Consider the following 72089-nt stretch of genomic DNA (forward strand, 5'->3'; position numbering starts at 1 on the left):
CTACTTCCATAACAGTAAATTTTCCTGGTTTAGCACTAAGAATGATGTGTTCAACTACATCATGAATAGTGTATATCCTATAATGTCTCCGTAGTCTACGTTTTATGACCCCAAAATCTCTGTCACAGGGCAGAAAACTGTGCCCCTGACAGAAAAAACTGCTCTATTTTGATGAATTGTCCCGAATCTGTGAGAGATAAAAAGTATCTACAGAGAGTCTGGTTTTTGTTTTGAGCTGAGCAATTATCTGCAAAGAGCCTGAGTTCAGTAATGTTTATTCTCCTTTAGGTAGTCACTCAAAGAACTACAAACTTCGTCAGGACTTATACGTCCATTGCCTTCATGATACACATAAACAGTGCTTGTCTTTTTCTTTATGTTGGTTATACAAAAAACATTAACTGTCATCGTCTGCGATAAAACAGCTTGTACCGGTACTTTTGGAAGAGAAACATTCTGCATAAATTCAAATGCTAATGATAAAACATGTGTTTCATTTTGACCTTCTTTTGAACTTTAATATTGCAGAGCATTGTAAAATTTCTTGCTCTTTTCCTATGAACCATGAACTCGGCCACTGCTGTACGTTTTGCTGCTTCGTTGAGATGAGGAGATTTTATTTTCAAGTTTACCTTCTCACGCGTACAGCATGTTTCCCTACTTGTGGCCTCCCAAATTTATAGTTGAAGTGTTTTCTGAAATTGTCCCAGTATTTCCAGTAAGAACATTTAACATCAGGACGTTTTTGTACAAACCACTTCCACATCAGAGTAATACTGAGATCAGTATTTAAGTAGTAGATTTTTTCCCCGAATAATTGAAATGATCCAATATGTTCTCGAATCATCATTTCAATATCATGTGGTGTGGAATTGGAAACGCCTCTACCTCTTCGGTCTTGAGGTGTTTTTCCTACTATTTTCAAATCACGAACCCTTCGTACTCATTTTACACTAATGGCAAAAACCGATAACATTGCATCAAAACACACCTCGTTACGATGAGTTGCAATTTGTAAATTACACTTGAAAGAGGCTGAGTTTAACCTATTTGACTCCGATCTTGGGCACCTCTGTTTCACTTCTTGCACATGAATAAGCCCCTGAAGATTTAAATCTTGTTGATCCTTTGTGAGCAACTAGTACTATCTTCAGTTTTAAAAAGGAACTCACAGAAAAAATAAAATCCTACTCAGCTGCCATATGGTGACATCTTCTGTGTTGAAACGGCATGAGTCAGTGACTGATGCCTTTTCAAAACCAATTTCAGCCTTTGTGTGCAAGTATTTTACCTTTAAAACCGACTATATGATGCCCTTTCAACACAAATGAATGAGTCTATGTCTGAAGATACCAACATAACAAAAAAGTAAAAATGGGAAAATTAGTGACTGATGCCCTTTCAAAACAAATAGATTCAAGTATTCCTGCGCAAATGGTGGCGATTATGATGGCGACGATAAAGACAACTACTACCGGTACTATCGAAATTCCGGAGCCAGGGCACTTTTTTGTTTAGAAATATACCAATGAATATACGTATTTACCCCTATTTAACAAAAGCCATAAGAACTGGAATACAACTTACAATATTTAATTCGTCATTTCGATGCCGGAACATAGGTATCCCCTGACGTAGGTTTCAATACCTACAAGGAATTTAGTTACACTTATTCGCAGACAGGGGCAGAGGGACAAGTCGTAAGCTCATCGCCTCCCACTATTAAGCAAACTTAGTTATTACCACAGTTTAGTACAGTATATACAGTCACGAAGCTTAATACGTAGGGAATATGCATCCATAGATAGTTGCTAACCACTAGGATCGCTACTATCGCCTCATCACAGACAATGCGAAATAGTACCGGCACAGTCTATTGTTCCTAGTACTCTCATCACCTCAAGCTTCGTGACTGTATATACTAGACTGTGGTACAGTGGACTCTCCTAAGTTTGACTGAATAGAATTGAAAGTTCAGTCCAATAAGAGTAGTGGGTGTGGTAGGTGAAATTAATACAAATTCTTATTGGCTATCCATTAACGAATACAGTACTGTACTTGCATTTCCTGCCCTCCCCGATACTTGTGTATGCGCTTCTAGTACCACAGTGGGTTTCGACAGTTCCGTCTCACAAACGGTACAATTCTCAAATAGAAAAAGAAGAGTTCATTAATTTAAAATCAGTGATCAATATGGATGTCCTAATCAATAAAATATTCTGTTTTCCTTTAACAAAAGTATCACTACAAGATAGAACCAATTCCCATTCAAATAGCACAACCCATTTCTTTGTGCCCATATAGGATATAGGGGCGTGTCTAATTCTCCTGCGTTAGCAGTCGAACTATAGAATGTCGAACTTGTTTTCGGTCGAACTTAAGAGCTTCGACTGTATTACTAAAACGCGAGAGAGGAAAAATTTGCTTCAGAGACTCTAATTTAGGCTTGGAGGTCTTTAACGTGCCGGAAAACTCTGACACGAGATACATGGTTTAAAGTCAACTTACAGATAAAACACTTTTAGTCGGTTATTTAACGACGCTGTATTAACTACTTACTATTAAATGTCTTTGTTTTAAACAATCATTATTAATGTATTTTAAATATGTTGCATGTAAGTTACAGACAAATTTTCCAAGCGATGTTCCCAAAACTTCCACCCGCTTCTTAAATTCCTCACTACGCTACTGAAAACGTACCACCGTTTCCTATCTCTTTTAGATGAGGCCTTGAATGGAATTGAGTAGAATTTTAGGAAGAGGGCACTATGATCTAGCACTGCGACCTTTCACGATCAACTGTGATAACTCTCAAGCTAGGCGTATTCCAAAACCCACACAGGCTGACTACACTAAAGTTCGCTGCGTATCCAGGTTTGAGCTAGCCACCCCTTCGTCCCTAGGCCATCCCCTACTTGTGTAACCAGCCGGTATTCGGGAAATGCTATGGAATGATGACGAAATGGAAAAAAAAATGTTGGCGAAATGCTGTAGATGCCTAATACGAGGAAACCGGAGAACCCCGAGGAAAACCCCAACTGCGACCTCATCCGCCACAAGTGTTACTATGGATTTTTAATGAAAAATCGTGGACCTGATCGGGATTCGAACCCGAACCACCTGCGTGACAGGCTGAAGGTCTGATTACTGAGTCACCGCAGGGAACTAGATGAGGCTGAAAGATTTTAACACACTTTAAATTTTATCGCCCTCAGCCAGGTTAGAACCCACAAAGATCAGATTCAACGTCAAGTATGATTATTCAGTCTATGAGATGTCTAGATTATGTTCATTAAAGATGAATCCCTCCCCACTGAAAAATTGAGCCCTTAGTGCTCGTAAATCTAAATTTGTTCCATGATTATGAATGAAATCAAGCGTTCTCTGCCGGAATTGAACTCCTGACATAGGACTAGACACAAGCACAATAGAATACGAACAAAGTTTTTCCAGAAGCAGAAAATCTCTCGCAGCAGACTAGCACGGAGTATTCCGGCGAATGCTCGTAAAGCGGCAACAGGTTAATGGTCAAGAAGTGAGCACTTAAAATCAGGTGGGACATGGTCCTCGCAGGACAGGAAGCGTTATCGGGTCCCGATCTGGGCTGGGTGTCGTATCGCTATTTGAGCCACAAAACACGGCGCGGTGGTGTTCGGGCCGCGCTTGGGGGCTGCGCTGGGCTGTAGCGAGGTGTCGGAGCGGCAGGTGCAACATCTTGGCGCCGTCACCGCGGGGGGTCTGCCCCGCCTCCCACACCCGGCGAGCCGCGCGCCGAACAGGTTCTGCGGCATCCTGCACTGCGGAAGCGCACGCTGAAGGAAGATAGTTACAGGCAAGTAAGTCGGTAAGAAAGGGAAAAGAACAGAAAAACAAGAGAAGAAAAGCAAGGGGGAAAACAGGAGAATGAGAGAAGAAAATCAAGGAAAGAAAAAATAATGAAAGCAAAAGAGAGAGAATGAGAGAAGAACAAGAGACGGGAAACAAGAGAAGAAAAATTAGACAATAAGAGAAGAAAAACAAGGAAGAGAACAAGGGATGAAAATAAGGAAAGAAAAAACAATGAAAGAAAAGAGAGAGAATGAGAGAAGAACAAGAGACGGGAAACAAGAGAAGAAAAATTAGACAATAAGAGAAGAAAAACAAGGAAGAGAACAAGAGATGAAAATAAGGAAAGAAAAAATAATGAAAGAAAAGAGAGAGAATGAGAGAAGAAAAAAGAGACGGGAAACAAGAGAAGAAAAATTAGACAATAAGAGAAGAAAAACAAGGAAGAGAATGAGAGATGAAAATAAGGAAAGAAAAAACAATGAAAGAAAAGAGAGAGAGAATGAGAGAAGAACAAGAGACGGGAAACAAGAGAAGAAAAATTAGACAATAAGAGAAGAAAAACAAGGAAGAGAACAAGAGATGAAAATAAGGAAAGTAAAAACAATGAAAGAAAAAAGAGAAAATGAGAGAAGAACAAGACGCGGAAACAAGAGAAGAAAAATTAGACAACAAGAGAAGAAAAACAAGGAATAGAACAAGAGATGAAAATAAGGAAAGAAAAACAATGAAAGAAAAGAGAGAGAAGGAGAGAAGAACAAGAGACGGGAAACAAGAGAAGAAAAATTAGATAACAAGGAAGAGAACAAGAGATGAAAAAGGAAAGAAAAACAATGAAAGAAAAGAGAGAGAAGAACAAGAGACGAGAAACAAGATAAGAAAAACAAGGAAGAGAACAAGAGATGAAAATCAATGAAAGAAAAGAGAGAGGAGAAATGAACATGAAGTGGGAAACAAGAGAAGAAAAACAAGGAAGAGAACAAGAGATGAAAATCGAGGAAAGAAAAAACAAGAAACGAAAAAGAAGAAAAGAAACAAGGAAAGAAAAACAAGAAAAGAAGTTTAACTATAATTCGTGCGCGAAAAGAAAATGCTTGACAATATGACAACTACTTAACACGTGCTATCCACCCCATCCTCTTGCTGCACCCTGCTTCAAGGACAACAGCAGGAAATAGAAAAGTCCAGCAGCTTATTCCTAGAATCAATATCCGCATTGCATTCTTTTAAGTTGTGATGTATATGGCGCAGTGAGAGACCCTTTACCATTTAGGTTGGCCATACATCTTGAAAAAAAGGTATTGTTCCTTTTTAGTCTAGTGCAGCAAATTTTAACCGGTGTGCCGCGAGAAAATGAAAATAGTAAAGGTTGTCGTAACAAAAATTGGAAAAATTAAAATAGTAGAATAAGTGAGTCCACAAGAGTCAGCATTCAGTAAACACATTCTCTCATAAAACCTTGGCTGGGAACCATTGGCTTAGATTAAATGACTATGCCGTGTGATTTTAAATTACATCTGTAGTGTATTACGTCTCGAAAAAGGTTGAAAATCGCTGGCCTAATGAAATTCGCAGTTTTTTTTTATCCGCAGTTTTTTTGTCCAATTGAGCCAATTTAAGATGGCTATGGTTGTGCGTAATCTTTGTCACCAGTATAATGGTACTCCTGAAAACTCATTTCAAAGTACTTAAGTCCTTTTCATTTCACAATTTTTTTGTCGTACTGATGAACAGTGATGTGATGAGCACCGAATCACTGCCAATGAAATGAAATTTTTAAGAAGAACTGCATGCTATACTAGATTAGACAAGAAGAAAAATTTGGATATTTTGAAAGAATTATATATTGACCCAATTTTAGAGAAAATTCAACATTATGGACAGAAATGGAAATCTCATATACTCGGGCTGTCTAGAACAAGGATACCACGCCAAGCACTAAATTACAGCCCTTTAGGAACAAGATCTTTGAGTCGTCCGCTGAACCGATGGAGTGAGACCGTAATAGGACACCAAGCTTAATACGTGATAGGAAGAAAAAGAGATTGATGAACAGTACAAAAAAATAATTTATATTTATTTATTTATTTATTTATTTATTTATTTATTTATTTATTTATTTATTTATTTATTTATTTATTTATTTCTCATGCCTGTTCATAACTCTAAGGTTGAGCGTGTATTTAATTATAGGACAGGTTAAGTTCCAGAGCCATAAGAAATATTCTTCTTACCTTCTTCAATTAAGAGTTATATCTGCAATGATTTTCAAATTTATATACAGTATTTAATCAGCAATTCAGATAAGTTATATTGCATGCAGTAGAAATGTCTGGCAACTATAGCTGGTCCTCAAAATTTTACTGATGTATTCAAAAATTTTTACCACTTTTGACGCTAAACTTTTCTTTTGATAGTGGGGAATAGATAATATTAAATCCAGACGTTTGAGATGGGCAAGGATGTAGGACGTATGGTGGACGCATCCAGAAACGCATATAGAATGTTAGTTGGGAGGCCGGAGCGAAAAAGACCTTTAGGGAGACCGAGAAATAGATGGGAGGATAATATTAAAATGGATTTGAGGTAGGTGGGATATGATGATAGAGACTGGATTGATCTTGCACAGGATAGGGACCGATGGCGGGCTTATGTTAGGGCGGCAATGAACCTCCTTAAAAGCCATAAGTAAGTGGGGAATATATTTCTAGAAATATCCCGTTTTGGGCTGAAAGAATTATAGTCACTCTATGTTCTTCCTTGCGTGAGAGTGATTTAGATGAAACGACAACACTCGTCTAGAGCACACATTCAAATTCAGACATCTTCACTTACCGCTGGACTGTACCTACGTCCTTCCTTCCCATATTATTTCACCACTGACGCACTGTTGTCACGAATAATACTCTAGATATCATCTGAATGAGTAAAATGTTGCATTTCCCAAATGTAGGCACGGGTTTATATCTCAATAACGTAATAGACATACGTTATTTGTACTGGACGGAAATAATATTGCGGACGGTTTTCTCATATTGCTTCTTTTGCAACTACCATCTTCGTTTTTCCCATTTTTATCTTACTACCATGGTAAGAGAAAGCGCCAGTCTCTTATACACCAATAAGGTAACTGTGTCGATCTCGGCGTTCCAACAATTAGCCTTTATGACAAGCAGATTTCCATCTTACACGGCCGATAAATTGATTAATATAATATTCCTGGTGTTGATGACACTACAAAGAGATTTCACTTTCAAGAGGAAAGGTAACATAGGAAAAAAATAAATGCAAAAACAAAATACTAAGAAGGTAAACAGAAGTGCAAACACTTGTAAAAGAAAAATAATGGAGCAATTAAAGGAAGAATGGGAAATATAGTAATATATGGAGGGGAAAGAGACAATAAATAGAGAAAACAAGTGAAATTGTTTACTTTGATTTGATCTGCTTCACCGATGTGAATTTTTTTATTTCAAGTTTTACTAAAATTATTGTATAATGCACCGGTTCGTAAAACGGTTTAATGAGGAGATCCGACCGCTCTCTCGCACGGAATAAAAATGAATCGGCGGTGAATGACTGTGATTTAGGCCTATAGTTCTGTACAAATAATGCGCTAGTAAGAGATAATAAGAAAACATTATGCTATTCTTACCTTTTATCAAGGTGTATGTTGAAAATGGTATCCACTTTTCTGTGTGATTTAGTGATTCTCCCTCTCCTACACGCAGTGGCGCGTAAAACCGAAAAGGGGAAGGTTAAACTGACAAAGAAGAAAGAAAGGAAAAAGAAGGAAACAAACAAACAAAGAAGGTTACATTAACTAACGTTAACGCACCTGACCATAGGGATTTTATTTTCCTTAAAAACTATCGTCCTTAGCCGATTCTGAACCGACGGACTTAGGATTCAATGAGAAACCACTAAATTATCCAGGACGACGAACTATAAGAAAAATACTTTTTGTTAAGGTCCCTGAGACAAATAACGCCCTGTATACTTTTAATGCCACCCTATTAATTCTTGTTAACGACACCAGTTTTCGGCAGTGCACTACTGTAGCCTGCATTCGCTTGCCATGTAGTGATGAAATGAATTACTAGCTGTCCGCTGACATTTAAGAGTGACATGATATTCCACCATTTTGTTATTGTGTGTTGATAGTGAAAGGCTGTACTTATATCAAGATAAGAGGCAATATTTTATTTTGTGTGTTGAGCAAATAGTAATTATACTAAACTATATATTTCGTGATCTTTGAACATTCTTCTATGCAGAGAAAGTATTTGCTATCTATAAAATTTGAAAATTTTAGAGAAACAGGCAAGTAATGTTATCAATTACTCAGTAGCGCTTTAACGCCACGTGGCGTTAAAGGTCTACAGATAAAATTTCAAGTTATGTTAGTACGGTACTCATTTGTTTAACGATAGTCCTCAGTTTTTTAATAGTATTTTCATTGCTTTTATATTCATATTGTATGAGGTATTTACATGGTAAGTGTCAAATGTCCAGAATGTACACAGTGATGATATTGGTTCAATTGCTTATCAAACTCTTAATTTTTTTGTTTTAACTAAGGTTAATGCTTTTGTGTTTATAACTTTCTACTGTATCTCGTGTCTCTATTTTTGAAAGTAAGGAGTTACCGGAAAACATATTTTCCTAATCCATCTGGTGTTTCAGCTTCAGATTAAGAATATTTCATTAGTGATTTTGTATCTTTTATTAACAGAAACTCAAATGTAGTTGTTTAGTTCAACTTGTGTTGCCTAGGAAAAATAGTTGATTAATAATTATAAGTGTATATACGTTATTAGAAAATAGGTGGCGTTAATTGAACAAGCTGCTCCTAATAACGCCAGTAGGCCTATACAGAGTTTTCTATTTGAGTTGTGATTCTTCTCCAGTACATAATATCACCATTTTCATTGTGTTATTTTCTAAAGATAAGTTTAAAGTTTCTTTGACATAATTTTTGTGTTTGTACATACCTTATATCCAGAGCAAGAGTGGCTGAAGTGTTAAGATGGCGTTATTTGGTACGTGTACCTTATTCTTATTATCATTATCATCAATTCAATACTGCTGTCATATTCACCTTTAATTAGGTAAAATAAATTCACTTTCTATTCCATACATCAAATAAACAAATTATGCGACACGTATACAAACTATTAAGAAGTAACCATCACTAATAAAATTTGCTTGCGCAGTAAACAAAAACAGTCCACGAGTGCTAGTTCCACGAGTCTTGCAAAAATGTTAAGATATTTACGACGCAAACAACTGACGATAATTGCCCAACACAATAAAATTGCGAGACAGCTTCCTGGACGGCTGACGTGCAGCCATAAGCACGGGCGGCACTTTCTTTCTTATTGCAATTTTCACGATTCATTAATCAAGCGACTGTGGATGAATGACTTCACATGTAATTAAGATTAATACAGGATTGATACAAGCGCAGAGCAACATGCAAAAAATGTATTAAGTTTGTTACGCAACTGCTCAAGCGCGCCGTGGAAGACACGGTGATGTGTTCCATATTTCAAGTTCACCTGTGATGTACCTACTGTATTATTAAGGTTCGTATTACTTGTCTACCTAAGGACGTGTCAGTTCTTGAGAAAGCTAAGATATGAAACTATTTTGAGAACTGTAAACACTGCAGAAAGAGAGAGATAGAAAAAGAAAGCAGAATAAAGAAGGAAATGGGGAAAACAAGGAATAAACAGATTCAAAAGTGTAAAGCCCATCTTCCGACATACATAAACTGACAGACGTCCTCCTTTCGGCAAGACAGTCCTGTTTTGGGTATGTGTGTCCTTTCGTTTTCCGAAAGTCTGGCAAGGCGCCTAAATGTCTTCCTTTGTAGAAAGTGGACTTCAAATATCCCGCTTTTCCGCAAAATGAAGAAGGCTTAGCTATGATAGAAAACGTCATAGAAACTGACGTAACTTTTCATGAATACTGTGTAGAATATTTAGACATGCCGTTTAACAGACACTTCAAGGACACAGAGATCTTCTATTGGGCTTCTCTAAAAGTCTAAATCATGTTCCTCTGTGGTCTGAGGTGGACAAGAGCGCTGAGTTGATAGTTAGGCAAGGAGTTTTTAAAACCTCGATAGTAATACATATTATTGTTTGACCAATTTTCTTCCCTAACGAAGAATATAATTTCAGAAAATGTAGATTTGTGGAATAGGTCAGAAGATTCTGTAGACAAACTTTGGAGAGAAATATTTGTTCGTTTCAGGCATCATCAACATCTTTCATCGATCGTTTATTTCATTTCATAAGAGTGTATATGTGCATGTCGTATGTATGTATGTATGTATGTATGTATGTATGTATGTATGTATGTATGTATGTATGTATGTATGTATGTATGTAACCACCGGCGTGGCTCAGTCGGTTAAGGTGCTTGCCTGCAGGTCTGAAGTTGCGCCCGGGCGCGGATTCGATCCCCGCTTGGGCTGATTACCTGGCTGGGTTTTTTCCGAGGTTTTCCCCAACGTAAGGTAAATTCCAGGTAATTTATGGCGAATCCTCGGCCTCATCTCGTCAAATACCATCTCGCTATCATCATTCTCATCGACGCTAAATAACCTCGTAGTTGATATAGCGTCGTTAAATAACCAACTAAAAAAGTATATATGTATGTATATATGTATAGAGGCTATTCAGAACTGTTTTCTTTTAATTGGTTTATTTCGCGAAGCTTTAACAGGTGCTATGATTATTTGGCTTTTAGCGTTTGAATGAAATGAAGATGATAATACAAGTGAAATGAGTCCAAGGTCCAGCACCGAAAGTTACCCAGCATTTGCTCTTAATGAGGGGAGGGAAAACCCAGAAAGGAAACCTAAATCAGGTAACTTGTTCCAGAACTGTTAAGATGAGAATTGTAAATGTAATTTTATTCTTCATTAACATTTTTTAAACAACGGAGGCTATTCAGTGATGATAAGTTGACAATTTTAAATTTAATTCCTCATTTAACATCCATTTTAAACAATAGAAACTATTCAGAGTGGATGGTGTATCTGAAAGGCGAACTACATAGTACCGCATCATGATGAATGGTTAATGGAACAATAGTGAAATGTTGGTAGGGGAAACGGGAGTGTATGACGAAAATCTATCACCAAGCACAGTCTTTGTCCATCATAAATTCCAGTTGGACTCGCCGGGATTCGAAGCCGAGTTATCAACATAGAAAGCTAACGCTCTAGCCGTTCGAGAAATATAAGATGATAAATGTAATTAGGGGGAAAGGAACTGGCCACTCTTCCCCATTATCTCCTGGCCTAATTGTCTCATAAGTGGTGCCTTGTTGGTATCACTTGTGAGGTTCAGACCTGTCTTCGGACAGTTCACTAAATGACAAATGCAATTATAAATTCTTTCTTCAAACGTCCTTTTTAAATTACAGGGGAGACAAAGTGCTAATTATTGTAACTTTGACTTTAACTTAATGATACTTTTAAGCTACAAAGACTATTATGAGACGATGAGATAATTACAACTGCAATTCTCTATTTAAAATCCATTTGAATCACAGGAGCTCTTCAGATGAGATGATTATAATTGTAATCACTGTAAATCAGTAGTCTAATTATTGCCCGCTTTAAGCTACAGAACGTAATCACTTAGAGACGAAATAATCGCAGTAAATGTTACATGCTCTCTATTTAGCATCTCTTTTACACTGTAACGACTATTCTGAGAGAATATAAGATAACTATATTGGTAATTTAATGTATTTTAATTACGTAGGATATTGAAGGCGGTAAAATATTAATTATAAATTAATTCTTAGGCCTATACTTAATACACCTTTTGAAGTAAAATATGTATCATTAACTCTTTAATAAACGTCCTGCAGTAATGTGACAAAGGCCATATGAAAATTTTAGGGCAGATCTAAGTATTCTAAGACATTCTGCCTCAATGTCATTTGTTATTGTACTTATCTTATGGGTTAGTAAGTCCGTTTTTATAGTTTTGTTTGAAGATATTACACTCATATTAACACGTTTCACAGATTTTTATAAGTAATAGTGCTAATTTTATAGATCCTAAAATGCCTAACTTTACGTTAGAACCCTTCATTTCATTTTAATAATATTAATAATACATTTTTGTCTATTTTCTTTCATTGTAACGATGAAAATCAACTTGCTATTATTTTGATGAATTGGCAGGCATTGTTTCCTCTTTGGAAGATGAGGCGACATGCATTTTCTGCAGTGTTGCCATACTGTGTGGAATTCCACGAAATGTGTGGAATTTTTATTGTTGTGTGGCGTGATTGGCTCTGTGGATTTTGTGTGGAATTCTCACAGCTAATATTTGAGTTAATTAAAAAATAAATGTACCTACATATAAAAATACCGGCACAGTTGACTCTAGAGTAGCCCCAAGTGGATTATCTAAACCGCGCTTAATCTTAGCTTAGGGGTAGCCTGGGTTTTATCATTCTGTTTGAAGGTTTTTGATACTTTATTTATTTATAGACTTTCTTTCGGGATTTCAAAGTTCTGAGTGACAAGAAAATACTGGGCACCACTCATGGATTCAGACAGCTGCCTGAAAATGAACTTGAGGGAGATGGTATCGGGTGTCGGCTTGGAGAACAAATTTTTACCTCTACGGGTCATGTTGAGACGGTAGGTGAAAAAGTAACAATAAACTTAGTCACTTGTCTGGTTTTCCCTCTCTGTCTGATCTGCTTCATGTATGACTAGTGGCAAATTCATTTTCCATTACCTTAAAATAAACTGCCTACACAATATTTAATCAAATGATATTAAATATAAACAAATATATAAATGATATATACACAATAGATACATAAGTTTAAACACTATATAAACAACTTTTATGCAATGGAAGATAGGTCTGTTTCTAAAAGTACTGTAGCGATAATAAAAGTGCGAATACAGGAGGGACACTAAGCCAGCGTTGGATGCAGAAAGTTATGCAAGTACAGTACATTAATTAACATATCTGTATATTCTGCATCCTATAGTGCACAAAAATGTGTGGAATTTGGTTGTTACGTGGATGGATTTTAGTGTTGCTGGTCCGGCAATACCGATCTGTGCTAAGATTATCTTAAGGACGACTCCATTCACATCGAGGTGGTTTTTATGAGGCCACATTTTACATTCTTGGTTGTTGTGATTGCTTCTTTGGAAAGTGCAGGGAAACTAATTTATGAGCAACTTCATCTTTTAAGTCATGAAGAGAGGAACTTACCTCAGTACCTAGTTAAGCTGGAGAAAATTTACGCGACTTATCGATCTCAATGCAGCAACGAATGTTTTGTTGGATACATTTACTTTCCAGTACAAACAATTCCAAAATTGAAATAAGGCTGCTTTTGCTAACAGACAGAAAGTGTAAACTATCTTTAGAAGACTTGGAAAAGTTACTGATTGTATAGGGGAGAGTCGGGTAGTATCGGACATCGGGTAATATCGGACAGTGAGTTTCTTTCATCTACCACACGATGTGATGTCGCATAGAGAAACGTAACCCTGTCATTCAGGTACTACCATATGGTGGTAGATGAAAGAAACGCACTGTCCGATATTACCCGATGTCCGATATTACCCGATGTCCGATACTACCCGACTCTCCCCTACTGTAAGTGCAATTGTGGAAACATGGGGTTAAAACGGATGAATCTTTATGCAAATTTAGGGAATAAAATAATGCTTCATTTCATCATCATCATCATCATCATCACTGCGCAGGCCTATTGTCATGTCACTTTAGTACACTCCTATAAAAACAGTTAGGAAAATGCACTATTATTCATTCATTCATTCATTCATTCATTCATTCACTCATTTTTTTTATTTATTCGTTCAATTTTTTGTTCATTTAACTTTTTATTTATTTAGTTTTTATTCATCCATTTGTTTATTTATTTATTTATTTATTTATTTATTTATTTATTTATTTATTTATTTATTTATTTATTTATTTATTTATTTATTTATTTAATTTTGTGCAGTTAAGTTCATCAAGGCTTCCGTGTCACATCACCAGAATACAATTATACAAGAAAAGAAAAGAAAGAAACAAATGTAGAGAAAATAAGTAAATAAAGAAAAGAAATAAAAGTGTAAATACAAATTCAAAAAAACACTAACACAAGGGCAGTTTCTAAAGAACAAAGCTTTTATAAAACACTAAATAATAAACTAATTAATAATGCATTAGTAGGTATAGCCTAAGAGATATTTATGAATTCTGAATATAATGAGATCAAACTTTAATTTCGATACCCATGATTTTTAGAAACTTTTTTAAATATTAAAGCCTATTTCATAGTTTTATTGAGCCTACTGTAGGCACTAGAATCTAATTTTAGAGCCTAACAATCCTATGCATACTGGTAACTGATAAGGATGACTAACACTTATACAGCAATAAAATGCACAGTGTGCGTTTCTGCAGTATAAAGCACATGCTCGGGCCGGCGCCCGAGTCTGTGGGACACAAATCCCGGTCCAGACAAGTGAACAATGACGCCCGATACAAAGAGCTCGGGGGAAGGGGAAACTGCTGCCCCCCATAAACCTCTCTGTCCGTCTGATGAAGGGGAGGGACTCATCACAGGTGCGTCTATTCTTTCCATGACCCTCGTTCATCTCCAGGGATACGGAAATTCGTGGGGGCGCGGGCGGTGCACCCAAGAAGACTGGAGCTTCGGGTTTTCTTTTTCTTTTCCCCCTCACTGACTCTTCTGTAAACCACAAATAGCCCATGCATTACGAAGTCACATCAATTGATACTACAATATTCTGACTCAGTCAAGTCAAGAGCTATGTTAGAATATCAATATTTATTCCTACACATTGACTAGACCGACAATGGCATACGGCTGAGTAGCCTGGACTAACATCGTCATTATCGTCATCATTAGAAAGCGGATGTTGATGACTAGGGACCGGACTTTTATGTAATTACATATTATATTCCTTTCAACCTAACCGTATATAAATAACAAATCTTTGCGAATCTTGTAATTACCATTAATATATTAAAATTTGATACTACATATTTTTACATATTTACCCCACATTACATATTATGGCTTGGTATTACATAAATCTACATATTTAGGGGTTTCATTCATTTTTACTTCTTTAAAAGGAGAAATAAAACTGCTACTGGGGAAGTTTACAAGTTGCAATAAGCCTTTTTACCTACTCGAGAAAGGATATATTTCGGGACGAAACATAACATCTAAGTTCCAGGAAGTAAAAGAGGCACTCACCCCTTACCGCCCACTGTAAATATGTGTGAACAAAAGGCAACCTTTCTCATACAACTACTCTGTATTGTAAAAATCAAGGAGGGAATAATCTCACACAAATAAGGGGACGATATAGTAGTAGGGTCTAAAGACCTTACAAAGTTACAAGAAACAATAAGCATCATGGTAAAATGGTGCAATAAAAACAAATTTAATATAAATATGTGAACAAGACAGAAATGATGATACTCAGAAACGGCGGAAGAGCACCAGAAACAGTAGCATCATGAAGAAAGGAAAATTAAAAATTGTACCAGAATACAAATATCTAGACTTAACAATACAAACCAGCGCAGATATTGATATTAAATATTTTAATGATTTTACATATTTTGGTACATATTCAGCTTATTTTTCTTACATAAATATGTACATAGTTAACACCTTGATATTACATAAAAATCCGGTCCCTATTGATAACTCAAAAAAAGTTTAAATTGACCAATAAAATTTCCTAAAATAAAAAAATGGCATTGAAATTTACTAATACATTAACGGCAGAGGACTGTATATGGACAGATAATAAATACAAAATAGTGGATAGTTTTCAAAATAAATCAAAATTACTTTCTTGTTTCTCCTTTTCTTGTATAAAAATAATTTTCAATTAATATAAATTCTCGGATGACCATGATTGTAAACCGCAACACAGAATGAGTTATGCTTTTTAAACTAAAATAAAACTAAAATGTATTCATCACAACGAAAATAGTAAAACTCGCTGTAACAATTTTTATTTCTTATTTAGACTGTTGGGTCATAACATGCATAAAGTTAAATATACGTAAAAAAAAAGTCCTACTTTAGGACGATCTTCAACTGCAAAGTGTCACTGTTTGCAGTGGGATAAAATGTAACTTCATTTAAAGGTTTCAATAATTATTTCCTTTTGAATAAAAACTGTATTGCATAAAAGCATAATATTGTCAAACATTAATGTCTAGATTAACGATACTTAAATTTTTATGGTGGGCTCGTTTCAATTTAATATTTTTAATTATTCCTCCCAAGCACTCTGTTCCTCATACTCTAAATAAAAATACATTTTAAGCAACTTAAACGTGCTGGGTTTTTACGAGTTTGCGGGCCAAGAGCTGAACAATAGCAGTAGGCTGCAATAGGCCTAAACACTGTATTTCCAGGTAAAATCTAGCCTCGTCACATTCTTTGTCAGCTTATCGGATCAGTACGACTGCCGACTTAGTAAAGAAAAATATTAAGCAATGGAAAAAAGCAAATATGGCTTACTGTACGTGTAATATTGCTGGAAAATTAAATCAAATTATAAAATTAAAAATGCTATAAAAATCAATAAGTGGTGAAAGTGACTTTTAATGACCCAAAAATGAAATAAAGTAACATAAGTTATAGAACAAAACAGAAAAAATAAAAATAAAAATAAAATGCAAAAAATTACATTTTTCGTTTTGTCATAACATAAAATGAATCACTGTATTAAAGAGCGTCGTTTTAAATTTAAGACAAAAATGATGACATTTCATCAATATCCGCTCTCTGGAGTAACGGTTAGCGCGACTGGCCGCGAAACCAAGTGGCCCGGGTTCGAATCCCGGTAGGGACAAGTTACCTGGTTGAGGTTTTTTCCGGGGTTTTCCCTCAACTTTCGGTGCTGGACCCCGGACTCATTTCACCGGCATTATCACCTTCATCTCATTCAGAAGCTAAATAACCAAGATGTTGACAAAGCGTCGTAAAATAAAATAAAAATAAAAATCTTCATCTTCATTGTTATAGTCATCATCAACATTAATAGTAGGCCCTACATTATATTTTCTTTATCATCATTGTAAACGATAAGAATAGTCTTTATAATAATATGTTGGCGTTGGGCTCTGAACATAAGAAACTTCTACCACGTAGCCTAACGCATAATGGGTCTCGAATTCCATAATTCCAAAATTCGTCTCTTCGAGAAACTTGTGTCGCCCTGGGTGGCGTAGTCGGTATAGCGCTGGCCTTCTGTGCCAGTGGTTGCGGGTTCGATCCCGGCCCAGGTCGATGGCATTTTAGTGGTATGTAAAAGAATTTCTGCGGGACAAAATTCCGGGACACCGGCGACGCTGATATAACCTCGGCAGTTGCGAGTAGTGTCCTGTAGTTTTCGAACATGAGAGTGGCAACCAAGACGTTAAAAGTTTTATCTCAGTTTATATGAAAAATTAATCGCAAGATCTCTGCTAAAATCCTTAAGCGGTTAAAGCATGAGTAGAGGACAGCGAATATTTTTATAACAAGCTGAAACAAACACGACCAGCCTTCTTCCGCAGAGCGAACATTGGTGAATATCAAACTTCGCCGTACTCGATAAACTTGAACCGAACGTTGCGTCTGTAATGAACAACGCTAGTTGCGAGCGTCGTTAAATAGAACATAATTTAATTTAATTTCGAGAAGCTCGTACATTCGAAAGGCTATGGAAAAATGATCTTTGTGTTAGAGCTACACCTTGAAGCTAGCAGAATAAAAAAATACACTAAAAAATAAAGAAATAAACAAAAGTGAAGTAATAGATAAAGATAAATTTGTGTTCCCCTATTACTCTGAACTGTCCATGGCAGCCATGAAACAAAGCAAAGACTTTAATGAAGTCAGACATGCGCGGGTTTGAGTATTTATTCGCTTCTCGAAATAATTATGCCGTCGACTTTTTTGTTGCTCCATTCACACCGCTAATTGGGGAGTCAGGTTCGATGCCAAAGCGGGTGACAAAAACGATACAAGCTGCACGCTTCAGCGGCTTCTAAATGAATACCCACGGCGAGCGCCTTTGTTGTGTCCATGACGGAATTCACTGCAGATCCATTGACCCCGCTGCAGAGGCTTCCCTCTCTGCCGTGGTGTAGTTGTGTCAGCATGGACCTTGAGATACGCTTAATACCTCATTTAAGTTTGGTCAAGTAGATATACATTATTATTTTTGTGCAGATCAACACAAAATACAAGTATATCGTAATCATTTCTCAGAGTTTTTCTATTTACAAAAATTGACATTCGAAACTGAAGTGAATGTTAAAATATAAGTTCATTCCAAAATCACTTCATCATCATAAAAATATACAAATATAGCACATATTTGTACCGAAAATGTATACGTCCTGCGCCGTGCTATCTAGAACTCGCGTTACGAAATGCGCGCTGGTTCGAGTTCTAAGAAATTTTCTCATGACATTTCGGTCAGTGTACAGGACCAGTGCCCACCCAGCATCGTGATGCACTTGGGGAGTTACGACAGCTAGTGAAATCCGCTTACGAAAGCCAGCTATAACGACTGAGAAGATCATCTTGCTAACCACACTATACCTCCTCTATTCTGGTTAGATTATCGCGCACTTCTTCTTCGGCATATGGGCGTGAAACCACCAGTCGGCTGATCGATCCGAGCCCTTAAAGGGCTGTAACATCACGGTTATTATTATTATTATTATTATTATTATTATTATTATTATTTATTCGGTTGAGAAGCTTCTATCATCCACTCTGCTGTCAAAAAATCTGAAAATTAGAATTTATAAAACAGTTATATTACCGGTTGTTCTTTATGGTTATGAAACTTGGACTCTCACTTTGAGAGAGGAACATAGGTTAAGGGTGTTTGAGAATAAGGTGCTTAGGAAAATATTTGGGGCTAAGAGGGATGAAGTTACAGGAGAATGGAGAAAGTTACATAACACAGAACTGCACGCATTGTATTCTTCACCTGACATAATTAGGAACATTAAATCCAGACGTTTGAGATGGGCAGGGAATGTAGCACGTATGAGCGAATCCAGAAATGCATATAGAGTGTTAGTTGGGAGGCCAGAGGGAAAAAGACCTTTAGGGAGGCCGAGACGTAGATAGGAAGATAATATTAAAATGGATTTGAGGGAGGTGGGATATGATAGAGAATGGATTAATCTTGCTCAGGATAGGGACCAATGGCGAGCTTATGTGAGGGCGGCAATGAACCTCCGGGTTACTTAAAAGCCAGTAAGTAAGTAGGGCCTATTATTATTATTATTATTATTATTATTATTACAGTCTCTATGATGGTTTTCCGGGCTCAGATGCCGTAGTCTACTAGTAGACTGGTAGACCACGGCATCTCAGCCCGGAAAACCTTCACAGGCACCGGCCGTGAAAGCCTACATACTAAAATATAGTCTCTCCAGAGAAAAAGTAGTGAAGGAGAAAATCACTGCTAGAGAATATAAAGCAACAGAGTCGGATAAAAATTTAAAAAGTATTATTGGGACAATTTTTAAATCTATGTTCGACAGCAGTGGAAAATAATTTAATTTTGTATGTTATCCGGTATGCGGGAACTATATGCTCATTCCGCACGCCAAGCGAAAGCACAACCAATGCGCGCAAGCAGAAAAGCAGTATAATGCAACCAACTGGTGAGTTGGTGGCAGTACAGTGCGAGCAGTGCTGTGGGCTACGGTGGGCTTCGAAGCTCAGTGCGATGGGCTAGGAAGCGGCAGCGTCAGGCATTGTTGGTCTTGGATGGGTTGTGCTGCTGACGCGAACGGACTGGCGGTGCTGAGCTGTGGACTACCGCGCATTACTCTGCTGTACAGTACATAAATTCCTGAATACATTGAAATATATGCAGGCCTAATTATTATGATAACAGGGTATTTGCAAACATGTTGTAAAATGTCTTTTGGGTGTAATGGATACAAATACACGGAGACCTATGTCCGTGAAAATATCTGAATTGCTTTCTTGCTGTATATGAGCACTTTCTCTTTATAAATTATTTAGTATAATGTTGAAGTTAAAAAAGAGCAGAAGCGCTGTATAGCCGGGTGACTATTTCGCCTCGATTAACGTCTCACCTCACGCTTCGGCAATCATTCAATTAGTCAAACTTGTTACAAGAAGCGCGGGACTTTCTCAATTAACAAATCAGCACGATCAAGACAGTCGGCAAATGAAAAGGAGCGCTGCCTTCCGTGAGGTACTTATCAATAGGCTGCGATATATTAAGAATTCTCCACGAAAACCGTCCACTGCTTCCTGCGCAAGTTTTAGTCTCGAATGAGAGTTGTATCGAGAATTAACTGCGGCATCTGAAAGGGAGCCTTTGTCCTACATTATGAACTTATTAAAGTCGCGGAAAAAGAAATATTCCCCTCCTCTCTTTCAACCCGCACGATGCGTTTGGAATCCATATTTGGACATTACCCACCAGGGCTAGGTGGTGGAGGAGGGGGGATAACAGCACGTAATCGCACGGGATCAAGCAGGTTGACTTGTGAATCACTATTGGACATGTTTGCTGCCGTTGTCCCCCATCCTCCGCTGCCTCTTGCCGGCCTTGTACTCTTATACTGCCTAATCTCATTTATTTGCTATTCAGTATACAGCCACTTGTCATGGCATGTTCGCTATGTTTGCCATTGAGGTCGAGAGTCGATTGTTCAAACTCAGAGAAGAACGGCAAAATTCTTAGTATGGCTCGGTCTGGAAGATAAGTAAAAATGGAAATAATGTACAGCAGATTTAGAACGTAGCCTATAGAACACTGTAACCGAGCCGCGTAACCGTGCCAGAGTGGTGACATGGATATTCCATTTACACCGTTAGAAAAAAAAAAACGTATGGCCCATAGATAGGCCTATTGGTGTCAACATTCTATAGAGAGAAATGCAGTGAAGAGTTACATTTTTTGTTTTAATCGGTAAACTGTTGGTTGGCAAGTCAATAGAATGGTTGGTCGGTTGGTTAGCCGGTGGAATGATTGGTGAAATTTTTTCATTGTCGGCCAGTGCAATTTTCGGTCGATGAAAATGTCGGTCGGTGAAACTGCCAGCCGATGAAAATGACAGTCGGTGAAATTGCCAGTCAGTGAAATTGTGAGTGAGTAAAATTGACAGTGCGTAAAATTGACAGTTGGTGAAATTGCCAGTGGGTATAATTGACAGTCGGTGAAATTGCCAGTGAATAAAATTGACAGTCAGTAAAATTGACAGTCGGTGAAGTTGTTAATGGGTAAAACTGACTGCCAATGAAGTTGCCGGTCGGTAAAATTGACGGTCGATGGAACTGTCGGTCTGTGAACCTGTCGATCGGTGAAATTGTAGGTCTGTGGAATTGTCGGTTGGTCGGTTGCTCGCTCAATTGTTTGGTGTGATGGTTGATTCGTCGAACGATCCGGCAGGTTGGGCCACTTAACGAGCGCTTCACAACCATGTCATCGGATTTTCTCATTTACTATTACTAACAGCCGTTTAGCTCAGTTGATAGACTAAATATCTACGAGAGGTATTCGTCAAAACTTACGGAATGTCCTCAGGGTTCACTCCCTCTCCTGTTAAATTGAGCACCGCTTCTTTCTTGTGGGTAAAAAGGCAACAAGAGCATACCGAGATCATGGAGGCCAGAGCATGGAAGTCTACCACGATGCGTCCCTGCTAAGAACGGCGTATTTTCGGGGGGAAGAACTTAATGGGATCTGTACGTGAACGCATTAAATAATTATTACAAATTTGTTAATACCCTACTTAAACTGCAAATGCACAAGAAGTTGCAGATATAATTTTATGTAAATGTTACAGAGTTATAATAATCAATTAGGGATATTTTAAAGCGTATAACATAACTTAAAGATGTATAGTTTTTCTTTATCCACTACTGAAAACTATGTGGAATAATATTCTTAAATTTGCATGTAGTGCACATATCTCAAACCCAAAAAATGGACACTAGAACTGACAAAAAAAATATATAGTTGTTTTTATATGAAAAGTTTCCTTATAGGTCTATATTTGTTTAACACTTTGTCTTATACGAGTTATTTAGCCCCCGTCCGACATTTTTAAAGGTCTGGCGGTCATTTTTAAAATGCTGCGCGCAACTCTTATAAACCTACCACACCACAATAAACATTGCGTTTTGATAAATAAATAAAAAAGTATGTAGCTGTTTCTATATACTTAGATTTACATGAAGCCTTGCAATAACACTCACCATACTCAAATACACAAAGTTGAATATGGAATAAGCTGTTCGTTGAAAACTTCACATGGTATGAATTCTTAACTTCTAAAAATTAAAGAAAATTATCAAGCAAAAATTATGATTTACACGAAAAATTTTCATCTTATTAATCAATACCTTAAAAAAAAAATGTTATGGCCTTTAAGGAACCCGGAGGTTCATTGCCGCCCTCACATAAGCCCGCAATCGATCCCTCTCCTGAGCAAGATTAATCTAGTCTCTACAATCGTATCCGATCTCCCTCAAATCCATTCTTATATTATGCTCCCATCTATGTCTCGGCCTCCCCAAAGGTCTTTTTCCCTCCGGCCTCCCAACTAACACTCTATATGCATTTATGGATTCGCCCATACGTGCTACATGTCCTGCCCATCTCAAACATCTGGATTTAATGCTTCTAATTATGTCAGGTAAAGAATACAATGCGTTCAGTTCTACGTTGTGTAACTTTCTCCATTCTCCTGTAACTTCATTCCTCTTAGCCCCAAATATTTTCCTAAGAACCTTATTCTCAAATGCCCTTAACCTCCGTTCCTCTCTCAAAGTGAGAGTCGAAGTTTCGCAACCAGACAGAACAACCGGTAATATACTGTAACTGTTTTACAAATTCTAACTTTCAGCTTTCTTGAGAGCAGACGGGATGATAAAAGCTTCTCAACCGAATAATAACAAGCACTTCCCATATTTATTCTGTGTTTAATTTCCTCCCGAGTGTCATTTGTATTTGTTACTGGTGCCCTAAGATAGCCTACATGAATTTTTCCACCTCTTCGAAGGATAAATTTCCAATTTTTATATTTCCATTTCGTACAATATTCTGGTCACGAGACATAATCATATACTTTGTCTTTCCGGGATTTAACTAGTACCTAAATTTAAAAATTCATGCGCAGCTTTATTAATCGTGAGATGTAAGTCCTTCACAGAAAATTTTTAAACGCAATAACAATTTTGAAGCAATAAGGAACGTTTAGAATTTACGTATCATTTAATATCATTAAAATAAGTGAAAAGTAATATCTAAGGAACTAATCCATGAAACTTGATGAAATTTGGTACTGCTATTTAAATGTACCCCACAGACACAACAAATCCACCAATTTAAATGCAATTCATTAAAAACTTTAGAACAGGGCTGGGCACCAAGAGCGAATTCTACTCTGTCACGGGGAGCCATATGACTACTCTTCAACCCCTTTCTTCAACCCCTTTCCGCGCAGCGTTGATACCGCGACGGATGAATATTAAGCGTTCCCGTTTAGAGTTTTGATTCGCTGTCGGTGCCCAGCCCTGCTTTAGAAGTTTCAGAACTCAGTCCCAGTGTCCCTTAAGTTATGTTAGAAAGTTAACATTTTTTGCAGACTTTCAGATTTGAATTGCATTATAAACAGACTATTAGTATGAAACTGATGTTGGCATTTAAAACAGTTTTAAAGGAAATGTGACTTTTAATTGCACTAATTTTTACAATCAAATGAAAAGAAGAAATAATAGTCTTATTGTCTGCTATTTTAAACTTCATCTCATTAAGAGTTGATGTAGTTGTTGTATAGTCAACTGTCCGAAGACAGGTCTGAACCTCACAAGTGATACCAACAAGGCACCACTTATAAGGCGACTAGGTCTGGATATAATGGGATAGGACGGCTAGTTCCTTTCCCTCTCCATTGCATACATCGCTGACTAGCTACGTATTACACTAGCCAGGCTTCAGATGCATACAAAAATTGTTCTTCCTCTGACACATATCGTCAAGTGACATGTACTTCCTGATAATAGATGTACATATCAGCCAGAATCTCAATCAGAGAGTTATTAGTTAAAAAAACAAACTGCTTACATAATTTGTTTCTGAGATATGTAGGCCTACTAATACTAACATAACTTATGTGAATTTATTTTTTCACACAATATTCAATGAATAAGGAAGAAGTATGCACTTAAAAGTTACGTCTCATACCTTGAAATGTTCCTATCACATACTTTGATTTATCTTGTCTCAGTAGCAATAAAACCAAGTCCCTTCAAATGAGGGTGGAGATTATAGGAAGATTGTACATTTTCAGGATTCCTTTCAAAACCTTGTTATTGTACAGGCCACCGGAACTCAGTTTCTTGAAAGACAAGCTCAGTGACGGAATTACACAGTACGAAGAGAGATATTTTGTTATTTTATTTTGTGCTACAGAATGTATCAACTAGTCCCTTCCGCCACTGGATGGATGGACGGCATCGCTCCACTCCCCCTATCGCCATAACGATACAGTTGAAGTAAGACACATCTCCTTTCTCTCTCTTTTCACAGTGAGACAAGGCTTTAAAAGATTCATTACAATGCTGGAATATAATTCTTTAAATCTTTTGGCATCTGCAGTTTACAGTACATTCTAGCAGAATTACGATCTTTCTATGGATCCACGTAAAACTACAAAGTCTCATTTTAGATTAAATCGATCAATAGATCTCTTACACGTGTAATAACTCTCATAACTCCTTGCTTATTGATCATCGTAATACTGGAAATATTGAGTAAGAAACTTAGCCTACACGTGTTTTGTAAATCTCGTAGCATATTATCACACTGCGTAACACACTTATAATACACCGAAAAAATTACAATGAATTAGGTTAAAGAACACAATCAATAAAAAGCTGATCAGGACGAAAAAAAAGAAACTGGCTGGGTGACTGGCTGAAAAGAAAATGCTTACTCAAGGATACACTGGAAAGAATGGTGAATGGGAGGAAAGTTCGGGGCAGAAGAAGATATCAGACGATAGACGACATTAGGATTTATTGATCGTATGCGAAGACTGAAAGAAAAGCAGGAAATAGGAAAGATTGGCGAATGATGGGCTTGCAGTGAAAGACCTGCCCTTGGACAGAAAACTATGAATGAATGAAATGAAAAAAAGATCTCACTAGGAGTCTAACCTGACTCTTTCCATGAAACGGGCAAGTTGTATGTTCTTAAGTGTTGTAAACAGGCGCTTTTGACAAGTTGCGCATATGCATTGCTCAATTATTCGACTTACTCAGAGAAAATAAATATTCTAGCCGAGCAATCTTCTTCCATACCACGTGAAGAAATTATGAATGAATATACTGTATTGTACCTAACATACTGTATTGTCAGAGGTATTGCATGTTTATTGTAAGGGGAACAAAGATTGGTTGGTTTCCTGTATTCTGCGATATTGTTACAATAGTATTTCACAAAAGAAAGTTCCTAATTCTTAAAATAGATCTGTTAAGGATCCCGAAAGGTAAATAAACTACTTACTTTATCTCAAAAAAATATTTGTTATTTAGTAGCTGCATTTATTACAGCACATTCACAACATTATTTCAACAATCAGTTCTGTGATAATTATAAATAAACACGCGAAGATCGGTTTATGCACCCTACCATATTGTTGGTAGTGTGGCAACTCATTCAAAGCCATAGAAATTTGAACCCGTAAGATCAAAGCAGTTTTAAAAAGTGTCGCTTCTCTATTGGACGTTCCCTGCCATGTAACTTGTCTGGTCGCTTTGTTTCCGTACTCTGTGGAGGTATCATGGTGGTAGTGCGAGACAATTAGAGCTATAAATCTCTCCATTTTAGTGTGGCTGCTCTAGTTGTTAGACAGGATGAGCCTGGACTCCATCCAAAAGCTCTGAATGAACGAAAGTGGAAATTGCGCTCACAAGAATTTTTAAACGTAATGATGATGATGATGATGATGATGATGATGATGATGATGATGATGATAATAATAAAATTATGATATGTTTTATATCTTGTTTCTTTTTATTCCTTACGTAGATATCAAGTCCCGACGATATCAGAGAGAGATAGACCAAAGAGTTTTCTAGCATTCTTCTGATTGAAAAGCCAAACTCACTGAGGAATCAGGACTCCTCCCAGGCGTTCCCAATGTCGGTTCATGGTTGTCATGTCCATGGAGAAATATATTGGAAGCAGTGTATATAAGCAAGAGATTTGTGAAATTATAAGTGAAAGCTTTTAGTGGTGTCAAAATTCGAAATTACATCTCATATTAGTCTACTCAGCCTGATCGGTATTGCAGACATCCATTATACCAACGTTATTATTATTATTATTATTATTATTATTATTATTATTATCATCATCATCATCATCATCATCACCACCACCATATTATTCCTCAAAGGTAGAATGTGCAATGATTTATTACTTTAAACTATGTGTTTAACCACAATATGCTTAGGTCTACCACATGCTATAGTTTCTGGTTTAACATATACATCTGAATATAATGGTTGAACAATAAACCATTGACAACACATGACCTCTGCTACCCGATCTGTTCACACCAACAGCCGGCGTCTTTAGTCTTCAAACATAACAGGATCATCAACATCTAATTATTCTAATCAGTGACCAGCTGAACAAAAGTGACTAATAACAAATAGGCTATAGCACTTCGGCCCCAATTCGGAAAAATGACGAACTTTCATGATGACAATTGCATCATAAGAGTTCAATTTCTCCGGTCATGCTCCCCCTCTCTTTTAGGTGGACAATTGACTCTCCGACATCCTTCTGCTCTATGTCTTAGAATAGAATCATGCCTTGTTATCCTTTTGTTTACTGCATTTTCGATATGATACTGTATAACCAATAAGAAACAAGAAAGAGCTCACATTAAAAGATATGTTGCTCTTACAATAGATCTACCAATTCCTAAGTCCTTGTTCCGTACAAAATTTAATTTTAGGATGTTTATCGGACTATTTTTCTTGTTTTAATGAATACTACCACTTCTCTTAATACTGAATATTTTTGTTATGGAAATCACACTGAACACCTATAATATTGATGAACAAGTACTAATATTTGGGAAGAAATTAATTTTAGGACCTTCTTTACTAGACTTCTTCTTCTTCTTCTTCTTTTTTATGATATTACCATCTCTCTAAATATTGAATGTTTTAATTTTAACATCCTCTGTATATTTTAAATTCAGAAAATGTAAGTTCAGAAGGGTAATCAATGGGTTCTTTTTTATGATATTACCATCTCTCTACATATTGAATGTTTTAATTTTAACATCCTTTGTATATTTTAAATTCAGAAAATGTAAGTTTAGAAGGGTAATCAATGGGTTCTTTTTTATGATATTACCATCTCTCTACATATTGAATGTTTTAATTTTAACATCCTGTGTATATTTTAAATTCAGAAAATGTAAGTTTAGAAGGGTAATCAATGGGTTCTTTTTTATGATATTACCATCTCTCTAAATATTGAATGTTTTAATTTTAACATCCTGTGTATATTTTAAATTCAGAAAATGTAAGTTTTGAGGGTAATCAATGGGTTTTTAAGTAAAATTTGATGAACTATTTTTTTTAATTTAGAGAATCTAAAGATTAAGTTTCACCCCACGTAATAATGACACATTGAATTGTGGACTGAGAAAGGAAAAATAAACTGTACGTAAAATACAGATGGGTGAAATATGACGAAGAATAACAAATTTATAATGTGTTATACGTAATCTGTTGCATAAGAAAAAAAAAAATATGAGAATACCATTTCAATGTTCATTAATAATGATGTCCAGATGTTTCACAATTGCAGCTTCTTTGAAAGGGAAACATTTACAATTAATAACAGAAGAACTACTATTAGAATTGCACTATTATGTACAACTAAATTTAAATTACTAAGATGATTCAAAGATCGTTGGCCAATGTTAAAGAGAAAAGTATTAATGTCTTTTTTAAGGGATGGAAATTAAGATCAAGTCACAGACATCCTGTCAAAGGACTGAGAATTAATTCTTCGAACAGAATCTTTTAGGGCACAATTTCACTCATTGGACAATTTTGTGGTGCTAAATATGACGATTCCTCTTCGCTGAACAAAACGAGTGATTAGGCAGTGTAGAGGGGCGTAAGTGCGGCAGCAGGATCACTGCATCGCTTTAGCATTCAGACCGGGTGGTCGCACTGTGTACACAGCATTCTTGGAGCTGGCGCCAAGCCGGTCGGTCGCTCGACGTCTCCGACAGCGACGAGGCGCCCTCGCAGGCGTTCTCACACAGTGGAGCACGCTCCCGAATTTTATGCTGCACGGGGTGCGCCACACGATATGAACATTAGTGCCGGAATTCATCTCTTGCGCTTTCGTTACAGAAGTGGAAGAAAATGTTCCGCTAAATAATACGTGCAGTTTTAGTGTCGCATGGATGGTGTGATCGTTGGTTTTGCTTACAGAATGAGTGTCTGTCCGTTGTCAAATATGTGTTCTGTCTTGATTTATGACTAGTAAAGATCTGACGACGTGCTAACCCCATATTGCAGGAGACAGCCATATGTAATGTATGTCTAAAATGCCAGCAAAAAAAAATGGACAGGTGCGTAGCATACTGTATATTTTTACATGGGTGCGATCACACAAAGGCAATACGGTACTATGGGAACAAACGGAAATACAATGAGAATATGAGGTGTGCAAAGACAACAATGTGAAAGCATGGAGAACAAGAGGAATACAAGGAGAACAAGAGGGATACAAGGAGAAGAAGGGGACATAAACAGAACAAAGGGATACAAGGAGAATATAAGGAGAACAAGGGAAAATAAGGACAAAGGAGATAAAAGGAAAAAAGGGAGATAAAAAGAGAATAGAGGGAATACAACAAGAACAAGAATGATATAAGAACAAGGGGATTACGAGAAGAATAAGGAAATACAGGAGAGCAAGGGGAATACAAGGACAAGGGCAATACAAGGAGAACATGAGGGATACAAGGAGAATATAAGGAGAACAAGGGAATATAAGGACAAAAAAGATGAAAGGAAAAAAGGGGGATAAAAAGAGAATAGAAGGAATACAACAAGAACAAGGGGGATATAAGAACAAGGGGAATACGAGAAGAATAAGGAAATATAGGAGAGCAAGGGGAATACAAGGAAAATAAGGAAATGTACAGAAAACAGGAGAAATACTAGGCGAACAAGGAGAAGACGGGAACAAGGGGAATACAAGAAGAACTAAGAGAATACAAGGAAAAAAAGGAGGACAAGTGGAATACCAGGATAACAAGGAGAGTACAAGAAGAACGAGGAGAATGTAAGGAGAACAAGGGAAATACAAGGGGAACAAAGAGAGGGGGTTGCATTTTTATGCGACGATCCATTCCCAAGTTACTCCCCCTACATACCTAGTGACGAGTAAGATCCATTATACGTCAAAAACATTAAAATAAAAAGAAAGGTAAGAAGAGAATCTTCCACAAATCAGGCAAAAAAATTCCCTTTTAACATTATGATGAGTCCGCCGATTTAACTGTGTGGTAGCGCGTCTGCCTCCAAACTAGTCGGCCCAGGTTCGATTCCCGGCTGGTCAGAGATTTTCATGTAAATTTCTACCTCGGGACTAGGAGAGATGGCAGAGCACAACTTCTAATCACTAAATTGTTCAGTAATATGCCTGAGTTAAATCCCGAATCTCTCTGCAGTGCATATGAAGAAAAGGCATATGTCACTGTTGATAGTGATTCCTCCTTCGGATGGGGACGTTAAGCCTGGCGGGCCCCTTGGTGCTATTCGACAGGAGTAGGCTATGTGCCGGCACCGGGTTTCCCCTTCTCCCTTTCTCACCACCATCATCATCATCATCATCATCCTCACCCATTTCCTACATTAAACTTACAACAACATTTACACATACACTCATCCTAGCACACGACATAACTCGATACAAATACATGTCATGCAGAACGTGACCCGCCGAATTGGTGTGCAACTTGAAAATGGGTCACAGTCCTGCCATCTATCCTCAGTATGCGGAACCCGAATCACGCAAGTGAAGTGGGTAGGCATTAGACACACACACATTATGACGATGGTTATTTTATGTAAAAGAAAAGAGTTCTACAAAAATGCAGATAGAAGTACCTACGATCTGTAAGACGCAAACACTAAGCTCAAAAATAGAGTAAAATATTCGGTTATACTGGTACTTGAATGTAACCTAATTGTTGCAACTTCTGCGGTGACAGTGGTATAGACCATCTGCCTACCAATGAAGCGGTCCGGATTTAGAGTTCCGGTCAGATCTAGTATTTGTAATTGAAGAATCAATACTGACTCTAGTGACGATTTTTCCCTGTATTTCCTCATACCCTTATATATCATATCGTCATCATCTTTCATCGATTCTCTTTTACAGAGAATAAAAATAGTGCGCAAAATTAAGTACTTCCGTTAAGTATCGAAATATAATTTTTTCCAACATTACAAAATATTTTATAGCTACTTTGTATAAGAAAATTAACAGAAGTCGTTAAAATTGATACATAATTTGAAGACGGAAAATTGTATTCAAGGGCTACCGGCGTGATCAGAAATAAGGAGCTGATCTCCTGATACGTGATTGAGCTTGGACGTGCCTTCGAATCTTGCTTGAGCTGATTATCTGGTTGAGCATTTTTCGATATTTTCTTCAATTTCAAGGCGAATGTTGGGTAATATATAGCGAATCCTCTGTCACATCTCGCCAAAATATAGCTGTCGCCACGTTATAAAAAGGTGCAAGCTGTGTGCTTCTTATTAAGTTTAGGCTGCAGACAGCATAAACAAAATACCACGTACTACAAATAAACCACACTCAGCAAAGCTATGTTACCAACTCTTCTTCATTGTCTATGTGCTTAAATTAAATATATGCAAAATGAAAATAAACAAAAAGTCACAGAAAATAAACACAGTCTTGTGAGGTACAGACACACGCGAACTGCGATCCGTGTTTTCGTTAAGTTAATGGGATGCAATAACAAACACAATCAGTAAGTAGCCTAGTTATCAACTGGCAAGAACTACACGATCTCACTATCGTTAATTCTACTGAAGCTGGAGAACAGAATAGCTGATACAGCGCCATTAAATAGCGGATTTAAAAGAGTGACAGAGAATTCATCGAATCCATATAATCCGAGAAAAGTTTATGATAGGCCTATCCGTGGTTATTATTGTGAGCTTGGTTGAGATTGTTAAGGACGCTTGGAATTTGAAATATCATTTTGATATTTCTTGTCATTTCTATTTTATACTCCCCGCATTCAAATTTAACAAGGCGAAATTTCCTCGTTAACTACTTCATAACTGCTTCCATATCCCATGAGACCTGTCTTGAGACAGCACTGCAATTTTATCCGAAACGATTCACATATCAACAGGACGATATCTTATATCTGTACTTCTTATGAGAAGTAAAAATACAGGAACTGATTCAAAGTCACATTCTTGCGTTAATGCCTGACCTCGTGTGACCTGGAGTCAAGTGAGCCTTGACGGTGTCGAACCAAGGCCCGCTCGCTGGGAGGTCCAGCGATCTGCGGTCGTGCACAGCCGCAACATTCCTATTTGTGTACCGCGATGACTAATTTATGAAAATCGACATCCGTATCGGATTGCTTGTGTAGCCCAGACCACTTCCTGTGACCAGCACCGCAGATTGCATTTCAGCAGTGGCGGCTTGTGGAACTTGCACATGCTGATCAAGTCCACAAGCGCGTTGATTACTTTATTTCTTAAGCATTTCGTGGTAAACAAATATTGCCACGGAGATAATATCCCATTAATTCTGCACGAATTCTCATAAAATTAATATTTATAATTTAGAAAAGAGATATTATTCCTTCTCAAACAAGCCATCAGCATAACCATGACGCGAGTTAGAATATGTGACGTCAGGATGTACAGTCTCCTTTCAATAACAGTAATGAAGTATCTTCTTTTTAACTTGGTTATTTTAATTTTATTATAGTAAAATGTTTGGTTCTACCGATACTTGAATGTAACCTAATTGTTGCAACTTCCGCGGTGACAGGGTGGTATAGACCATCAGTCTACCAATGAAGCGGTCCGGATTAGAGTCCAGGTCAGGTGTAGTATTTGTAATTGAAAAATCAATACTGACTCTAGTGACGATTTCTTCCCTGAATTTCCTAATATCCCTAATATATGCATCATATCGTCATCATCTTTCATCAATTATCTTTGACAGAGAATAAAAATGGCGCGCAAAATTAATTAAGTTTTCAGGAGTACTTCCGTTAAGTATCGAAATATAATTTTTTCCAACATTACAAAATATTTTATAGCTACGTTGTATAAAAAAAATTAACAGAGGTCGTTAAAATGTGTGTATATGTGTGTGTCTAATGCCTACCCACTTCACTTGCGGATAGATGGCAGGACTGTGACCCATTTTTAAGTTGCATACCACTTCGGCGGGCAACGTTATGCATGATGTGTATCTGTGAAGAGTTATGTCGTGTATTAGGGTGAGGTGGTTAAAATTGATAGATAAATTGAAGCTGGAAAATTCTATTCAAGGGCTACCGGTTACCGGCGTGATCAGGAATAAGGAGCTGGTCTCCTGATACGTGATTGCGTGTTGAGAATTTTGTGCGATAAAGTACCTAAAAAGACATTATTACGGACATTAGAGTGGCAAGAATAAGATGGGCCGAACATGTTCAGAGAAAGGAGAGAGGGGATATGGTGAGGAGGATAATGGAAAGCCGAGTGGAGACCGAGACTGAGATGGATGGATGGATGGGGTCGAAGAGGATGTGAAACGGTTGAGGATCAGGAATTGGATGGCAGGGCGCCAGAGATAGGGACGCCTGGAAATCAGTTTTGAGGAAGGCTGTGGCCCGCTTTGGGCTGTTAAGCCAATGATGATGATGAAATTACCTAAAATGTGCATACAAATATACACTTAAAATGCCAAAATACGCACTTATACACTAAAACCTGAAAATCCTCCAAACTTACCGTAATAGGCCTATAAGATCCCACGAAATACAAAACTTTAGCCATATAATGGAATTATTAAAATTATTGGCCATAAAGAAAAACACAATCACTTTAATTTTATACTTAATGCTTTATTGTCAATTGCTAATTTAATTAAAACCAATCTGATACAGACAATTTATTTTATTTCATGGTTATATCAAGCTTTGTGATATAATAATCTTTTCCATGTTTTCAGGACCCAACTTGTTTCGCCTGTCCGTAAAAATAAACTTGTGCATGGGAAAAGTTATTCCTAGATCACATTAAGTCTCTTTACCAAAATTCAGAAAACTATAAAACATTTTGGCTAAAAAATAATAAAAAAAATATGCATGAAATATCGTCTTAATGTCTGAAACATGCACAAGCATGAAATATGCTCTTAATGTAGTGTGACCAGATTCACATCGATAGAAAAGAGGACACAAAGCTTCAAAAAGGAGGATATTGTTCGAAAAAAAGAGGACAGAAAATATGTACTTAGATTTAGGCTTAGGCCTATATTAGGGTATACTATAAATTACGTCAAATTTATTTTCTTACAAAATATTTACAATACAGATTTAGGCTTATGTCATACTTAAAAGTATGTTAATATTAGAAATTAATTATGATAATACTTCATAATATTGATTTTACTGGTAGCTACATATGGAAGTCAAGGAAACTATAATTTAAAGACAACAGAAAATATCTATTTAATTTAGGCTTAGACCTATATTATACTTAAAATTATGTCAATGTCTATTTTATAACAGCATACTTATAATAAAACTTAATGATATAAAGTTATTTTATAGTTAACTACATATGAAAGCCAAGGGAACTATAATTATTATCAAAATAATGTACATAAAAAGACCGCACAAAATGTGAATTTAATATTACTTTGTATTCCGTTGATGCTGCAGCCACCTACAGGCAAATTACTTGAAAAGGGCATCAAATCAGATAATTTCAAAATGTCAGACGTACAAGTTACGAAAAGCAGGACATTTCTTGATTTTTTTTAAATCCGCCCGGATCCCGCACGAAGGCCTAAAAAGGAGGACATGTCTGGACAAAAGAGGACGTCTAGTCAACCTGTCTTAATGTTGAAATATGCATAAACGTCCAAAATATGCATATTATTGCAAGAATAACCATGTGTTAATAATTTTAATTAAACATGAAACATGAAATTGAGTCACCTAGAATCAAACTGAATTTTCTCCAAAGTATGAAATATGTGATTAAGGTTATGTTTCTGTGAAGAATTTCGCAGGAAATTTGATCTATACGTTTGGAGTCAAATTGGAAATTGTCTGCCTCAACTTTAGTAGTAAAATCACCGTGTGAAGTTTAACTGCACTAGGTTTTCGTCTCTTCCGACAAATCAGATTTTTGGATAAAGTGCAATTTGATTGTTTTCATATTTTCTGTAGACTTTCTCTCCGTGCATCGTTTGATTCTAGGCGACTCAATTATTAAGTTTCACTAAGATATACAGTTCCGATACAAACATGAATTTGCAAATATTTCTCATCACTACATATTATTAGATTCAAAAGTGATTTAAATCATTGTCTTTATTAATACCAATGTAGGCCTTTAAGTAGAAAGACAAAATCTGTACAAATATTATTTAAAATAGAGAGCTATAATAATGTGTTTACCGGCAGCAGTTAGCATTTGATTTCGTTGGCAGCCAATAAAATACAAATAATACAGTGATAGGCCCTGAGGTATGCTCCAGCTGGCAGGGAAATAAATCAACATTGTTAGCTATAAATTATGGATCATTGCTCATCAACATAGCAGGTGAAAATGCCGGCGGTGGAGGTGCCTTGGCAAGGGTCACAAAGACATACCGCACGCCCACTCGGAGGACATGGGCAACCTCTCAGCGTCATAAAATCTTAATTGAAACCATAATTCACAGGTGTATTCGAAACCTGCCTAGGACACGGAAATTTGTTTATTGGCGCCTACCGACCTGTGTAAATGGAGAGACAGTACAAAATCTTTCTGTAGGTCTAAGCACACCATTCGAACGCATGCAGCCACAAGAGGTAGGGATGAGTGAGTGGAAGGAGTTAGAAAGTTGAATTTGTGTTTGTGGATGAACTGGAACTTCGGTTCAAATCCCACTTGAACTGATTGTTTTCTTTCCTCAAGGATTTTGACGTGGATCTTTAAAATCTATATCCACTAAGAAAAGTTGGGCGAGCGAAGTAAAGTTCAGAACTTTAGCAAATATCCCAAAAACTATAACCGATATCCAAAATGTGAAAACCGACTTAAATAACCGAAGAATAGAAGCATCTAATAATAGCTACCTCAAAAGTCATGCGCATGTGCGGGGAGAGAGAGGAACATCCTCCATTTTTGGTTCTTTGGCGCTGATTCACGAGCAGGGTTTAAGCTATAAAATAAATAATTGTCCCAAAAACACACAAATGGAAAATTATATTTGTGCAAATTTCGCAAAGCTTGTGCAATATTATAAATAGCTCCACAGAAAAATAAAATTAATAAAGTATGCAGAAACAAAAAGTTATGTAATTTGTTTCTTAGAGTTTTTATTACTTTCAATCCATCTTGCTACACTCTAGATATAACTTATGTAAGTAAATCATTACACTAGGTATGTTTAGAATCAATTAATGCTGAATTTGCATCACATTAAAATACGTTATTTAATGGGTATTCTAAACATTGAAATTCTTTACGAGTAAACCCTTCAAGATTTGTTGTTAGCAGAGTGCTAACTCTTTTTTACTGAAGGCGGTTTATAATTCCAGTTTTTACAAGATTCATGCAACTAAATTCTCACTCACAATTTACAGTATGCGATGGAATTATATACCTAAATCAATTAGAAGAAATTGTTCACTTAACTTACACGAATTACACCAACTCTTTGAAATCCACTCCTGAACATCTATTGCTCATTACCTTTTTGAACATTGTCCATGCCATTAGCATTTAATTTAAATTCAGATTAGTTCATACACATCTTTGATTTAATTTTCTCCATTATTATCTTCGTTTCTGAAGTCCAATGTGGTTGTCGCATTTTTGCAATTCACATTGAAAGTTTGTTGCATTTTTAGAAATCGAGTAGAAAATGCGACTGTAGCTTAAACCCTATTCACGAGTCTTCAAGTCAGAATATCTCCAGACTGCACGGTGATAAGGATCTCAAACGATCTAACAAGAAAACGCTAAATCATAAGCACCTAAATGAATAGTGAAAAGTTACATGTGACAATTTCGAAGAAAAAAAAAGTGACTAAAATCGAAATGTAGAATAGTTGCAGCTAAAGTCCAAGACAAGATACAAGAAACGCATATCGGTGGAAAAGAGTTCTAAAGGAATCGATTAAGCCCAAAATGACCCAAGCCGAAAGAAACTAGACTTGAAAACCTGTGATTTTGTCGCTGTGATAGGTTTGTCACTGGTTCCGACTGTGACTAATTCGTTTGTCAATATGATTGTAATTTTATTAACGGCTACTGTGATCAAAAAGGCTCCTCTTCTCTTGTAATTTCATCTCGTTCATGCATAATTAGATTTAAGAGGTTCTAGATTACTGTGCATATTACTTTATTTATATGCCTTTTATCAACAGTAATCTCACTAGAGGTTTTGATTTATCCAGAGAAAATCAAAACTCGAGTGGATTTAATTGACTATTATACGATTAGAAGAAAGCATATATAGATTAGAAGAAATAAAGTACTCTAATACAATAATATATTAATTAATTTACTGAAATTTTTTTTCACTAATGTTAGCTTCACCAAAACGTGTGAAAGGAGCCGCCATTTTCAATTGACTATCTTGCTGTAAACAAATGACGATCGCAAAGCATGTTCTATAGTACCGTAAATTTGTTTTATGCTCGACCATGCCGAAATGTAGTAATTATACACCTGGTAGCAGACCTTTAATGTATGTCATTAAAGTACACCTACTCATTAAAGGTCAGGTCTTTCAGCCAATGACGACTCAGGTTACAACTCTTCAGCCAATGACAGGTCAGCTTTCTACCGTTATAAAACCGCAAGTATCGATTATTCTCGGATATGCAATCGAAAGAGAATTAGCGAAAAGTCACGGAGGCTGGAAATCCAATACTGTCGCAGAAGGTTATGTTCTGTTACTATATAAATTAGCGTTAATTGTAAATAATATTCAAATAAATTCAATTTGTCATCTCGTTTTTCAATGTCTAATTTAATTTTAATGTTATCTCTGTAGGTTCTTATGGCCTAGCAAGGTCAATGTGAACATCTATTCCTCGGAAAAAATCAATACTTTCGCGTCTGCGCACATCTCACAACATACGGGACATTGGCCAAGGTCAGATACAAAGAAAATTAATAATATCAAGTTAGAAATATGGTCGAGCATAAAAAGTCGTATGAAACTCGCCTATAATGGTAATTAAGAAGCTCGTATGAAAATTATGAAATTCGCTTGCGCTCGTTTCATAAATATCCATACTCGCTTCTTAATTACCTTCATTATAGGCTCGTTGCCTAATGTACTATTATTTTATTTTATTGGGTTATTAGTACCGTAAATAATTTGCAGTTTGAAATGTTGGCAAACAAAGGAACAAATAGTAGTGAGATGATAAAAACAGAAGGAAGTATATAAAGATTAGAAGAAATAAAGTACTCTAATACAATATTTTCCTTTATTTTACTTGGTTATTTAACGACGCTGTATCAACTACGAGGTTATTTAGCGTCGATGGAATTGATGATAACGCAATGATATTTGTCAACATGAGGCCGAGGATTCGCCATAGACTACCTGACATTTGCCTTATAGTTAGGGAAAACCTCGGAAAAAACCCAACCAGGTAATCAGCCCAAGCGGGAAAGGAACCCGCGCCCGAGCGCAACTCGGAATCGGCAGGTAAGCGCCTTAGTCGCCTAAACTACGCCGGTGGCTCTAATACAATAAAATAGATATTAATTGACTTACTAAAATTCTATTTCCCTAATGTTACCTTCACGGAGTCGCCATTTTCAGTCAACTGTCTATGCGGGAAACAAATTACGATCGCAAAGAGCATGTTTTATAGTACCCTAAATAATTTGTAGTTTGAAATGTTGGCAAACAAAGAAACAAATGCTAGGATAGTGATAAAAAGAAACAAATGCTAGGGAAGCGATAAAATTAAACAAATTCTAGGGAAGCGATAAAATTGTGCGATAAGCAGCCATGATTGGTTGAAAGACGTTCTTTCGTACCGTTTTATTGATCAAAAGTAGTATGACGTAGTAAAATTGTAATAGTCACATTAAATTTGTGTATCAAGAGGACGATATTTTAGCGAAATTTGTATTTTTCATTGGAGGCAATTATAAATAATGAATTGATCACTAATATTTTCTTGCAGTTCTTTCCTCTCACATAGGCTATTAAGCAAGTAGAAATTCTGATGTCTATTGACAAACCTAAGACGTAGTAAGACATGGTTTGTCTTTGTTTATAGTTGTTTTCTCGTTATGGTAATCTAACATCGGTTTCCTTGTCTGAAGAGAAATTGTGTGCAATGTATTTTGCACTATTTATCTTGTACAGACATTCATTCTCCTAATATAAATATGTTGAAGACAAGAAAACATTCACAAGTCGACATGTTTCAAAACAAATCTGTTTGCCTAGTGGATTCCTACGTTTACACTTGCTGAATAAGGCGTTCGAATCGTTTCAAGTAGGGTACTTGTATACTCCGCGATATTTCAACTCAAGCTGTTTGTTCTGTGCTTGTTGATATTTTATTACTCCAACATCGGTGTGAAATCTATTTACGCACGGATGACTTAACACTTTTTCTGCTCATGTCAGAAATTCGTTCCGACATATTTGTGTGTTTGATCACGATTTTTGTGTTAACTTTTAACGTGTTCATCCTTGTAATTCTATGAAAGGACTTTATTTTGCTCAAATGAAGCTGTGTTAATATTAAGTTACGTGATCAAAAATATGTTGAGAGATCAGTCAGTTATCTAACAATTCCTCACCCAAAGGAATTTGTAAGATTCTTCCTTTCTTGTTACCTCACTTTTCTTCTCTCTACTTCCTTTTTAAACTTTCGTTCTCTTTTATCTACCTTGCCTCTATTTTCCTTCTCTCCTTTATCTCACACTAGTTTGTTTCTTTTCTTTTCCTACCACCATTTTTTTTGCTTTCTTTTTTGTCTTTTCAATTTTCATCTCTCTCCCTTCTTACTGCTTTTCTTCTTTATTCTTTTCCTTTTTATTTCTTCACTTCTTTCATAGTTCCTTTGTCCAGTCATTCGTTCACTTCTTTATTGACTATATTTCTTTCTTTTCCTTCCTTCTTGTTTTTCTTCTTTCACTCATTCTTTTTTCTGTCTTCGTCTCTTCCTTTCTTCTTGTTTATCTCTTTTTCATTTTATTTTTCTCGTCTCCTTTCCTTACTTTCTTTATTTACACATTTCATCCCTTATTCCTCCCTGCCCCTCTTCTTTATTTCTGTTCCTTCCATCTAGAAGAAAATTGTAGCCTTTTTAATACCTCCATCTCTGTATTTTTTTAGTAGATTATTTTACGACGCTGTATCAACATCTCAAGTTATTTAAAATCTGAATGAGATGAAGGTGATAATGCCGGTGAAATGAGTCCTTGTCCAGCACCGAAAGTTACCCAGTATTTGCTCAAATTGGACTGAGGGAAAACCTCGGAAAAAACCCTATCAGGTAACTTGCCCCGACCGGGATTCAATTATTGCTTCGTTTTTGTTTGTCGGACTGTTTCAAACATCCTCGCAGTTTTCAAATAACAAGTTTCAATAATCATGGAAGAAAAAAAGAAAAGAGCACCCAAATTCTCACATTTCGAAGTGGGAATTCTTTTAGGACTCGTCAGCAATTCTGCATCCATATTAGAGAATAAAAGTACTGACGGAAGTTCTCTAAGAGAAAAGCAGGCTACCTGGTAGGATTTAACCTCACAATTCAACATGAGTTATACGTGTTTACATAATTCCACATAATTTGTAACGTAATTTATATAGTGGTTACCGGTATTTCATATTATTGATAATAATTGGGAAAATTTCAGTATACGGATATCTCACTGACAATTATCTTGAAATAGGCTACTAAAAAGAGCAGATTTGTATGTGTTTGTCGAATGCTCATCATCTTGCTTACGAAAAGACACATTTCAGTGCCAATAATTTATTTGGGAAAACTTCAGTATACGGATACCTCGCTAATAATTATTTTAAAATAAAAAAAAAAAAGCATTTCGTCTGTGTATGTTGAATACGCATCGTCATGCATACAAAAAGGAAGTTTTTAGTGCCAATTTATTTTGTGTGCACAAGGTTGGAATTTTGGAGTAAGAGGGAAGGGAAAGTATCCTTGTTCTGAATTTTATCCATTTATTTTGTGTTCACAAGGTTGGAATTTTGGAGTAAGAGGGAAAGGAAGGTATCCGTGTAATTTATCTTAATTCAAGTGTAAATAGCCTAATTGTCCAAAACATCATGTAGGTCGTAATAGTTTCAAATGGCAAATCTATAGCTAATAAGTGATAATCTCGCATTCTACAAAATGGTCATTTAGTTTTACTATACTATTACCGGCATAGAATAACTACTTTATTACTACTGTATGTTAACAAAATTGGACAGTTAGGCCTAAATAATATTTTGTCCCGATCTTCCAAAGAAGAAACGTATATAAAACATTAGTCTATTTTGAGAAAAAAAAAAACATTTTTATTATTCATCTACAAACTTACTCTTTCTACAATAACACCAATTCTGTTATTTCCGCAGTGATTTGCGTGTTCAAGATACATCATATTTCATCTTCAATTCCATCAAGTACGTCAAATCGTGCCGCCATTTTGGTTTTCTCAACTCGACCATGTTCAATTCAAGATAATCGGTCCCACACCCGTAATAAAATTTGATCATCATCAACTCGCTTGTTTAACTTTGATCGAGATTGATACTCCGCAAATTGGCGTTGAAGATGGTCAAGTGCCGACTTAACCATCGTCAAATTTTAATCGAGAATGGTGCACACGGCCATTAGTCTACCTGTACATATAGAGTTATCTACATTTAACGTGCTGATATGTTTGAAATGAGCTTCCGAAACAACAGTTACAGTCATTTTTACAGTTATCTGTGCTTCAATTGATAACTATGCCTCGGCCTGTAGTTACCTGGCTGTTAGTACTGATTCGAACGAATATCTTCATGCGGCGCAACTGCATCACTGTTATGTAAACTATAACTGATAATGTAAACTACAATAAATTAATTTACTATATTATCGGTATAGTTCTAAAAATTTGACATTTTATTTACGTAACTTACGGTAAATGTTCTACTTTCCGTGACATATATTGATAATTGTTGTTTGTAAAGACAATTTCGAATATCTCAAGTTTAATTTTCCTCGTCAACTTCAGATTCTATGTCGTCAGTCAAGGAATATTTTAGTCTTGGGTGGCAGTGGTATTTCGGGCTCCGAAAAGTCCATTTGAACACTTAAATGAAAGCATTCATATAAATTATTTTTTAAATGTCTATCAATATGGCTGCCATAGCCACCACGGCTGACTAAGCTGAAGTTTCGTAGCGGAAGTTCATCTAGCCCTCCCTTCAGTAGTATTATTTATCTCGATGATAACGCCAAATACCAACAATTATTGACTTTTTAATCATATTATGATTGAAGTGGAAATGTACATGTACACTGTTTATCATACGAGTTCTTCAATTAAAAAGCCTTGCACCTGCTAGTACAGAATTAACTGTGTAGGCCTACCCGTGAGCCATATTACTACTGAAAACTTCAGCAAACAAAAGTAACTATAAATAACTGGAAAAAAAACACTAACAAAATACTAGTGGAGACATCTACGAACGACAAGAAATATTGAAGATGAAGTTACCTCAACTGTTAGTTTATCTTACAGACATCACATTCAAAACATAAGATACATGGTACTCTATCCACTTTTCAAAAGCCTGACTTAAGGTAAGCAAAAGTCCTGCTATATACATTAGTCATCCGAACATACTCTTACATCCACTACTGCTGTGAGATATGAGGTCAATTTCATCCCCGTCACATCAAGAGGCTAAAAGGAATTGAAAGGGCTGTCTGCAGAACAATAATTGGTGCACAGTACCTCACAAACAATGTCAATTTCTACAATGAACTTCATATACCCTTTTTGGTTGCTCATATTCAAAATCTACAGACTATTTACAGGAATAAGCTACATCTTCATGCCAACCCTTTACTAAGAGACATAGCATAACTTCAAACAAATACCTTCGTCTTTGACGGTCTTATTAATCAATTTTATTTAATGTAACCTATTTATATTTCAATCTGTACAATCATATTTTTGTAAAAGGCAAGGGTCCAAGAGGCCTGATACTTTTAATAAAAACATCTTAAAACAGTTAAGAATAAAAATAAAAATAAAAATAAAAATAAAAATAAAAACAACTGTTAGTTACAAGCGCTGATCAATCTACATTTATTTTACGGAAACTCATGAAAGTTATCAGTGCAATTAAATTTATAAGAGATGTTAAGTAACTAAGAATTAACTGAGGTGTACCAGAAAGAAACCTGGCATAATACTTCAAGAATAAAACAAGGGAAAAAATGTAAAATTACTGGAGATCTTAGACATGGATGCGGACAGTACCCTACTTTATTTACAATGTACCTAAGAACCTAGAGATATTTTCCGTGGTGATGAATAACGGTGACTATTTCGTTTATATGACGTCATTCCCTTTTCGGCCAATGAAGTGTAATGAAATTTTGAATTCCAACCGATCACAGTCATACATTGCGATAATTTCTGCATATCGATTTATCACTATCAATTTATCGCACGGTCGTTATTTTGTTTCGTCAGTGTTGCCAACTGTTTCCATGTAAATCGATGAGCAGGAATCCATTGTACTAAATAAAGTGCGAAATCTTACTTCCATATCTACATCTTCATCTTCTAATTAGGGGAGAGTCGGGTAGTATCGGACATCGGGTAGTATCGGACAGTGCGTTTCTTTCATCTACCACCATATGGTAGTACCTGAATGACATGGTTACGTTTCTCTATGCGACATCACAGAAACGTAACCATGTCAATCAGGTACTATCATCGTGTGGTAGATGAAAGAAACTCACTGTCCAATATTACCCGATGTCCGATACTACCCGACTCTCCCATACATATCCATTGTATGTAAAGGAAATGACACTCCTTCATAACAACTGTTCATTCAATTAATGTATTAATCAGGTTATTTTTATGTATACTATAAAATGTTTAAATTAAAATATGATTTCAGCAGATAATGAAAACGTATTTCTCTTATAATAACAGAGAAATGCGCAGTAGATGTAATTAACATTTTTAAACCTATATTTCGCTTTTCTCAATTGGCATTACTGAATAACATTCAGATTCTCTATTGCAGTAATCGTTATTTATCTATATCGACTTCACAATGTCTGAATACGTTAAGTATTCATAAACATACAATTATTAACATTTTGTGAGCGAATTTTAGGGATATATTATTTATATTTTTATTTTATTCACGAAATAGTCCTAATAGTAGCTTCGCTCGTAGATTTATCGGCAAATCTCAGACCTCTTGTGACATTACTATAGATAAAACAAAACAGCGCCTCTTAGAAAACCTGCTTTAACATTTTCTTTGTCCATCGCAAATTCCATGTTCACTTGCTTAGATATGAACCTAGATATGAGGCATACAAATCCGGTACTTCCTCTCAGACTTTATTAAAAGACTATGAGTTATTGCAGTACTAATGGAGCAATGGTGTGATGATAGTGGCAGGGAAGACAAATCCCTACCTATTTTGTCCTCCAAGAATCCCACAGGTCTAACCTGGATGCACGTGAACGACATAAAGGGCTGGCACTGACCTTGCTTGTACAACCTTGCGAAAGATCACTCTTACATGACACGAGACAAGCTCAAGAAAACAACAGGCGCCGGACCACCCAGTATCGACGAGTAGGCGTGACGCATGTGGGTCAGATTTCCTGTCCTTACACAGCCGCAGCAAAATTCATGATCCACATCGATCCGGGATCACTCGGCGACAGCAAGGACGGACAAGAAGCTGAGTATTCGGCAAACAACATTTCAGTGACCGCGGTAGAAAACTGAACTACACACCACAGCATGTCTCCAAGGCAACAACAGTAGGCTACGTCACGTAAACAGAAGAGAAGTATATTTTTTGGTAACAGCGATTTGCGCGAATTTTTCAACAATTAATTTCATTATATTTACTCTTCTAGATAACTGAAACAACATATTTCAGCAAAACAAACTCGCGAAATAACGCAAAAATCAGATCATTGTGCGAAATGTGTCAATAACCACGAAATTTACCCCCTCTATCTTAAAAATTACGAAATATTTTTATTCTTCTTTTTCTTCTTCTTCTTCTGACTTTCTCGGTTTACACACTTTTGTCTGTTTCCGTTCACTGTTCTAATCATCTTGTTTGTGGTCTTCCCTGATCTCTTCATCCTATTGGTCTGTATGATAGAACTGCCTTTGGATAACGGAAATATCGCATTCTTTCAACATGTTGTTTCCATTTCCCTCTGTTATTATACTATACCTGTTATTATATTTTTAACTTTTAATTTTACTCTAATATATTCATTCCTCTGGTCGTCTAATCTTGTAAATCCTAAAATTAATCTAAAAAATTTCATTTGAGCTGCCTGCATTTTAGATTTCTCGCTCTGTTTTATGACCCATATTTCACTGCCAAATTTCAGCGTTTGTTTTCCCGTAATATTGTGTAATCTGACTTGAGTTTCTTTTAACGTTTGCTTCCCAGAGTATATGCAAGGCTTAATAAAACCCTAACCTAACCTAACCTGTCACAGATTCGTATATGCAAGGCATAACAAAAGTCTAAACTAACCGAACTTAACCTGTCACAAAACATAGCGTGAGTGTACAATAGCGTGAAACATTCGTAATGCCATCAAAGTTATGTCGGTATGACTGAGGAGAGCTCTAAGCAGTTACAGGTGTACTGTATAAGCAAAGTACAAGGAAGTAGTTAAGCCCTAATAAAAATTGTATTGTGTAACGGTAATTCATTTTTGAACGCACCTAATGAAATATCCATACACCGAGAGGTTTATTTACACCGCTTTAACATTTATTATGACGTAATAAAATCGTAGAGCATATGGGCTATTCCATATTAAATCGATGAGTAAAAAACCTCGCATTTTTTTATACTCTAATTTTTTCTCTACTTATACAAGGTGCTGAGGGGAGTGCATTTTCAAAAATATACTATCGAAAGTCAAACGGTTTTCGTATTATTGAGTGACAAATTTAGCGTATTTTATAAAAACAAGCCTGTTTCAGCGCTCAGAACTCTGGAACCATTTACTACAGAACATTGAACGAGAGGTTATTTTGAAGCTGACATTTGGTAGGTTATGTTAAGAAGTAATCCTTATTTTTATTGTACACAGAGAAACAGATAATCACATTTTACTTGCTTTTAGGCTATTTGGCCATTTGTAAAAATGTAAACAAATATCGAGAAAAAACCTTGCATTATTAAGAGGGATTCGCCATTGTTTGCTTAGTGGTACGGCAATAAGTTTCGAGGGTATTAAATAGATTGTTTTAACACGCCTAGACTTGAACGGTGCAGTACCGTACGCACTGGCCGAGAGCTGAAGATAAGCGAGCATTGGGCGTCATTTTATTCCTGTGTTTATGAAAACCTGTGATAAAGCTAGCACAGCCATGCTCTGCTAGACGACACATCACGTGTTTGTCTCCTGGCCTTGCTTGTCTCTGGCTAGCTCCCGTCTCACAGTCAGCTGGTTACTTCACGCGCGTACTATTTTTTTCTTTATTTGATTTTTCAATACTTTCTTATCAACATACCATCAGTAAAAAATATGTGTTTATTTGTAATTTCAATGCGGAATCTAACTATTTATTTTTAAAATATTTTTTCCTGGCCAAAGGCGTCTTAATGAGGAAAAATCTAAATTTCTCCATTTCCATAAAAAGTAAGAAAATCTGTTTATACGTCAATATAAACTTTAATTTCTCAGAATCAAAATAAACCATGATTTTGATCATTGGGTGAAAGGGTTTCGGAGCTACAACAGTTTAAAGTTGCTACTTTTATGAAAATACGATAAATTTAAATATGTTTAATTTAAACACTATGAAGTTCTCATGCCTCAAACTTCGCACAAAGCATTGTAGCACAGTTTTCTACGTACAAAAAAAAGTTTCATTGTATTTAGAAATTGTAAGGTCAATTTTCTCTATATTTCGGTCGATTTGAGATGGAATAGCTCATATGTAGAGCATATAAGATTAAAAATAGTCACAGGTTCAGATACGATAAACAAATGTAGCGAAATCAACGAGATATGTAAGTATAATAATGTGGAATGTATTAGTACATCTAATTACAAACAAAAAGATAGAAGGCTAGACACACCCTTCAAGAGATTTCTGAACTTCAGACTTAGAACTGAAAAGAGCCAAAAAGTGTCTGAACTCTAAGATTATGACTTTAAGCTCATATTTTCTTGCAAAGAAAGTGCAATTGCTTACAAGAATATTTGTTCTATAAACAAAGTTAAACAGAGTTAAGTATTTTATATGAACATAGGCCTACTGTATGAGTAGCCAGCGTGAGTATGCACACATTTAATATGACTTACGCATACACAACTGTTTTAGTAACATAATCGCTATACTAACCTGTAGACTCTATCCGTTCCTGCTTGCTTGCCTGTCGAACATGCAAGAACCATTTTAGTCCGAACAGCATGCGGAATGCATCGAGACTAAATCCAGATGTAATAATTCATATAGGATAGTTCATTCAACACTAATCAGTGTAACACACGCCACTATTCTTAAAGTTTTACTTGCACACACTATATTGTTAACGTTTTACACAAAAGTTGTTATTTTGGAAGAAAAGAAAGTCGGTTTCGCAATACCACTCTTACATGCAAACGACGGGTTGCGCCTCTCAACTGTCTACGTTGTTCTATTCGGTTGTTTTCGATTCCAATTCGGTAGACTTCGTTGTTAGGCTAATGTACAAAACAAGAGAGTGCATCACAAATCTTGTTTTTATGTTTCGAAAGAAAGTATCGGAAGAAATAAGTTGTACATAATCTAAACTTTATTTAAATGTAGAAATTCTATGGTTCATTTATGCAGTCGTATATGTAATAAAGTGTATAATGAAATAGAATATCTGTACAAATTACTAAAATAAAAAACAAGCCAAAAAATTTACGATTAATTTATTTTACCTACAAAGTCACCAGAGTAACTTCTGTGAATGTTTTTCCCAGAAATTAAAATGACCTGTTATTATGTCATATTATCAAACCGTCATCATCATCATCATCATCATCATCATCATCATCATCATCATCACTCAAGAACTTGAGTCCTCTAGGTTGTTTGGCCCCATTCTTGTCAAAATTTTGAACCGAACAAAACATTAATAACAGTAGGACTTCTTGCTTCTTGATGGTGCAAGACCATGACTTCATGGAATATGGACGTTAAAATAATGGTTTGCAAATTTTGTAAATTTAATTGTTAAAACAGTGGTTTGTAAATTTTCATAAATGTAATTAGTTGTAATAAAACTATGTTTAATGCTTTTATTTACTTGTTCCTGTTGTTATGTTAGAATTGATAAATACGATACCTAATGTTTTAAGTCTTTCATAAATGTATTTGTGAGGAAACATTGTTCTGCGAGCTTTAGACCTATAAATTTAGTTCTTAGAACAGATATTTGTGAGCTCCAGTTTGTGTCACTTTGACTGAGATTATAGCTTAGTGAGTAAAGATGCACTTATATTTATTTTGCTGTCTGAGTCATATTTTTATGTCTGTTAATTTTGTATCATAAAGTCAAATAGGTGGCGGAAGTAGCTGTTAATGCTGTTGCGGATAATCGTGCTTGGATGGCTTAAATGCCACAGCCAACTAGCGTTCTATTAGTTGACAGTCTTTTCGGCTTTTTTCCCCATGCAAAATTTAAATGTAAATGCGCAAGTCATAAAGACTAACGAAACAAGGTGCTGATTACTGTTAATGGTTCGGATTGCAAGTGAATAGCATAAACCCATGCAAACTTTGGATACAGATATGGGTCCGTTGTGGGTAAGAAATTTTTCTTGGATTCCTTCCATCGAAGGACAGAGTTCTCTTACGTGCCGCAAATCTACGACAGGGGACCCACAGATTTAATTCACTTCTGCAGGAAGAGGAAATAATATTTCATTAAGATAAATTCTTGGAGGGGGAAAAAAAGTAAAAGGTAGAAGGCTAGACACACACTTCAAGTGGTGTGTGTTATATTGATTAGTAGACAGTGGATGCGGGATGACTTAAAGAAAAGTGAAGTTGTTTCGTATCAGAGTATATGGTACGTGCCGCGCCGTCCGTCTTTTGTGTACCTGACGAGTACAGCAGCGTACAAAACGATATCGTGTGTAATGTATGTAAAATTGAAATAAAAACCAGAACAACTCAGGCCATAGAGAAATATTGCAAAGTACATCGCACAGGAAATGCGTTGAAATGAAATCTGAGGAACCATCTACATCATCATCATCATCATCATTTAGTTGTGCGGATCTAACGACATGTGCAACATAATACTCAGTACAAATATTCCTCTAAAGAAATTGAATGATCCCCATTTTAGAGGTTTTCTTCAGAAATTCTCTCGATACAAAAACTATTTAAGCGATAGGCGAAGACGGTTCAGCTTCGACAACTTACGAAAATATATCGTCGTTTACTGCAACGCTGGTAAATGCATCAATGATGACGAGGACTGAACCTTGCAAGGTATGTACTACAGTACGTTATTTTTCTTTTCCTTCTGACTGTACGGAGATGCAGTAGCATGTTGACGTCATCTGTTTACATTTAAAACATGTTCAGCCAATGGTCTGAATGAAAAAAAAAATGTAACGTATAGTAAATGTGCACTTACATTCAACGATAAGTCATCCCGCATCCACTGTCTACTGATTAGTGTTGAATGAACTATCATATATTAATTATTACATCTGGATTTGGTCTCAATGCATTCGGCATGCTGTCCGGACCAAAATGGTTCTTGCATGTGGTGTGAGAAACATTGCATAATATGTGCAATCATAGAAGCCTTTAAAGAAGACAAAACAAATTTAAGCACAGCGCTTCTTGAAAACTGCTGCAGCGGTAAACTGTACGTGTGAAGGTCTATACGCGTAGTTCAATAGGCAGTACTTGCCTCCTTTAGGTAGTATTTGATATTATTGGAATATTTACAGTAAACTTCGTAACGCTGTAAACCACGCTTTTTCAACCGTAATGTGCACCATGTTTACCCAAATATAGTTTATGTTATTTTATTGTATCAAACATGTATGGAGGCTAGGTTAAATATAATATATACGAAGTAGCAATATTACTTTATAGTGCATAATTAAATTCCGACTCGCAATCATTATACCACAGTGCATAACACAACACACTACTGCGTGTCACGCCGAAGTCAAAGTCTGGATCCCGCTGCCGCATTACGCAGCGTGTTTTGCGCAAGAATCGCATGGCTATTAAAAACCTAAATAAACACAGATGTGACTTCTGCGTGTTGCATCACTCTCACGCAGGCGTCATTGCGCTGTTGTTAAAAAGCAAGGCTTTAGACAGCGCAGTCACCAGGCCCCGGCAAGTGAAAGAAGAGAAACAATAAGGAAGAAGGAGCAGGAAAAGAAGAATAGTGTTTAGGGTCCCAAGGACAGATACTCCAACATAACCAAGACAACGATAATCACGAAAATGACGATGATTAATTAACAGTGCTGTAGTTGGGCCAGTACGGGCCTGTATGCCGTACCGTCTAAAATAAAATTCGCTGTTACCGTATCATAAAAAAAATACAGACTCGAAAATATATTAATTATGTTTAAATAATCTTTAATAAACTTTTAAATGGAGGGTGTTAGCTATTAAAAAAAACATTTTGATATATGGATAAAAGCAGCGGCTGGCATCTCATATCCTTTACTTAAACGCTTGTCCATTTCTTTGTTTTATCGAAAGCCAGGGTCTGGCACTTCAGGAGTGGTTATGATTTAGATTAGATTAGATTAGATTTATTTATTTAACCTGGTAGAGATAAGGCCGTCAGGCCTTCTCTGCCCCTCTACCAGGGGATTACAACTATAACATGAACAATAAGATTACAATTAATATTAAATTTACAATTACAATTACAATAAAAATTAAATAAGAATACCTGATTAATGAAAGCTAGACATTTTATCATAGAAGTTAAGAACAAAGAATATTTTTGTATTTACTAAATTACAAATTAAACCTACAATAACAAAATTCTATAGTGATGAAATTACCGGATATTGAGATATTTTGTGGTAGATTAAAAGAACTATTTACAAGAAACCATGTCTGAACGAGTCTCAATTACTGACCAAGTGCCTAGTAAGTTTGCGTTTGAATTGAATTTTATTTCGACAGTCCCTGATGCTAGCAGGTAGCGAGTTCCAGAGTCTTGGCAGGGCTATTGTGAAAGAGGATGAGTATGAAGAGGTGCGATGGGATGGTATTGTTAGTATTGTTTCATGGCGAGAGCGTGTGTTCAGATTGTGGTGGGAAGAAAGGTAAGTGAAGCGAGACGACAGGTACGAAGGAATAGAAGAGTTCAAGATTTCGAAGAGAAAGAGAAGTGAATGTAAATTTCTTTTCTTATCTAGTTTAAGCCAACCTATTGCTTCCAGGGATGGGGTAATATGATCATATTTACGAGCATTGCTTACAAAACGTACACACAAATTATGAGCACGTTGAAGTTTCATTTTGTTGTCGCTGGAAAGGTCAGTCAGTAAAATGTCAGCATAGTCAAAATAGGGAAATACAAGGGTCTGCACAAGGGACTTTTTTAAGCAAGAGGGAAGATGAACATTTATCCTTTTTAGCACATGAATAATAGAATATACTTTTCTGCAGGTTTCTGTGATTTGCATGTCCCAGTTGAGATTATTATCCATGTGAATGCCAAGATTTTTTACCGAAGAACTGAAAGGGATATGCACTGTACTTACTTTAACGGGGGAAATGTCGAGGTGCTTTACAGCGTCGGTTTGCCGTTTGTGTCCTAATATGATTGCTTGTGTCTTTCCAGGATTGATTTGTTAATTTCAAGCTTGCATACCGCCGTCGTATTTCTATAAGTAATTAACATTAACTTCATGGCGTGGCGCCTCAAGAAATCTGCTACACTGATTCGCTAATTTCAAAACTTACGTAGATGGCTTCGTATTACACTAATTTTATGATGTGGCGCCTCAAGAATTCTGCTGCACTGATTCACTAATTTTAAAACTCGCTCAGACGTAATGGTAGCAGTTTGCTACAGGAGGGAAATATTGTTACTTTTTGTACGTTCATGAATCTTGAGTCCAGTTACATATTATAGTTTTTATTCCAATTTCAACTAAAGAATGTGAATGAGCATTACTGTAATTAACGATATCTGCACTACTAAAAGGAATACACTTCCAGTAAAAGAGTTCTAGGCTTTTGTTCCTAAAGAGTTTTGGGCCACCGGTGTTAGCGTTTAATTTCTTGCCTTATATGCAATTGCGGCTGCGATCTGGGAGGAGATCTGTAAAGATGATTGCATGACGAAGAAGTAATCTTGGAAAAGAAGTGTAAGTTAGTAGGAGTCCATACAGAGTCTAGTCTGACCAAGGAGATTACAACAGTACCCTCTAAAATTTGTTTCCAACTACAGCACTGTTAATTAATATGGAGTCTTAAGAATCTAGAAAATATTAGCCAGTGCTGTAACCTAACCTCTGACACATAATAGGTGTTGATATCTGAGGAGCCACTTACAGTCAACAGATAAAGAGACAAACGAAAGAATCTCACAGTTCGGTTTAGCTCTTTGATTTCCCAGTGGCTGGAAATATTTCGTCACATGCAAGCAACTCGGCGTCCCTTGCCCTAATTCTTGAGCCCAAGCGCCGTAATCACGAAACTTTATAATTGCCAAGATCCCCACTAATTAATATGTAGGACGCAGGGAGCCGCACACAAGTTGTAATTGGATTGTCCCGTTAACAGGTGTTGCAGGACTCTAATAACTCCGGCTGTCAGGGCTGCACAACCCTTGGTCTGCTTCTCCAGTGTTTCTCAGATATCCCTTAACTTCACATTAACAACTCTTTATTTCTACGTCTCTGTTTCCTCTCTTCCTCTCCATCCGAGCATACGGACTGATGTCCTCCTGCACTGAAACCATATTGCATGTTGGCACCTATGCGGGGTCACCGGTGTAGCTCAGGCGGTACAGCGTTTTCCTACTGATTTGAGATTGCGTTAGGGTTTGGGTTCGAATACCACTCGGGTTGGGTTTTCCACAACTGTAAGGCGTATGTTAGGTAATCCAACTAGAGAATGCATGTGGTACAGGAGCGCCGACTATGATCACTAGGGAGCGGATGTTGATGACCTTAAAATCTATTTATAATAATCTTTAAAATGCCCTTAAACTAATGGAAAAATGACATGAAATTAAAAGAAAATGATATTTAAATATTATTCACCGTACTCGCACCACAACTTCTTAAAAATCGGTCACCTTGTTTCAATGACTGCCCTGCAAATCTCGGAGAGAGGAGGCAACTTCCTGGAATTTGGCTAAGATAAAGGAAAAAAACATGCAACAAAATGAAGGTTTTAAGGGAAAACTATAGATTTCAATGAGGGTTTACAGTGTGTTTAAATCAGGGGTGGTCCATGTCAGTGCCTTCATTCTCCGTCTTCTTCCGCGATTCACTTTTATTACCAGATCTTCCAGATGAGGGAGTGTGAATGACAAAACAAATTGTGGTCGCAGCGTGTATTCTTGCAATCTTTGTGTTAAAAATACAGCCTACTACAGTAGACATCCCTTCCGAACCATGTTGAGGACACAACGTCCTGTCCAGGACATGGTGAAAGTTTCCCCCTTCCAAACATAAATTCTAAAGACACCCTCGTACCGGCAAAAGAACAGTAGCGGTCAAAGTCCTCACTTAAACTAAGCTGCTGTCAAGCATGTTATATTACTTCCGTTGTGTGAAGTGAAGCCTTCAGTGGAATGAGGGATGAACTTTAGAGTCTGTTCCAAACTATAATACTTAAACTTCACTGTTATTCACTTATTCAGTAGGTAATTACTACTGACCTATTTTTTAGAAAATGATTTAACAGACCTAACGGTAAAAAAGAAAGTGAAATGCATTCCAAATGATCTAACAGTTCTTCATAGTATTAAAAATGATAAAAAAATGCCGAAAAAATATAAAAATGACTTATTAGTTCAAAAAATGCAATATAAGAAATTACTTTTTTACATTGATATTAACATAGAACGGATTTCTATATTACTAGGCATCGTTCTAATGTGAAAAATAAGAAGATGACTTTTCATCCACATCCGTCCCCTTCTGATCACTAAACTTCGAAGTTGAGACACATTTACTCTGAATTTAAGTACACACAGGATAATACAGTGTTTACAAAGCGGCTGGCAATGTAGTCGTCTTTCCTCATACAGACATTGTCAGTTAGATGGGGGTTTCGCAATACAGACCCAGCAATGAAAAAAAAATTAAACGTTCGCCTGAAGGACAAACGTAAATGTTATGTAGGTCAGAATACATTGCATTATCGTCTCTTGGGTGTAGAAACGTAATATTTCTTTTACATGTATAAACAGTCGTACAGGGAAATACTATTTTTACAAACGTAGCCATGTGAAATGAAAGAGAAGCGATATGTTGCTATTAAAATTGGTGACAATATTCTTTAAGAATGAACTGAAGTATTAAAATGCGCGATGTAGCAAGTATAGTGGCACGCTTTTTAATGTACTAAAAGAAAATTACAAATTATGAAAGATATAATATGTTATGAGAGCGAAATGAAGGAGATACGTGTATCTTATCCAGGGAATATCAATGAAATCGACAAAGGAAAATTTGGGGCAATATTCGCCAAAGGGGTAAATGATTATGGCCGCTTTGGCGTTGTATTTTTGGTCCAGGTGGAATAACTTTTCTTTCACAAAAATACTCTCCCAAGAAGCGAATCCATGTCCGTGAGAAGCTCCGGATCAGCAGGCAAACTAGTCTGCTGCCTGAACTACAACTAGGGTGACTAGATTCACATCGATAAAAAAAAGAGGACACAAAGCTTAAAAAAGGAGGACATTGCCCAAAAAAAGAGGACAGAAAATATGTAGGTCTATTTAGATTTAGGCTTAAGCCTATGTTACCTTAAATTACGTCAATATCTATTTCATTACAAAATATTTACAGTACAGATTTAGACTGCTATCATATTTAAAAGTATTTTAATATCTATTTTATTAAAAAATAATTATGAAAAAACTTAATAATAATAATAATAATGATTTTACAGTTAGCTAAATATGAAAGTCAAGGGAACTATAATTTATTAAAGAGGACAGAAAATATATATTTATATTTACTTTCGCATCACGATTAACTAGGTCCTACCTCTGAGTAACGACCATAACAAGGGGGAGCAAAGAAAGATATGATCGTTGGCAAAGAGTGTAATCCATCGATGCTGCTTCCACTTACAAGCAAATTAGGTACTTTAAAAAGGCGTCAAAGATGATAATTTCAAAATATCAAGCATACAAGTCACGAAAAGGAGGACATTTCTTGATTTTTTTAAAATCCGCCCGGTCCCCGGACAAAGGCCTGAAAAGGAGAACACATCTGGACAACCTAGCTACAACGGTGACTGCATCATCTATACTAATAATAACTCTGTAGCCGAAATTTTTCTGGTAATTTTCGATTTTCCAAAAATAATTGGTCCTAACATATATAATTAACCACCCTAAAACCGAAAATCGCTTTTTTGAAATTTTTGTCTGTCTGTCTGTCTATATGTTTGTTACCTTTTCACGCGATAATGGCTGAACCGATTTCGATGAAAATTGGAATATAAATTAAGTTCGTTGTAACTTAGATTTTAGGCTATATGGCATTCAAAATACATTATTTAAAAGGGGGGTTATAAGGTGGTCTGAATTATATAAATCGACATATCTCGCTATTATTGATTTTTGTGAAAAATGTTACGTAACAAACATTTCTTTAAAAATCATTTCCGATAAGTTTTATTCTTTGAAAAATTTTGATAGGACTGATATTTAATGAGATAAATGAGTTTCAAAATTAAAATAACTGCCATCTAAGGCGGTGTAATGAAATAAACAAATGAATTCGTCTATAAGGGGCCTTGGTCAACAACAATCGAAAGCTATGAATCATAGCCTACAGAGAATGTTTCTGTGTTTGTATGAAGTAATATCGAAGCTAAATTAACCGATTTGTGTAATTAATTATTATTTCACCATTGGAAAGTGTAGTTTCTCTAGATGGACATAATGCTATAATGTTATTACAGTAACTTGTGAGTGAATTGAGGACAGGTAAGATTAAAATAGCTTCTTATGCACAAACAACTTGATAGGCTATTCTGTGTATTCGTTTCCTGTATTTCTTAAAGTAATGTTTATCTCAGAGAATTAACGAACCACAAGAGTATATTGATTTAGTATACAGTAATAATATGTTAGCTTAGCATTCCATTATTTTATAATCCAAATTTTAACTATGCTCAATTGACTCGTGTTAAAATACATAAAATACATATGCATTAAATGCAATGCAAAAAAATTGGGTAATGAACCAAGCAGATTATGTTGCGCTGTTGTAAAATAAGATTTGTTCCTCCTGAGATTCAAGAGCCCCCATAACAAATTAAAAACTTACTTATCGGTGTACATCCGTTATCAACACATTTTTTATATAATATAATATAATATAATATAATATAATATGATATAATATAATATAATATAATATAATATAATATAATATAATATAATGTTATGTAATGTAATGTAATGTAATGTAATATAATATAATATAATATAATATAATATAATATAATATAATATAATTTAAGTTATTTAAGTTATTTGAAGGGTTCAGAACCATAGTGGCCCAAGCGCCATTTACTGAATACGTAGAAAACAAGGGTTAAAATTAAGTTCTTATCATAATTCAATGGAAACATATAGCAAGTAAAATAAAGTATACACATTAAATCTAAACGATATGTCAGTCTTCATTAAAGTATGGATGCATGTAATAAAAATTAAGAAACATGTTAAAGGAATTGTCATTGCACCAAATGAGTGGTCTCTGGACCAAAATGATCGCATTTTAATTATTTAAATACAATTTAAATTAAGTAACATATTAAACGATATATCCTTCTATCAAACACGAATGTTCCCTGGATCAAATGTCCTATTTTAATTATGTAATTACTTTATATTTATTTCTAACGGGTGCAGCGGAGCGCACGGGTACGGCTAGTATTTAATAAGACTATTTCGCGAATAGAGTAACACATAATAAATAAAGAGCTAATTAATGATAATTAATCATAAGTAAATAATACAACAAAGACAATAAGGCATACGGTTATTGGATAATAGTATTATTTGATTACTGCCTTCGTAAAGAAAGAATAAAAATATTTATTTAGAAATGTAACCAGAGACTCTTGTCAAGTACTCTAAGTAACTACACATGAACGAGAGAAGCAACGGAGTAGTGAAAATACTCATTTATATTATAAGCAGGTCTATCGTAATATTAAAAATACGAAAAAATTAATTAAACGTACAATTGAAAACCTCCCCGGAATAAGGATGTGACCAACAAACCTATAATACACGTTTCAGGAGAACGGAAAATAATTTCAGGAGCACATTTCGTTAGGCCTCTAGGCCTATTTACTAGAAGAACCATTTGACACTCTTAATTAATAGTATTATTATTATTATTATTATTATTATTATTATTATTATTATTATTATTATTATTATTATTATTATTATTGGAATGTCTTTGGGGACCGGAGTACCTGAAAAAAGAACTCTGTGTGCTTGACCACAGAACTTTCCAACAGAGGTTATAAATTCAGGTGTATTTACCGGGATTTGATCCTGGGTCCCTTGGTTTATAAGCCCAGCGCGCTAACACTGTGGCGGTAAAAAAGTAATAATATAAAATTGAAAATATTGCAGATTCTTACACTTCATTGCCAAACTGATATATAAGCGATAGTCACATTTATTTGTTTGAGATGGGGAGGGCATGTAGCACGTATGGGCAAATCCAGAAATGCATATACAGTAGAATGTTATTGGGAGACTGGAGGGAAAAAGACCTTTGGGGGGACCGAGGCGAAGATGGGAGGATAATATTAAAATGGATTTGAGGGAGGTGGGATATGATGATGATGATGGTATATATATATATATATATATATATATATATATATATATATATATATATATATATATACTTACTGGCTTTTAAGGAACCCGGAGGTTCATTGAAGCCCTCACATAAGCCCGCCATTGGTCCCTATCCTGAGCAAGATTAATCCAGTCTTTATCATCATATCCCACCTCCCTCAAATCCATTTTAATATTATCCTCCCAACTACGTCTCGGCCTTCCCAAAGGTCTTTTTCCCTCCGGCCTCCCAACTAACAATCTATATCCATTTCTAGTTTCGCCCATACGTGCTACATGCCATGCCCATCTCAAACGTCTGGGTTTAATGTTCCTAATTACGTCAGGTGAAGAATACGATGAGCGCAGTTCTGTGTTGTGTAACTTTCTCCATTCTGCTGTAACTTCATCCCTCTTAGCCCCAAATATTTTCCTAAGCACCTTATTCTCAAACACCCTTAACCTCTGTTCCTCTCTCAAAGTGAGAATACAAGTTTCACGACCATAAAGAACAATCGGTAATATAACTGTTTTATAAATTCTAACTTTCAGATTTTTTGACAGCAGACTGGATGATAGAGAGTGGATTAATCTTGCACAGGATAGGGACCGATGACGGGCTTATGTGAGGGCGGCAATGAACCTCGGGTTCCTTAAAAGCATTTGTAAGTAAGTCACATTTATTTCCTTTCTGAAGAAAGCAATTGTAACTATTATCATTCGTATCTCCATCGCAGATATCTTTAAGGGTATTGAAATCTGAAAAGTACATGAACCCCCGGAACATCTTTCTTCTCGAAAAAGAAAAAAAGTCCAGTAAACCTCAGAGCTATGAATGCATTTCTCGACCTCAGCAAATTTCAGACTGAAAATTGTAACAGAACCAGTAGTTATGCGCAGTAGTAAGAGCAATCTGTACGTGGTAGCGCACGTGTGTTTCCATGGAGACAGCATGTGTAAACATGTGATGGACCGGCCGGCCGGGAGGTTCTCACGGGCCGTGTGAGTCGGATGCCGAGGCCGTGACTAAGTTGGGCGGCCGGCCAAGCAACATCAACACGGAGGAGTGCATAAAGAACATGGTCCACTGCGTACTGGGAATAACTACTAGACAGGGAACCTTATCCCTCTTCAGTAAAGACAGTGGAAATCAAACTAAACGTCTAAGCTCCTCCGGAACTACAAAGCGTTCACAGCATAATATAGAGTGGAGTTAAACATTCCTAAGATGTATGCTACAAGCGCAGTTCACGCTGTGACGCCACAGTGGTACAGAGTTGGTGCAAAGTTAGGCTCACACTGTACAAGTAAATGAACAAGTTACAGCTGAAATAGGTAAATACAATGTTGTTATCGGTTTGGTTTACCGATAAATCAGCGCGCGAGTCCTCGGCGAGGACTACGGTTGCGGCAGCCAGAATTAGTGCCATAACAGCGAATTTAAACTACAACACACTTACCTTTTAATATACTAGGGCATTCGATAAGTAATGGCAACAATGCTGTAAATCAGTGCTCCTAGCGGTGACAATTGAAATCTTGTACTACGTAATAGAGCAGCGAAGGTTTAATAAATTTTCAATATTGAATGTCTCGAAGTAGCCATAGGCCTATTTTGTAAATACAGTGGCTATTTCTGATTTGTAGTAAACAATTCAGATCTAAAGGTAGGAACAAATGTGTCTAATAGAAATCCAAGTTGCAAGAGAAAAACATGCAACTCAATGCTTTAGAAGCCTGTGGGAGAAATGTCCTACAATACTGAACTATTGCATTTTGGGTGGAAACGAGGGATCCGCCTTCAGTCAAGAGTTGACAATTGAAGAGCTTTAGATTGAGCAGTGATAGAGATATCCAGAAATACTGCTACAAATGGAGTCCGCCGTCTTTCAAGAATTTGACAATGTATTTTTGACATGGCAGGAGACTATATTTGAAGTATGTACACAGGTTGTAACTTTAATAATGGCAACTATTTATTTATTACGAATATACAAGTGATACATCTGTGAAACTTCTACAGTCCTTCAATGTAGTAACCAGCATTGTCTACAACTTGTTACCAGCGATGTGGAAGTCGTAGTATCCCTGTAGCATCTCCTGTTCTGTTGTTTCTGATGGACCGCCCTACCGCCTGCAGAATATCGGGAACGGTCCGGAATCGAAAGTCACGAAGTGGTTCCTTCATCTTTGGGATTAAGTCATAATCACAGGGGCTTAAGTCCGGTGAATGTGGTGGATGGAAAAGCACTTCCCACCCACAGCGACGGTACAAATCAGTGCGCCGTGTGCGCCCTTGCGTTATCCTGCGTTAGGCGATTCTTTAGAATACGAAACACAGCCATATGCGATATTCCTATCTCCTGGGCCAACTCAAGTACCGTCTGTCGTCGATCGTTTTCTAATAGCGTGGAAACAGCTTGCACTTCCTCTTTACTAACACTCGGACGACCCAGCCGAGCCATGTTTTCCACGCGGTCACGCCAGTCGTTGAAGGCTCGAACCCACCTCGTCACAGTCTTGTATGGTAACGCCTCTCTCCATATACCTCAACAAGACCGTCATGACATTGTCATGCTGTACGGCCACGGGCAGATTGAATTTTCAGCCAAGATAGCTGTTCCTGCTTTGTAGACATGGCGAAACACTATCGATTAGAGCTGTAACTAACAGGAGAATAACTTCAACTCTCCACAGCGCATGCGCTGTGAGTCGGACGGAAGAATATTTTTAGGGGAGAGGAGGGCAGACATAGATTAACATATGGTAAAAGTAACAACAATTAACTCTGTCTCGTTTCGCTTTTACAGCAGTGTTGCCACTATTAAAGTTACACCCACGTAATTTCAAAAGTAACCTAAATAAATTTAGTGTGAAACAGTAACTATATTGCCATATAGTATATGTTGAAAACAACGTTGTAATAAAGGATGTAATACACGCGTTGCGTTTTATTGCATGTGATACAGACACGCCAGTCTGCTGAGTTAATTTTCAGTGACTTTTATGGTGAACGTTCGAGGATAGTGCCCATGTCATCTAATCTAGTCTCTGTTGAATCTAGTCCGTTTCTAGGGCGCTTTTTGTTTAACACGACGCCGTATTATCAAAGTTATTCACTAACTTATGTACCTACTACCTTCCTCGGAAATTTCCCAGTTAACTTTGTACAGACTGGCACGTTCGCAAGATCTTAATTCCTGCGATTTTTGGCTATGGGGTATGCTGAATGACCGTGTATATGCAACATAATGTTGACGATCTGCAAGAGAGAATAAAGCCATGTAATTTTATTACAGCAATTCCACAAGAAATATGCATCCAAGCTCTGCACACATGGGAAAGGTTCTTGCATACGTGCTGAACACGATGGTGAACAAGTTGAGAAATTTTAAGCTAGTGAATGTAAATGTGAATAGCTTAAGAGTTAATATTTTTAGAGACACACTGTACTTTATGTAAATGTTTTTAAACAAAGCTATTTATTTCATAATTATTAAATGTAATACTAATTAGTGATAATGTTGAGTGTTCAATAAATAGCTTTTCCGCCTATCTTTCGGGCCGCATAATTGAAGCCGGTAGTGTATCTGCTGAAAGTGTCGCTTAGTGGTAAAAAATAAAACCGCGCAATTGGTTTTCGATATTATTCTGATTTACAGTAATAATAATAACAATCATCATCAGGGCTGGCAGTTTCGGAACCCAAACAAAATAAAAAACAAGATATGTGTACATAGGGTTATGCCTACTGGTCTACGTCATGCAGTTCTTGGTTAGACACAGCATACCACAGTGATCTTAAGGAGGCAGTGATATATGAAGGTACCGAGAGTTCAGTGGTTCATTGCATACAGCGGGAACAATATACTCCAACGAACAAATATTAAGTTTTATATATATATATATATATATATATATATATACAGTATACAGTATAAGAAAAATATTGCATTAATGGAAAATAAGGATGCTGCAGATATGCATTGCACGTCACAAACAAAACCGGACGGCAGTATTGATTTTTAGAGAGAGTTGTGTAAAATTGAAGAAAATCGAAAGAAAGAAATCCTACTGTAAGGCATTTTCAGATGTTCAACGTTTCATTTGTGGATAAATTATATAGGTACATACTTTATTTAAATTGTTCATATGTTGTTCTTTAAATATGTAGATATGTAAGTAAGATATGTAGAGATTCGTGTGCAACTTAGCATTGACTACCTATTTTAGGAACAACTTGTAGTCTGCGTAAGAAGTAGGTATGTAGTTGTAGCCTCCTAGCACAGTTCGTGCACACAGTCGATAATCAACCGGTAAATACACATTTTTGTTTATATGGCCATCTGCTCATCCCATGCGACCAATATCTAGTGTGCTATAGTAAATGTACCATTAACCTTACGTCCACGGGATCGAAACCGCCATACCTGAATAATAATAATAATAATAATAATAATAATAATAATAATAATAATAATAATAATAATGAGAAACTTATAATGGCGTGATTGTGCAATGATAATTTTAAGAGACATCGTTGGCTCGTAGTGCTTAGGGTAAACGTGTCTCGGAGAAACATTCGTCTGTATTTGTCCTCGGTGGTAAACTTTCAACTTCTTCGCTATAGCTACGCCACAAATCAACTAAATGCGCAAGAGTGAGGCATGTAACACCTTCAACTTTCCTTGTTGGGAGACCCCGTTAATTTGCATACGGTCCAGTCCCGTGGTTGAACCCATTTTGAAAGCTCATTAGAATTACATTTCGGCCGTGACAGGATTCGAAATCCTGAGCTGCTTGTCAGGACTGACAACTTACTAACTTGGCTGCAGACAGTTGTGACACTAATTCTTATAAGCAGGTGGTTATTTGCTGGGGAAAAATGTGAGCTCGAGGAGGAGCACTTCTTGCCACTGCCTACATATTCTATTAAAAATGAAAGCTGGAGTTGGAAATAAATTACCCACGCCTATCAGACACCAGATGTCACTAGACACCGAGATTTTAAAATTCTCCACGCGTGCATTTCTAAAGAAAATATCTGACATAACTTACACCTATCCTCTACTGTGATTCTGTATTTTCGATTACAAAATCAAATAGGTCCGAGTTCGATTCCAGACAGAGCATTACATGCTTACATCACGTACGCAGCAAGAGACTATGTATATCTATCAGAACTCTAATTACAGAGACGCTAAGTTCTTTTGGAAAATTTTTCAATTTTATTCATTTTAAATTCCCTTACAGAGCGCAACTTTTCCCTCAGTTTCATATTGGCCAAGAACAATAATCAAAAGAATCAAAATTGGCAACAGTAAATCCAAGAGGTAGGGATAGATATACCTTTCCTTGTCGTCCATAGTAGAGTGGTTAGCGTCTCTTTCTACCATTGGCGGTCTGTGTTCGACCCTCGCCTGAGTAACGAAGGAATTTGTCGACAAAGCGGGCACGAGGAGCTTTTCTTGGGTTCTCCTGTCTTCCCTCATCATTATCATCATCATTATACTATACTCCACAATCACCCTCACTGTACGAAGTCCCAAGCCAGGCCTCCAGAACAAATAAAAATGGCTGAACAGTTGTACACATTGTATTTAATAAAGACTATTATTATATCCCTTTCCTTGCCGATCTAACGTTGAAGGAGATATGTAGCCCATAAACATTGGATGTTTCTCTATATAGCAGGGTGCAGCAATAAAAAAAATCTCGCACTACCGTTTTATAAATATTTTCATTTTTGACCGAAATTCAGTAAATAATCTTCTTCACTATCACCCATTTTGTTTAACAGCTATTAACACTCCGATTTAAAACAGTATAGTTTAGTTAATTTACGATAACATTAAAAAGTCACCGTTTCTTATACATTTGGCTAAATAACATGTTACACAATTAAGAATGTATTATTGCACTTAAACTCATTATTTTTTATGAAGATTATTTGAGCAGTTGAGAGCAGAAGTGGTGTAAGTCAAAAATGGGCAATGAGGGTTAAAGTAAACATTCTGTAAAATACAACGCAAAGTAGCAATTAATATTCAATTTATTTAAACTATTAGTAGTCAGTGGATAGCACGAAGGACATATTAATTGCTACTTTGAGCTGTATTTTACAGAATTTTTACTTTAAACCTCATTACTCAATTTTGACTTACACCACTTACGCTCTGAACGGCTCATTTAATGTATTATACTGTAGTGTATTGGTGTTTTAATCTATTCTTATTCTAGTCCAATCTAATCAAACAAAATTTTATCGCATCTATTCTTATCCTTATCCCAATGTAATCAAATCAAATCTATCCTTACCCTAATCTAACTTAACTAAATAAAATCTGATCAAATCTATTCTTATCATAGTCTAGCCTAACCAAATAAAATCTGATCAAATATATCCTTCTTCTACTCTAACCTAACCAAATAAAATCTGATAAAACCTATACTTGTCCTAATCTAACGTAACCAAATAAAATCTGATAAAATCTATCCTTACCCTAATCTAATCTAACCAAATAAAATCTGATCAAATTTAGCTTTGTCCTAATCTAACCTAACCTGATCAAATCTAGCCTTACCCTAACTAATCTAACCTAACCAAAATCTGATCAAATCTATCCTCTCTCTAATCTAATCTAACCAAATAAAATCTGATCAAATCTATCCTTACCCTATTCTAACCTAACCAAATAAAATCTGATCAAATCTATCCTCAACCTAATCTGATCAAATCCATCGTTACAATAATCTAACCTAACCAAATAAAATCTGATCAAATCTAGTCTTATCCTAATCTAACCTAACCAAATAAAATCTGATCAAGTCTATCCTTATCCTAATCTAACCTAACCAAATAAAATCTGATAAAATCTAGCCTTTCCTAATCTAACCTAACCAAATAAAATCTGATCAAGTCTATCCTTATCCTAATCTAATCTAACCAAATAAAATCTGATCAGATCTAGTAGTAGGTTATTTTACGACGCTTTATTAACATCTCAGGTTATTTAGCGTCTGAATGAGATGAAGGTGATAATGTCGGTGAAATGAGTCCGAGGTCCAGCACCGAAAGTTATCCAGCATTTGTTCATATTGGGTTGAAGAAAAAACCGGAAATAACCTCAACCAGACAACTTACCCTGGCCGGGAATCAAACCCGGGTCACTTGGTTTCGCGGCCAGACGCGCTAATCGTTACTTCACAGATGATCAGATCTATCTTTATATAACCTAACCAAGTAAAATCTGATCAAATCTATCCTTACCCTAATCTAATCTAACCAAATAAAATCTGATCAAATTTAGCTTTGTCCTAATCTAACCTAACCAAAATCTGATCAAATCTATCCTCACCCTAATCTAACCTAACCAAATAAAATCTGATCAAATCTATCCTCGTCCTAATCTAACCTAACCAAATAAAATCTGATCAAATCTATCCTCACCTTCATCTGATCAAATACCTCCTTACCATAATCTAACCTAACCAAATAAAATCTGATCAAATCTATCCTTACCCTAATCTAACTTAACCAAGTAAAAACCGATCGGATCTATCCTTATCCTAATGTAACCTAACGAAATACAATTTAATCAAATCTGATCAAATTCCCAACAAGTAAGCAAAAAATATGTTACAAAATAAAAAATCTAAACCAATAAAGAAAACATTTCTTAAAACAACAAAAATAAAGTGCCTGATTTATATGAACCATAATACATATTATATACCTCGTCCAATGTGTAAATAAATACAAACAAAGAATATTGATGCACCATTTGCACCTAACATAATGAAATAAAATTTGATCAAATCTATACATATCGTAATCTAATCAAAAGAAATTTATCCTTATCTTTATTCCAATAAAGTCAAATCTATCCTTATCTAATCAAATCTATCATTATCCATCCAACTATTTCCATATAGGCCTACCTAGTCATCTATCCTCTTTTCTTTTTCTTTCTGACAGAGATCGTTCCCTGAGTACTCATAACCCCAGATGCGGTACTGAAACTGGTCCAGACCAGCCGTTTGTGATCGCTACGTTACTGTCAGCGAGAGCGTGGAGCGAGGAGGCAACGCCCCACCCAGGCTGGCGCCACTGACGCTCACTGTCCACACAGACCGCAGAGTCGTTCTGTCTCTCTCTGCGGCTCAGTAGGCCAGCGGATCAGAGATAACAGTGATTAAGTAACAGTCTGTTACACCAGACTTCATCTCACTTAAAGGTTGTTCCTGACGCGAAAAACCGGAAGAACAATTATTATCCCAGGGCTGGGGACAAACCGTGTGCATATTGCACGCGGATGTGATCATCACATTTGAATTATCGTAGGGTACAAATCTAGTGGCCTAGGGTTCGTTTTCCGACAGATTTTTTTTTAATTTTATTTTACGACGCTGTATCAAATCTAGGCTATTTGGCGTCTAAATGAAATGAAGGTAATAATGCCAGTGAAATGAGTCCGGGGTCCAGCACCGAAAGTTACCCAGCATTTGCTCGTATTGGGTTGAGGGAAAACCCCGGAAAAAAACCTCTTCCAGGTAACTTGACCCGACCGTGATTCGAACCCGGGCCATCTGGTTTCGCGGCCAGACGCGCTGACCGTTACTCCACAGGTGTGGACTTTCCGACAGAAATGCCAAGATTTAGACGATCTGCCTTCCATGGGGAAAGGGAGTGTGTTTCACGTCATGTGTTTTGTCCCGTGTTGTCGTAAGGGGAGGCAGAGGTGAATATTTCAAAATCCACAAAATTTATCCCATTTGTTTGAAACTGATCATGGATACTAAGTATGTTATTAGTAATGGACATACCAAGTTTCAACTTTCTAAGTACAATAGTTCTGTAAATATTAATAATTTTATAAAACTTTATATCGTTTGATATAAAATGCTCCATATAACCATAATGTAAGAAATTTTCAATATTTCTTTTTATGTACATGTTCAGAGAAAGTATATAAATAATAAGTATTAGTTTATTATGGGAATAATATAGTAATACAGTTATCTTGGTTTTAATTTTATACTTTGAAAGGGCACAAAATCAAAAACTAACATCGGAATATGAAAATAAAGATAATAAAAATGGAAAAAACCAAATTTTCATTTTTTCTTCAGTTTTTGTTCAAAATTTCACCTCTGCCTCCCCTTAAGCGATTTAAGTGGTAGCTCTTCATTCTGGGCGTAAAATCTAGGACTTTCACTGTTTTTTCAGTGTCTATAGTTAAAAAAAATATCACGATCCTCCGACTATCACCCCTCCCATGTTCTGAAAACAGTTTCTCACTAAATCCTCTAGGTAGATGTTGAAGAGTATAGGTGATAAAGGACATCCTTGTCGTACTTCTCTCCCTATTTCACTTCTTTCTAACATTTCTTCTTCTATCCTGACCTATCCTATCCTGACTTTTATTCATTTTGCATTATTATTAGTCTATTGTTATTATTTACATGTTGGATAAAGAAATGTATCTCCTCTCATAACCAAGAGCATTTACATGATTTTGTTTTCCTGAGATGGATAATAATTATTCATGTTTCAATAAAAATAGGTCTACTTATAAACTGTAATAACTTGAATGTCAAACACTGTTTGTTATTCTTGAAATACAAGTTGCAAACATATGAAAGAATGCTGGCGAAGTTCTACTACGTCTACGATTATTGTAGCCTGTTTAGAACCAACATCTTCTCTAAGAAGATTAATATACACAGTTCAGTTGGTAGTTCGCTTGCTACAGTTGAACTCAACCAAGTGTTTGCCTGTCTTTGTGTTGAAACATCGTACAGCAAAACATATATGCCAGTCCTGGGCGTAAAGGGGAAAAGGAAAAGGAAAGGCGATATCCTCGCCCACGTCCTTTTCGCTTACTCCGCTTTAGAAACAAACACACAGTGAGGAAATGTGCATCAGTGGTGGATTTTAGGCAGCCAGCGAGAGCCAAAAGCTATGAAGCCTGCCTTTTACAATCCGTCAGTGAACAATGCTTGCTTATCTGTGTACTCATATCGGATCCGAAACATAACTGTCTCTGTCGGGAAAGTGGAGTGGGGAGTTAAGAGCTAAGTTAAGAGGCAGTCTGCAGTGACTCAATCGAGTTAATAACGCCCAGGCCTGATGTATACCCTAGTGCTAAGGACGCAAGAAAGATTTCAATGGCATATCATTGCTTGTAAGAGGTTACTGCAGTTTTCAAGGAGAACATTTTGCCAAACATCTTACCCATTTATTAAATCTTATTCTACTTCAAATTTAATTTCCGTACTTACTTACAAATGGCTTTTAAGGAACCCATAGATTCATTGCCGTCCTCACATAAGCCCGTCATCGGTCCCTATCCTGTGCAAGATTAATCCAATCTCTATCATCATATCACGCCTCCCTCAAATCCATTTTAATATTATCCTCCCACCTGCGTCTCGGCCTTCCCAAAGGTCTTTTCCCCTCCGGTCTTCCAACTATGTATATGTAGGCCTATATGTATTTATGGATTCGCCCATATGTTCTACATGCCCTGCCCATCTCAAACGTCTGGATTTTATGTTCCTAATTATGTCAGGTGAAGAATTCAATGCGTGCGGTTCTGCGTTCTGTAACTTTCACCATTCTCCTGTAACTTCATCCCTCTCAGCCCCAAATATTTTCCTAAGAACCTTATTCTGAAACACCCTTAATCTCTGTTCCTCTCTCAAAGTGAGAGTCCAAGTTTCACAACCAAAAGCTTCTCAACCGAATAATAACACGCATTTCCCATATTTATTTTGTGTTTCATTTCCTTCCGAGTATCATTTATATTTGTTACTGTTGTCCAAAATATTTGAATTTTTCCACCTCTTCGAAGGATAAATCTCCAATTTTTATATTTCCATTTCGTACAATATTCTGGTCACGAGAAATAATAATATACTTTGTCTTTTCTGGATTTACTTCCAAATCTATCGCTTTACTTGCTTCAAGTGAAATTTCCATGTTTTCCCTAATCGTTTGTGGATTTTCTTCTAACATATTCACGTCATCCGCATAGACAAGAAGCTGATGTAACCCCTTCAATTCCAAACCCTGTCTGTTATCCTGAACTTTCCTAATGACATATTCCAGAGCGAAGTTAAAAAGTAAAGGTGATAGTGCATCTCCTTGCTTTAGCCCGCAGTGAATTTTAATTTCCATACTCCTTGTAAAAATAGCACCTCGAGAAAATAAACTGCAAACAGGATTATCACCGACATGATAGACAAATGAAAAAGTATGTGTCATTTTGATGGCAATGATTATTCTTACGTTAGTTGTGGCGCAGTTGTGTCAGCGATCACTGCGCCGCCTAGCGCGGGAGCCTGTCTGCCTCATTAATAAGGGTCCGTGTTTTGATGCAGGTCGCCCGGAGTGACAAAGGCAAATTTTACGCGAAATAAATTCTCCCCGAGGTCAAACACGATGTCAGGAAGCGCAGTCGATCACGATGATTAATCGTGTTATTTGAAACGTTTTATGTGCACGGGTTGCTTTTTAATGCAGTCCATTAACTGTAGAAACAAACAATCATCCATTAATATTTCTCTACCCACGAACCACTATTACCGTATAAGACGAGGACTATTTTAACCGTAGATCAGTGAGATCTACCACACATTTAATTTTATTGTATTGAGTGTATATAAATGACACTCGGGAGGAAATTAAACACAGAATACATATGGGAAATGCCTGTTATTATTCCGTTGAGAAGCTTTCGTCATCTAGTCTGCTGTCAAAAAATCTGAAACTTAGAATTTTTTAAAACAATTATACTACTGAATAATTTCGAGGGAAAAATTGTTCCGGGGCCGGGTATCGAACCCGGGACCTTTGGTTAAACGTACCAATGCTCTCCCAACTAAACTACCCGGGAACTCTACCGGACACCGATCCAATTTTTCCCTCTATATCCACAGACCTCAAAGTGGGCTGACAACCGTCAAGCAACAACATTGAGAGCACACTAACTCTGTGTGACTTAAATTGTGGTTTTCTGTTACGTACAGTGACGTGTATTATGCAAATCAAGCTTTCAGGTATAACTCCCTGTAAAGTTAATTTGAATAATTTCGAGGGAAAAATTGTTCCGGAGCCGGGTATCGAACCCGGGACCTTTGGTTAAACGTACCAACGCTCTGCCAACTGAGCTACCCGGGAACTCTACCGGACACCGATCCAATTTTTCCCTCTATATCCACAGACCTCAAAGTGGGCTGACAACCGTCAAGCAACCAACATTGAGAGCACACTAACTCTGTGTGACTTAAATTGTGGTTTTCTGTTACGTACAGTGACGTGTATTATGCAAATCAAGCTTTCAGGTATAACTCCCTGTAAAGTTAATTTGAATAATTTGGGAGAGCGTTGGTACGTTTAACCAAAGGTCCCGGGTTCGATACCCTGCCCCGGAACAATTTTTTCCTCGAAATTATTCAAATTAACTTTACAGGGAGTTGTACCTGAAAGCTTGATTTACAATTATATTACTGGTTGTTCTGTATGGCTGTGAAACTTGGACTCTCACTTTGAGAGAGGAACAGAGATTAAGGGTGTTTGAGAATACGGTTCTTAGGAAAATATTTGGAGCTAAGAGGGATGAGGTTACAGGAGAAAGGAGAAAGTTACAGAACGCAGAACTGCACGCATTGTGTTCTTCACCTGACATAATTAGGAACATTAAATCCAGAAGTTTGAGATGGACAGGGCATGTAGCAAGTATGGGCGAATCCAGAAATGCATATAGAGAGTTAGTTGGGAATAAGACCTTTGGGGAGGCCGAGATGGGGAGATAATATTAAAATGGATTTGAGGGAGGTAGTATATGATGGTAGAGACTGGATTAATCTTGCTCAGGATAGGGACCGATGGCGGGCTTATGTGAGGGCGGCAATGAACCAGTAAGTAAGTAAGTAAGTAAGTATTGAGATGCAAGATGATTACGGGTGAAAGAAAACAAACTCAAAATCTTAACATTTCCACTCAAACATACGGAGAAAAATGTACAGTTTCAAACAATAATATTACTTTTGTTTCTTTAGTGCAGTGACCGACGCATTTCAGCACTGTGTGCGTGTACTGCACAACGTCTAAAAGCCGTACCTTACTTCATGCTCGCGGAACCGGTTGTCAGCTGGAGCGCTACCATCTTATGTGTGAACTGGTTAAGGATAAGCGAATTGTTTCTACCTATGTTGGAATGGAATGGAATTGAATTTAACTGAGGGGGCACGGATGACCGAGCACTGCGACCTACTGAGATCTATTGCGCTAACCCTCGTTATGGAATGAGTTGCATGCCACAGATCCCCTACGCGTACAGCCCTAACCACACGACTTCCTTAACGACCATTCCCTACATATACCATATACCATTCCTGCTTCGGCAAATTCCCTCAAGGCCCCCCTGTCGGTCCGAAGCGAAACTTCTCCCCCGCCTCCGACTAGGCCCGCCTCGGGTGCCATTGCAGAAGCCTTCCAACATCGCTGAACTACATTCCACGGAGGCCGGTTGAGAGAGTCAGCAGCTTCGGGAGGCCGCCGATAGAGTGATCTGAAAAACCAGAAACGGGATGGTGAGGAAGGATGATGGGAGAGGAAAGGAAGTGACGAAGAGGTTCCAATCGCCTGATAAAGTTACCTGATATTCATCCATAGGAATGAGGAAAAAACCGAAAAAACCTCACCCAGGCAACTCGTCCTTACCGGGAATGGAACCCGGGACCGCTGGGTTCGGAGTTAGACTCGCTAACCTCTCAGCCACAACGGTGGATGTGTCTATGTTACAAACAAATTGAAATAAATCATGTATGCAGGCTGCAACAGAAACGTATGCCAGAACTTTCGGCGAACATTCCTCACATACAGAGGACGAAAATATGTTACAAGAATATAGGTCCAGAATCGCTTTATTTCCTTCTTAGAGGTCTTTTTATACAACTCTACTTACATTGTAATACTAATACGTTATGTTTCATAAATGAAACTCTAAATACAATTTTATAATAATGGCATAATACCTTTTCTGCTTTTCCAGAAATTGAACATTGTTTTGAATTGGTTTCTCTTACGACTATGTAGGAATACGTCGAAAGACACAGCAAGCAAGGAACTTGTCAGTTGGAGTTACCTGGTACAGTGCTCCGTCGATATAGGGGAAAGTCAATGTTCACTACTTAGATATAACACGCAGATGAAGTCTCCTGCAATCGGCAAGCGGTAGAGCATGAAAGTCAAGAAATGTTATGGTCAGGAAAACATCGATCATATGGAAATGGGTATTTAAGAGTTGTTAATTCATTATAAAAAGTGAATCTGATACAACGTTAATATAAATTAATTTTATTTCTTAGAATATATCTATCTACAAAATACAATCATAAATTAATAAATAAATAAATCCTTAAACTCTCCAGCAATATCCTTGATATTTGCGCCGTTTTCTAGGAGTTGAATAATATGTACGTTGTCTAAAATACTCAGGCGTGATCATTTTATAACATGATGTCTTATCGGTATGCGGGGGCTTGAAT

This window comes from Periplaneta americana, chromosome 13 (assembly GCF_040183065.1).
Source record: "Periplaneta americana isolate PAMFEO1 chromosome 13, P.americana_PAMFEO1_priV1, whole genome shotgun sequence".
Classification (NCBI taxonomy): domain Eukaryota; kingdom Metazoa; phylum Arthropoda; class Insecta; order Blattodea; family Blattidae; genus Periplaneta; species Periplaneta americana.